This window comes from Cimex lectularius, unplaced genomic scaffold (genome assembly GCF_000648675.2).
Source record: "Cimex lectularius strain Harlan isolate CLEC.00 unplaced genomic scaffold, Clec_2.1 scaffold133, whole genome shotgun sequence".
Taxonomy (NCBI): domain Eukaryota; kingdom Metazoa; phylum Arthropoda; class Insecta; order Hemiptera; family Cimicidae; genus Cimex; species Cimex lectularius.
Genome location: NW_019394230.1, coordinates 314,948 through 387,036, shown reverse-complemented (window position 1 = coordinate 387,036; position 72,089 = coordinate 314,948). Strand labels below are relative to the sequence as shown.

Sequence of the window (72,089 nt, the reverse complement as noted above, 5' to 3'; positions counted from 1 at the left end):
TTAGTAGTTTTGCAATATGGATATTTACAATAATAATTACGTCCGTTGAGAGGTAATTAGGAACTAGGAAGGGTTGATCATGGGATATTCAGAACTAGAGTTGCGATTTTTTAGGGCAGAAATTATTAAGTGGACATTTGTTGGTCCGATTGACCAATTAACATTTTTCAATTAATTAATATTTATGAAAGGTATTGGTTGAGATAAAAAAGTCAGTGTCACGAGCGAGAATCGAACCCACGACCTTCGGCTAAATAGGCCCATAATCTACCACATGAGCTATCGTGACTTCGATCCGCTCGGACACCAACTACCCATCTCAACTCAACCTTTACAATTTTCCTACTTTTTTGCCAACCGACGACCTTCGAACCCAACACCTTTATCGTCCCTAATTTTAGTTTTTACTGGTGGTGTTACAATATTTAAAGTCATTACCTCTTTGGCGAATGTGATAAAATGCAGAATAACACGTGCGTATTTTCTAAATGGTGCTCAAAAAATGGCATTGGTATTAATTCCATTAGGTTTCATGGTCCGATTGACCAAATAAATTCTTTTTAATTAATTAATCTTAAAGTAAGGTATTGGTTGAGATAAAAAATTCAGTGTCACGAGCGGGATTTCTAACCCACGACCTTTAAATATGCCGCTGCTCTACCACTTCAGCTATCGCGACTTCGATCCACCAACTTCTCATCTCAACCTCACCTCTCGAATTTTCCTTCCTTTTTGCCATTTTTCATAATAAAGAATTCATGATAATGAAGAATATTTTGTTAGTAGGTTTTCATATTATTTTTTTGCAACCAATGCCAGATTTGTAATTTTTTTAATTTAATTGAATGAAGTGAAGGGGTTAAATCATGTTAAAATAAGAAGCACGTTAATTTGGGCAGATGGATTTTTAAGTCCGGTATGGCGGACCCTTAATTACAACCTCTTCACAACTTCAACCTGAAAATTGCCCTGAAATGACGCAGTTAAGGATGATACTTTTCATTTTATTGCGAAGCTTCATTCTCTCAACACGGGGTATTTATCAGAAGGAGGATTTTCAAGAGAGATATTTTTCAGTTTGTTAAATTGTGCAACTGGGATGCGTTAGCGGGCTATTCCGGAACTACAAAACGAAGAAGAAAACTTTTTTGCACGTTAATATAATGTTAAGAGAAATAAAATTGAAATATAATAATACCCTCATTTTATGTCAGAAAATAAATAGTATAAGAAATATGGATTTCCAGCCAACCTTAAAGTTTGTAGCAAAACTACCCTTAGTCTACATTAAAAAAATGTATGAATAAAGAGTGATGCTTATTATTCAAGCATATTATACGATTTTTCACGTGAAGTCTGTGAAAGTAAAATGTATTCAAAATGTTTTGATACAAACCGTATATATGCACATAATTCTTGTGAAATGAAAAAATATTAATGAATATCATAAAGTTTTCTTATATATATATATATATATTGATATGATTTAGTTATTTTAGAGACCTGGAGACTTTTAGATTTTGGACGTGTTTAAGTCAAATATTGGCTCATAATAGGAAATTAAATTTTGCAGCAAAGTTTTAAGTGGACAGAGCCGGAACTCAGTTCATAACTCCGATTAAAAAAGAGGGGTCTTGATCAAGGGCTGAAAGTAAAGTGAAACTTCTGATATGGGTGACGATCGTTAGAGCGTCTTCATTGAGCATACAAAGCATAATCACCCCACCAAGTCTCCCCCGGTATAAAACGGAAGGCGTCCAAGGAAAGAGCACAAGTGACACGAATAACGCAGAATGAAGTGCCTCGTTGTCGCCGTCCTCATCATCGGATCCACCCTAGCCGCTTCGGTCGAGCACAGGAACAAATGCAAGGACGGCAAAGACGCCCTGGGCTGCCTCGCCTACAAGGCGTTGGAACTCGTCGAACAGGCCATCACTAAAGACACAGTCGAGGTACGGACCGCGATATGAAATGGTTTTTCAGAGAACTTAATAGGAAAATTTCAGGTCATGGAGGGCGTTAAGCTTGTCAAGATCAAGGAGAGCAGGAAAGGTGGACAGAAGAGCCTGGCCGAAGGAGTCGAAGACCTGATGGACACACACGATTTGGAAATAGACGTCGCTGGAAGGAAACTCACCGTCTCTCCGAGTGAATCCGGAAAAATCAGTTTGACTGTCGATAGCGGGGATATCGTCGAAGGAAAAGGCAAGTTATTTAACTAAACTATTCATATAAATCATAGAAAAAAAACTCAAAATTAAACATTTTCAAAAAAATTAACGTTTTAAAATACAATAGCCGAAAATAATTATAGAAGATAATTATAGATAATTTGTATTTACTTTTAAAAATAGCTCTACATGTAGAGGTATGCGTAACATTCCATGTTTTTGTAAGAAATAAATTATCAAACTAAAATAACCACAAAAAATACCAGAAAGATGTGAAACTAATTTTTTACAAATATCCAGATAATAACTAATAAAAAGGGCACAACAAGCAACAATTTAAATTCTTCGAACAGTTTCAGTTTAAAACACAAAGATATAAAATAAATTAAAAGTTTACTAAAACGTTGATGTGATTTGCTGTAATATTTAGGAAGAAAAAGCAAATTGAGGAAGATGCTCGTCCCCCTTGTCGTCTTCGTCCTGCTCAAGGCGATGACCCTCATCCCTCTTGCTTTGGGAGTCCTAGGTCTTAAGGCTTGGAACGCCTTACAGCTCAGCTTCTTCAGTTTCGTCACTTCCCTCGCCTTGGCCATCTTCAACCTTTGCAAAAAAGTAATCACAGACAAATTTATTTTCAGTTTCCAAAGACAATTGTCTAAATGTTAATTTATTTTTAAAGGTGGCTTCCGATGGTACCGTCCCAGTAGCACACGCATTCGCAGAACCCTACCACTACGCTGCAAGGAACCTCATCGTCCCCGAGGTCGATGATGCCCAAGAGCTCGCGTACAGAGGGTACGAACAACATTGATAATGACCTTCCCGATGACAACAGTCGATAACAGTCGAACAACCAAAGAAATTATTTATTGACGCTTTTTTAATCGATTAAAAAAGTTAGTGTATAATAAGTTATGCATTTGTAAATAAATGACTTTAAATAATAAAACATTTGCTCTATTCATTTCAAAAAACAAAATCATCCTAAAACTCAAAAATACAATAACGAATGTTGTACAGTAACAAATCATTATTGACTTATGTTGGAATCTAAGAAACCTTTAATTAATGCATATACTGCTAAGATGTAGAATTATACTGAGATAAAATTACGTCAAAATCTGAAACAAACTAAAAATATAACTAGCCATTTCGAAATGTTTTATTAATTGAATTACTACAAACCAAAATTCAAACCGTTTTACATGAAATACGTTTAAATTGTATTACCGTCACTTGACTTTTAGACTGGCCCCATGCTTCATATTTAGGAAGTTTTCAATACTGCGATTCGAAAGTAAAATGTTTTTAAATTTCAGTTGCTACAATCAGTTTTTTTTTCAAATGTAAACATATTTACAAAATGTTTGAACTATAGAATCTAGTTTAACGAAAATTAAAGATTAAAAGAATTACAGCAAATTATTCTTTTTAGTAATTAAATTTGAATTTTGAAAGAATACAAACGATTGAGATGTAGAGAGAGAGAGAGAGAGGGAGAGAGAGAGAGAGAGAGAGAGAGAGAGAGAGAGAGAGAGAGAGAGAACTCAAGATTTAAATTGCATAAAAAGGGCCTTTTCTAAATGAAAGATTCCGAAAAAAATTTAAATTAAAGAAAGATAAAAAAAATTAAACCCTGGAATTTTTAATAAACATCATTGAAACGAGAGAATATAGAGATGAGTCGTTATCAACTACAAACTATTCTATCTGTGGAGAGGTAGTGAAGATTAAAGAATAAAGATAGATAAACCTACAGATACAAAAGTACCTAACAGAGAGAGAGTGAGAAAGATTGAGAGGGGGAGAAAGAGAGATCATTATTGAATATCTTTCCTAATTTTCTAACAGATAACCGGCTCCGTGAAACAAATTTCGAGAACGGTTATAAAGAAATATCTCACGATTTAAGCTGCATAAAAGGGCCTAATCAAATGTTCTGACATTGTTCTCAATGTTAGAAGGATTGAACCCTTTTCCACTCACAAACACCCAGGATCAAGGTAGGGTCTTGAAGAAAAATCAAATGCAAGCGTGATACCTTGATCCAAAATGGTTCTGTGTGACACATTCTGGAATTACTTAGTGTCAAGTGAGATTGACACAATTCAAACCTCTAATTTTTAGTAAGAAGAATGAGACTCTAAAAACTACCAACTATCCTATTTTTTATTTGAATAAAAGATTGGAATGGAGTGAAGGAAAGAGATATATAGATAGATAGAGATAAAGATAGATAGATAGATAGAGAGAGAGAGAGAGAAAGAGGAGAGAGAGAGAGAGAGAGAGAGACTAATGGATGTACGGAGAGAGGGAGAGAAAGTTAGAGAGATAGAGTGAGAGTGAGTGTAGGTGTGAAAGAGAAAGAGAGAGAATGAGAATGAGGGAGGGAGAGATATTATTTTATACTGTACGAACAGTAGTTCAAAGATACTCAAAATTTTATTTGATACCTACAGAAACAGATTTGTACTAATTTTTTTTTGTTTATTTTAGAATTATTATAATAGCAGGCAAATGCCCAACTATTAATACAAAACAATATAATATAAATATAAAAATATCAACTCGTAATTACAAATAGAACAAAGAAAACAATTTATATTATAAATTTAAACTGATTACCTTTTTTTTAATATCAAATACCTGGCGCTTCCTAATACGACGGATATTATGATTATCAATGGAATCATTAAATGAATTCATTTCTGACAACAAATATGAGCAAGAGACCTCATTCCAAACGTTGTTCTATGGAAGGGCAACTCAAGACTTGCTTTTCTTCCTGTCCTATTATTAGATATGCGATATCTAATTAAATCTAGCAATTCCGGACAATCAATTTGATTATGGAACATTTTCCAAATAAAAATAACTGAAAATAGTTTCATCATGGATTCAGGAGGTAAAAGAGAGAAATGGCGAAGCCAGTTATAAAATGAATAGCAATAATAATCGCCATCACCACTGATATGCACCACTTAATGAAAAGTTTTAGAATTTTATTGAAATTATCAAAGATTTAAGAATGGTAAGGGAACCAGTCTAGACAGGCATAATCTATAAAACTTTATACAAGACACGATTTTAACAACTCTAACATTTCTAAAATTACCAGTTGTTCTAGGGATAAACGCAACTATATTAAAACATTTGGAATAAGTGACTATCGAAAAGAACAAGATCACATATAGAGTAGTGCGAGATTTAATCAGATTAGATATCTTCTAACAAAATTTAATAATAGATTTTGAACGACTAATTAGATTACATTTTCCAATATTAATACCAATTCTTTTCAATTAATTAATCTTTAACCCCCTTCACTTCATTCAATTCAATTAAAAAATTTACAAATTTTGCATTGGTTGCAAAAAATAATATGAAAACTTACTAACAAAATATTCTACTTTATCATGAATTCTTTATTATGAAAAATGGCAAAAATGAGGGAAAATTCGAGAGGTGAGGTTGAGATGAGAAGTTGGTGGATCGAAGTCGCGATAGCTGAAGTGGTAGAGCAGCGGCATATTTAGCCGAAGGCCGTGGGTTAGAATCCCGCTCGTGACACTGAATTTTTTATCTCAACCAATACCTTACTTAAAGATTAATTAATTAAAAAGAATTTATTTGGTCAATCGGACCATGAAACCTAATGGAATTAATACCAATGCCATTTTTTGAGCACCATTTAGAAAATACGCACGTGTTATTCTGCATTTTATCACATTCGCCAAAGAGGTAATGACTTTAAATATTGTAACACCACCAGTAAAAACTAAAATTAGAGAAGATAAACTAGATTCAAAGAGATCATTAAAATACAATATAAATAACATTGGATCAAAGTGGTACCCTGGCGACCACCTGAGGTTACAGTTATGTCATAGGAAAATTTATCACATAAAAGAACCTTCGTTTTCCTTTTATAAAGAAAGGACTGATCCATTTCGAAAGACCTCCTTTAATACCGAGACTAGACAACATGAACCAAAGTCTTGTTTAATACTCAACAGATAAATATGTTTTTGACAGATCAGTATATATGACATCAACCTGGGATACAAGTTTTTAATAATAAATTTTTTAAATATTAATAAGTTTGTAACACTTGACCTACTAGGAACAAATCCAAGCTGAGCAACATTTAAGAAACGATTTAAAATGCAATCTGTTATAAATGATTCAAAATGATTTGAGATTGAAGATAATTTTGCAATAGGACCGTAATTGCTGATAAGCGTTTCCTTTTTTAAAAACAGGATTACAGAAGAACTTTTCCAAAAGTCAGGCACTAAATTACGGGAATTTTTTTTAAAATAATAAATATACGAGTTTTGCCAAAGTCTGAGCACAGCGTGAAAGAACAATAGACAAATTTAAGATAGGGCGACAAGAGTAAAAACGAGAAAAAGTGTTGAGAAGAAAAGGAGAAAGAAAAAATTTAATACAGAGAAAAAGTGCGTTTTTAGTAATGAAAGGGTGTGTTTTTGCAGTAAGCAAAATAATAACATAAAGTTAATGAAAAAGGAAAGGAAAAATTACCGATAGTAAGAGTGCTAGGAGAGTGGTTAGGTTTTTTGCTACAGTAAAGATAGTGTAAATAATTAAAAATAAAAACAAATATATAGCGCAAAAACATGAAGTGAAAAAGAAAATTGAACGAGTTAACAAAAACCCCAGCCGGAGGGCAATGTAACTTCGGAATATGTTTTATAATAATACTGTTATTGAAAGGATAGTGAAAATAATATAAGCGTTCATTTGTGGGTTGGCCTTATTAAAAATAAAATGTCAGTTTTGGTTCAAAAAGTAGATGGCTTTTATTTGTACGCAGTGGACATCGGTCAAAACAAGCGGCTTCACTGCCAAATGAATTTACAGATAAACGACCATTACTTATAAACTACCACCCCTTTCGACCCAATGGTGTCTCCTCCTTAGTTATTTTTTCCTGTCTAGCTAAGATTAGGAGTGGAATTGGGTTCTCTTCGGCCAATTTATCTCTGTCCTGTTTCCTTTCTCTTTCTTTTATGACTTCTACCCTGCAAACATTCACTTATCTCTTAATGGAATGAAAATAAAGCGAAATAAAGTCTTGATTCTAAACATAATTTCACATCATAAGTATTAGTGTTTCCAAAAGTACTGAAAGAAATCGTAATATAAGAAAACAATTTTGTGTATTTAACCATTTTGTAGTTTGAAAAAGAAAGAAAATCGTAAGTAAAAATAACCAAATTCGACCTTTTGGATTCACTTTTTGTTGATTAATCCTTTAAATGGTAAAAGTTAAAATTGAAAACTTTTCCTTGTTTTATTGAAAAGTGAAATTTTCTTATCACGTTACAGTACTGGTTTGTATAATGGATCTCACGGGATTTTAGGAAACCGGCGCCAAAATCTTCCACATTTATTTCTCATATCAAGTTATTATTAATTCGTACCGTCTACGAAAAAAAAATGGATGCCCTTTGAAAAGCTTCATTTTTCAGTATTAGAAGTAATTCGAAAATTTTAATGCATGAGGAAGCAGGCAAAATGCGCACTTTTACATCATTTTCCAAGAGGAAATCCCTGCCCAGGGTACAACAAAAGTCGGTATTACAACAATATCAAAACATCAACCTAGTTTCCGGCGGTAAGAACTATAAAAAAGACTAGAATGTAAAAAAGCAATCTTAGGCTCTAAAATGAACAAAGATAAATCTCGACCAAGAAGATAAAGATTGCCAGTTTAAAATATTTCACGTTGACATTACAGGCAATAAGTTATGATGATAAGAATATAAAAATAGAACATAATGCTTTAATAAGATATTTTTTATAAGCAACTTAATGTTAAGAAAATTTATTTAGTTATTATTACTGTTCTACATTCAGCTTAAGTTTGATATCAATGTTCAAATAGTAAAATGTTCATTTTTTATTGACTGTAAAAAAGGACAATTTGACCTAACTCTGCGAGATTTTAAAAATAAATCGCTTATCAAATGAAATCAAATCTCTCTACCTCAGATTGGTTTGGCGCATCCTTACTGTGTTGGTCTGAAACACAGCATTTTGCCGTCTTCATTATTGGGTCAAGGAATAAAGCAGGGTTAGTACACACTGATCCTATTCTGAATATGTTGAGAAGGTGAAACGTGTCTGAACGACAATATATTAAATTCTATCTTAAATGTATAGTTTATAGTATAATGTAAATTGTACAAAATACTATAAAACATTTTGTACAATAACAGTGAGAAGGAAGCGTCGGTGGTGTCAACGGTTTAGGCGTTGACACGGCGCTCATCACTGTAAGGTAATGGTCCCGGGTTCAAATCCAGCGGCCATGCATTCAAACTCGACACGCATACAATAGGGCTTTTTTTTCAACATCGTCAACCCGGGGGTTTGTATAAATTTTGCTGTTGCTCTCTCTCTCTCTCTCTCTCTCTCTCTCTCTATATATANGAGAAGTTTGTAGCACGAGTAGCAATTCACCCTGTATATATATATATATATATACATGTATATATATATGTTGTATATGTACAAAAAATGTGAAGGTCGTAGTGCCAAAGTGCCGAGTTTTTCTCGCTTATTTGAACTTCATCTCAATTAACACTCCAAAAAAGTACAATTTCACTTTTTCATCAACTCACCACCCGGTAGTACTTAGTTTTTCATTATGTTTACATAAAACGAGTACACTTTGTTCTCTAATTATGTGAGTACTCTTTTTGTTTTTTCAAACACGAGGTGCAAACTGTAAATTTTCATGAATAAATTTCAAAAAGTATATGTAAAAAAGAAGTTTCCTTTTATAGCTTCTTAAACCATGTTCAAATATAATTGAATTTGTACTGCAATTTGATCTATTTTCTTGGTTCAAAAACGTATTTGCTTCAGATGAATAAACGGTTGATGAAATTTTTTAATAATCTGATTTCCATCGAATTTAGAAGGGATAATATATTTTTTTAATTAGGCACATGATGAATAAATAACATATAATTTTAGTAGTAAATGATATTTGTTTCTTTGCTGCATTGGACATTAGAAAAACATGCACTCCATTTAGCAATTTATAAATATCATTTTTCGTTTTTTCGTCTGTTGTTCTTTATAAATTTCACTTAGGAACAAATTCACATAAATGTAACTAAATCAAAAAAAGTATTACTGATGGCCTTAATTAAAAAGCGAGGGATGTGATTTGTAGTTTTTAGAATAATAACTTTCAATCTTTCGTGGAATGCGTACTTTGATGGCGGATACGAGCTTATTTGGTATCGACCGTTATTCATTGTACAGCGAACTCGAGCGGGACGTGCTTTGCTTTCTGAAGCACAGACGGACCATAATAAAACACAATGGAACCTATTTAATGATGTCAATTAAGTCATTTTAATGCGACCCGCTCGGGTTTTTTTACACGTGGTGCCCAGCTTCGAGAGTCCGCACGATTGTTATGATGAAATTGTTTTCGTGTTGGGTCAAAAATTAAACCGGTGGCTACCTGAAGACTGGGTGAATTTCTTTGAAATCCAATGAAATATTTTTGTTCTCGCGTTATTATAAGTTGGTATATTTCTGAAAGATATTATTTGGTTTACTTGGAGAATATTTGGTTTAGCGAAATTCAACCGTCTGAAACGTCGTCAACGGAAAAATTTATCATCCGCCATTCAACATACGATTCATACAACATGCAGGAACACGAAGGGGTTTCAAAGGAATAAATCCCATTGGATCGATATCATAAATATTTAACACTTAACTCAAACATGCTCTATGAATTGATTCGTTTATAATAAAAACAATATTTAGTTAATAAACAATATCGTATTTCGGAAAGAGAAAATTTTCAACTGTATTTGAGAGACCTTAACAAACAGTAATAAGTAAAATTTATTGTATAAATGTCATGTTACAAAAATCCCGGAATTGGAAACATTGAAAAAATAACAAATAAATATAGATATTCATAGTATTCTAAACTCGGTGCCATAATATCATTTTTTGAACTAACATGATTTTCATGAAGTATAATATAGTCAAATAATGAGTCTATCTAAACTAATCTCTTTCTCTCTCTCTCTCTCTCTCTCTCTCTCTCTCTCTCTCTCTCCTCTCTCTCTCTCTCTCTAACTCTCACTCTCACTCTCTTTCTTTCTCACTCTCACTCTCTCTCTCTCTCTCTCTCTCTCTCTCTCTCTCTCTCTCTCTCTCTCTGTCACTAACTCTCTCATTTTCTGTTTCTCATTCTTGCTTTTTTTCTTTTTCTCTCTCTTTTATCTATCTATTAATCCATTCATTTATCTAAACCTCTTTCTTACCCTTGTTTCTTATCGTTTTTTTTCTTTTCTTTTCATTCCACGACTATTTCGTTACGCTCAGTGTTTGTTTCGTAGTTGATAAAAATTTTGTTTTTATTTCTGTTTTATCTTTTGTTGCCTTTATATTATATTAACTAACAATCACATTTGATGGCTACAGATCATTTTGGTTAGCCTACTCTCGATGGGTTGGTCCGGCAATTGCGGTGGGGTACCAAACAGACCTTACAATGAAGATAGCGAGAAGGGGAAATATTATTATAGGAGAAGTTATAATTATATTAACAAGTTCCATTCCATCCAGCCTCTACACACGGAATACCAGTATATTTTAATTTCCCAATCTTTTAGTCATTCTCCCTCACTCTCACTCTATTTATCTATCCATTTATCTGTCTATACATCGATCAATCTATCCATCTATATATCTACTCTTCTTTCTCACAGTTTTTTGTCTCACTCCATTTATATATTTTTGTTATGATTACTGGATGTGACAATTGGTTCGAAATTATCCAAAATCAATCACCAACAATAAACAAAAATCATGCGAAGACAAGAAGTACAGTTTGACTATTGAAATCCTCATTTACCGTCACCCAAGAGTTTCGATTAATACAAATATGTATGTATTAACTGAATTTAAAATTATTTTTCAAATAAGTTTGTGAGTATACCTAAATATAGTAAAATTCTACCAATTAATTCTTTATTTTCTTCTCCCCTTACGTTAAAAACTTCCATTTTAACTAATCAGTTCAAATTTTTGATCAGTCGCTTTCCGTTCTTAAATCACAAATAAATGCAGATATTCTCTTAGCAAGGATAAACGTATGGAAAATTATGGAAATTGTGTGTCTTTTAGGCATGGACAGACTGATGAATATTCCATGCGCCTTATCAACAAATGTTTTTAGACTGTTTATTTATTATTCAGTGAACAAATATTTGTCACATCAATTATAAATAATTGAGAGGGGAGGTAGTATCGACATTGTTTGTATTTATATAACTTCTGTTTAATTTAAAAAAATAGATTTGTCGAAATAAATATTTAAAAAATTTAAGTAAACCTCTACTTGAATTCATGATCAAATAATAATATAAATTATTCTTTTTGGAGGAATTATTAAAATGGGAAAGATGGTCATAAAATAAGCTTGAATCTATTCATTCATCATAATAATATTGGTCGATGAACTTAATTTACAAATAGATGTTCAGTTTGATATCTCAGAATTTCAATTTTTTGACATCAGGTTTAGTGAAAAGTGAACAGGATATTCGTTGTCGGAACGGTGGATAGGAAATAATTACACGTGTTTGAAAAGAGCCCAACTTTCGCCAGGACTTAACTTTGAATATATTTAATATGAGCACGCTTTTATAAGGACTTTAGACGAAGTGACAACTGAGATAGACAAGTGCTCGATGTGCTTCCAAGTAATACCTGCCCCTGGAGGATTCCGAACGTCTGCGCGCTATTTTAATAATTCACTACCATACCGTTCGAGCCCTTTGGGAAACGATAAAGCCCATGGAACGTATGTACCTAATCTTTGCGAACGTATTAAAACTATGAACAAAATGTTTGACGGGCCAGAAACAACTCTTTTTCACAGAATTCGCAGGGAAATGTTGAAATACTTTTACTTTTATCGTTGTTTACTTGGCTTATACCGGATTGTCAAACACAAAGTGCGATTTATCCGTGACACCGTACGGGCAAAAGTGTCATTTTGGAAGAATGTCGAATCGAAAGGAAAGTTAACGCCGTCCATCCCAAGCCAGTTGGCACGCGACCGCAATGGGCCCATATTTTGAATACCCAGGGCACGATTGAGCCCACTTTCCTTCAGCGATCAAAATCATCCCTCGGTGAATTTTCAAGCGACATTTTGCCCCGGGTCGTTAATTAACACCAGGATCTTTTGTCTACCCTTTCACAATTTATAGCTTCACTACATAAAGCTTTCATGTTAGTTTTAGTCTGTGTCATTTAATTCATACTTGAAACTTTAAAAAAATAAACATATAATCCGAACGTTGAACAATTCATAAAATATCCCCTACTTTCGTTTTACTGCTAATTGCGTTTTACAGTTTAAATTTCATTTTATATTTATAAGAGTGTTAAACGATATTAACAACTAACAAAAAAAAGATCTTTCTTTTCGTGCACATTGCAATGTAAGTCATTAGTTTTTCTTGACTTTTTATGTGCCTAACCTCTTTTAATTCGATACTACGTACTATGTGTGGTGTTTAGTGACCGTTAGTCAATGATTATTTGAAGAACGTGAGATGCAGGCTGGTGTGACGTTTGTTTTAGAAAAACATTTTTTTTTTATCGTGCCAACGTTTCGATATTGAAATTCACTAATTTCGTGGTCCGCTTTACCAATTAATATATTGCAATTAATTAACTTTTTTAGTTGAGATAAAAAGTCAATGGCAAGATTCGAACCCACGACCTTCGGCTAAATACGCCCCTAATCTACCACTTGAGCTATCGTGACCTCGATCCACTCGACACTAAGTTCGAATCCCGCTCGTGCCATTGACTTTTTTATCTCAACTAAAAACCTTAATTAATTGTTTCGATCTTTATTGATATCATCTTCAGGGCTCAAAGTGTTTATTTTCCGTGTAGATGTGTCATTCTTGTGAGCCGTGTTGAGAGTCTCAATAAAGACCGAAACGTTGGCACGATAAAAAAAATGTTTTTCTAAAACCTACGTCATACCAGACCGCATCTCACGATCTCCGAATAATTAAAGATCGAAACATTGGCACGATAAAAAAAAGCAAAAAAGTTTTTCTAAAAACCTACGTCAAACCAGATCGAATTTCACGATTTCCAAATAATCATTACATATTATTTTCTTATCCTAGAAAATAACAAATCGACTGTTGTAATAATCTCGAAATACATGAACGTTACAAAAAGAAATTTACGTAAAAATAAAATTATTTAAATTAGTCATTTTTTTTACAAACCTCGGGTCCTTGGGCCACTTGGCAAGAACACTCGGATATGTGTCTAATATTTTTTCGATATCTCAGGTCTCTAACCTCCCCTTTTAATAGCATAAGAGCATAATAAATGTACTCGATCCCCATTGAAGGCTAGAAACATATTTTATATTATCGGTATATCAAAACATTCCAAACGTTCAATACCTCCAAATTTAGCAGTTAACCGCCATCATAAAGTACAATATTCTTAACTGAAGGCTTGATGAATATCCTTTAATGAAAATTTGTACAATAATAATAATAATTAGTATTATTAACCCATTTACATTTTAGTGGTCAGTTGACCAATTTACTTCTTTCACGTAATTATTCTTTCTATGTAAGTTCTTGGTTGTGATAAAAAAAGTCAGTGTCACGAGCGGGAATCGAATCCACGACCTTCGACTAAATACACCTCTACTCTACCACTTGAGCTATCGTGACTTCGACCCTCTCGGACATCAAGTCGCCATCTCAACCTACAAGAAGTTTCCCTCTTTTGCCATTTTCAAATACTGTGTAATCAGGATTGTACTATTATTAACAATAAAAATAATTCAAATTTGATTTTTGTTACCTTACTCTCCTAATTTTATATATATGTGGGATGATGACGTGAGAGTGCGACTAGGGGTGGGGACGTGTTGGGACGGATGAGGTAGAGGGTTAGGGATGTTTTACAGGGAGAGTAGATTTTTACAGACAGTCACGACGAGAAAATCGGAAAGACGAGTGAAAATTAAGTGTAGTTCAAAATTGTTTGTAATTGTAGTATATTTGTCTACTTTTAATAAAGCAAAGTTAAATTGAACGAGTCGTTTGTCCAAGCCCCGACATATATATGTTAAAATTTTAATCAAACTATTAAATCTTAAATTTTGTTTGTATCTTTTCGTACAAATTTTTGTGAATATAATCTTTTTTTAAACGTATACTAATTTATCATTGTCTATCTAAACATACATATGTATTATATAACTAATTATATGCATTTCTCTCGTATCAAGTGAACTGTCGATAAATATTCCTCGGAGGATCTAACTGGTAGAAGAGGGGTTAACCGATTAAGAACAGGCCAGGTGAGATCGACATGTGTCCCACGTAATGGAATGGCTCCATGTAGAGAGCGTGTAGTGTTCCTTACACACGATATGAAAATTGAGCTAGAGCAGGCAGCGAGTATTTGGGTCCCCTGTTCCTATTTTTACAGGAAACTGAACATAAAACTTTATAGATTATCTCGTCTTATGTATGTTTATGTATGTTCAAAATTAATGTATTTCTTGCGTGAATGTATAGTGCGAGAGAAGCGATGGCTGAATCCATTATCGTCCCTCAATTACATTATTTATATATTATGTGTAGAGGATGATGGAGAAATATCAAGAACTCGGCCACCCTAACTGAATGTAAATTGGTGGCATGGATAATATGTAAATTAGGACAGAATGTATTTAATAGTGAGTGAGAGTGTAATTGAAGCTAGAGATTGTTTCCGTCAGGGTTTACATCAGCTGTTGATATACACCAGAACCAAACCTCAGTAGCTGGACAGATATGACCGAGGTCTGACCCCGAAATGCCAACACACGGGGAGGGTGATTCTGCCGGTAATTTATTGTAAATTACACAAAAGCCGGAATTATCGTCGGATTGTGCGAAGATTAAGCTCTGTACACGTGTGAGTCTACAAGCAAGTGCAGAGCAGAGCGTAAATATATATATATACCAAGTTATTGTTTTACATGAACAAAAATCACGGTACGGTATTCTGTTTCAATTCCCATTTATACATTAGTCTTACCAACTTAATCACAAGCATGTAGAGATTTTATGAAAATTATAACAGATTGTTTTTCTAACGTAAAAACGGGAGTTTTAAACATTTTAATGTTTGTAAGAAAATTATTTGAATAGTATAAAGTATTCAGAAATCAGGAGGAATGAAAAGAAGCCAAGAGAATTTGCATTATAAAAGTCCGCCGGGTGTACTATGTAGGAGCATAAATATTTTTAAAAAGAATGCAGAAAAATGTTCCTTCTGTAAAATTACTATATTTAATCATCATTGTTCGCCCACCGTTCTCAGAAGTTCTTAAGTTGGAATCCGTGCGGTTTCACTTGAAAAAAGACGAAAAGGATAAAAGCGTTTCATCGGCATCATGCCACTTCGAAGGTATTAAGCCCCTGGGTTTGGGCCTTTTGTTCCCATTCGGTCTTGTTAATCGGCGGGGCGGGAGAGCCGATCGAACCTGCAGATTTGATCAAACGAAAGTTCCGCCAAGTCTTGCTGAGACGACTCGTACACCAGATAATTAACTAATTTACACTACTAAACATAACTGCAACAGCTAATTTGCAATGAAGTTCTAATGAAGTCCAGCTGTGTTTCGAGAACTTAAACAATCCTAAAAATAATCAAGTTTGATTTGTATGTTGAATGATATATACTTCATGTTTGTTTAATGGCCATAATTAATCCTGCTCATGACACTAATTTTTCATCTCACGAAAAAACTTAAATGAAAAGAATAATTAATCCCAATGGTTATATACTTCTTTGTAACTTTATAAATAATTAGCTACCACAGCAATAATTAATTATGCAAATTTTTAATTAAGGTGATAGATGTATTGACCACTTTTTTACTCACAAATAATCGTGATCTATGTATGGCTAAATGGACGAAAGAAAAAAAAAATCAATTATCTGTCAAACTTTCGACCTATTTTTAGGTTATCATCGGAGCCAATCAATCTTAAATATTTCTACAAATTTATACAATTAAAGTTTTAATAGGTGGTTTCAAATTTCTTTGAACATAGACTTAGGTCCAACACTGCCAAGGATATATATATAAACCAGTTCGGTCACTGATTGACAGACAACGCACAGACCAAACCGCTGGATCTGAATGGCTACTATAATCCTACAAATAATCAAATTTGTTTTCGACAGCCATTCCTATAATGACAAGGATAGCCGCTAAGAAAGAATTTTGTTGAAATTCATCCCTATATAAAACAGTTCCCTGACTGATTGAGACAACCCACAGACCAAACATCTGGATCTAAACGGTTGAAATTTCAATAATGTATTCTTATAATGACATGGTTAGCCTTTAAAAAAAGATTTTTGAAATTCCATCGCTAAGGGGATTATATGGACAATTTTTTTATCATGTATAATCCGAAATTAACTGAAGAAGGGAAGAATTTGAGAAACGAGACATTATATTAGATAGCCATACTAGTTATTGATAAATGTGTATATATTAACAAACAAATATTTGACAAAAGGATTAGATGGATATAAAATGCGTCTGCCGAATTTAACCAAACATTTTTTACTTGTGCGAACTTAATTATATCAAAATAAGAAGTTAAACAATCTTTCCATTGGTTTATCGTCATCTAACACCTTTTTCAGGACCAATGCTAACTCATCTTGAATGTTGATTCAGCCTGAATTTCTTTCAGCACGTCTATGACGATTTGACGGTTCGTGGTGATTAAAATCTGCATGAAACTCTCAACTCCTTTTGATTTTTTTCTAACGTTATCGGTATGTTAATATGCTCAAATGTGTGATGATTAGTGACCGTTAGTCGATGATTATTCGGAAATCGTGTTTTAGAAAAACATTTTCTTTATCGTGCCAACGTTTCGATAGTGACGAATGGCACAATTACGCAGAAAACAAACACTTTGAGCCCTAAAGATGATCTCAGTAAAGATCGAAACGTTAGCACGATAAAGAAAATGGTTTTATAAAACATACATCACACCAGACCGCATCTCACGATTTCTGAATAAACATGCTCAATGTATCATTTTCTGCTCAATGTTGAGTAGGGAAAATCGCGTTTTTTTTATTATTTTCCCAAACGCATTGCGATCGTTGTAGAAAAACGCGTTACGCTCCCTTTTTAAAATCCTTAACAAAACACAAATTTTCCATAATCGCCTTGTATAAAATACATGAGGTAAATATATGTTTGATTATACGTAGGTGATACATATAGAGGGAGGATCCTGGCAAATCAAGTGCCCATGTGTTAGGTGTGTGGCCTATTCTAATTCTTGCAGGACTTTTTCCTTCTTCGATTTTCTAAGTCTTACATTATTATACGACTTACATTGTTTTTTATTTCGTATAGCTTATTGTCCAAAGTATTTTGCCATCTTATTTCCCGTAATGCCAATATCTTTGGCAAAATCCTCATACGCTATCAGTCTAATTGCTCGTTTTGCTGCCAGATCAGCCTGTTCATTACCTGCGATGTTGCAGTGACAAGGAGACCCATATAAATATTACTGTTATTTCCATCCATTTGGATGATTGAAAGACAAAAATTATGTCTTGTAATGTCACGAGCGGGATTCGAACCCACGACCTTCGGCTTGATACGCCGCTACTCTACCACTTGAGCTATCGTGACTTCGGTCCACTCGGGCACTAACTTCCCATCTCAACCCCACCTATTTGAATTTTCCCTCTTTTTTGCCATTTTTCAAATGTCGTGTAATCTATTTGATTCTCGGCAACAAATGAAATGGCCACGGAGAGCTTCAGTGAAGTATACTTCATTTTAATTCGTTAAATTCACTATTTTTCGTGGTCCGCTTGACCAATTAATATCATTCAATTAATTAAGGTTTTTAGTTGAGATAAAATATTCAGTGTCACGAGCTTGTGTTTTCAATGTTGATACAGAATGTGAGTAATAACAGAAAGTCGATGCAAATCCACTTTTTCAAAAAAATGAAATTTGAAAAGCCACCCAATACTGAAGGAAAAATGTAAAAGGTAAAAATTTAATTCCTAAAAATATTTATTTATTTTTACTCCCTGCATATTTTAGTTAATTTTGGTGATGATTTTTACATTTTATAAGTAAAATATGTCATTAAAGTTTCAATTATTTTGAGAATTAAATGTGCCAAATTTGTATTTAACGGTTGCCAGATCATCAGGCATACAGAGGAGCGAAACGAACCCTTACATTTCATAAAAATTTGGCAGTCAAACAATACCTCATTCCGGTCGATCAAAGCGTTCTATTAATAGCATGATCATAAAACGATAGGATTAATTGGTTTGTTATATAGGAACCATCTCGGGCTTTACATCATTTTCGTACTTCAAGGAAAGCCAAATTATGAGCAAACCTTTTGTTATGCGACTTGACGGGCTGCTTACATTCATTAAAGACCGTCCTTTCTTCCATTTTTCCCAAAAGGGTTTCAGTAGACAACGAATTAAGATTTATTTTGAAGTTTTTTTTTTCAAAATATGTCTACATTAAGAAAGCAAATCCAAAGATAGTTGTCATTAAATTTGTGTATGTATGAGGACTTAAAATAATGATGTTTTACCGCTGATTAAAGGTAGAGTGCATGTTTTACTTAATCAAAGCATAAGTACATCAAATTTATTTACGTTTATGTGTGGAATATTTTTTTAATAGGAATTGTGTTTATAGTAGGCCTTGAAAACTTTACAACATATTATTAGGTTACGTTTAATCTTCGCCAAACTTCTTTATTAGGATGAAGTTCTCTATTAGAGTAAATGTTTGTAAAACATAAATTAAGTATTTTCGATCAACTTGTCGACTGTTCAAACAATAAATTACAACTAAACAAAACTTTATGCAAATGAAAAGACCTATTAAATTAATAAAGTCCAAATGTGACATTTTTAACAATATTTAAATATTTACAAGAAGAAGAAAAATAACTTTATTCTGGGACTGGTGTCCCCTTAGAATAATTTACATGAGACAAAATATAATAACAATAATACAACAATATAATATAATACAATAATAATAAATAATATAGACAATATAATATATTGTAATAAATAATATAGACAATATAATACAACAATATTTACGGCAGACTACAATTTATAAACAATGTTGTTCTTCATTTTTTTGGTACCATCTCGAAAACAATTCAGACAATAAACGGTTAAAAAAGAAAAAATGTTATAGTAATAACTAACGCCAAAATTTTTAATCCCTGGGTTTGCTTTCTTATCCGCTTAGAATAGACCGTCAGAAGTGGGGCTGTTTCACTCGGGCGACTTAGGTGCCGCATACAAATCCATCCCTCCCCAGGGTCATATATAAGCTAAAGTGGACGTTTCACTATCAGTAGTCAGCAATGCGCCACGTTCTAGTCCTCATCGGTTGCTGGGCCATCGCTCAAGGGTCCATGGACGCGATGCTGTCCTCGGCCATAGACAAATGTCTCGGGTCCAGTTCGACTGAAGACTGCCTGAGGACGAAGGTTCTTTAAATTTACCCCGTCTGTCGGTTATGAAAACTCATCAAGTTATTTGTCAGGTTTTAGATTACATCGGCACACCGAGGGCAGCCATCGAAGGAGAAGACCAGGGGGCTTTGATTATGAGAAGACTGAAGGAAATCGCAAAATCGAACGTCTTCAGGTTGGAGCTGTCGGAGGTTTTCCAAGGAGCGACGTTGCTCTTCAGGCCGAACAGGGGGCTCGACTTTTCTGTCGAATTTCCTGACGGTGAAAATGAAGTTGTTCCTAGGCAAGGTAAATTCAAATTATTCGTTTCTTTTTGTTTCAAAACTGCTGTGGTTACCATTGCTTCTTAATCTGTGCGATCACTTCTTAAGATTTGCGCTTGTACAGATTTTGTCTTCTCGCTTTCTTTAGGATTAATAAGAATGGCAAGGCACTCACACTGATCTACCTCTAATAATTGCCAAATGTTAAAACAAATCTGCCAGACCAAAAAGGCATTTCGTTATCTTCAGTGGTGAGTTTGAGAATGGTATTTTCATTAAATATTTATCATAACAAAGAACAGACAAAACACCTCCATTGAAGGGGGCAAGAGGCCAAAACGCATCTGGCAGGCAAAAATTATCAAAAACAGCAACAATATTGTACAAATTCCTAAATTGTTTATAAAAATTCATCTATCGGTGCAAATAATTTAAAAACCGTTGCTTTACCGAATTAATAGATTTTATGTACTTATTTTTAAAACATCAACTAATAATCCTGAATTACTGATGAACGATTATAACAATTAATACAAATTAATGGCATTTTATTGTAATATAATCTCAGGTACAGTTGACGAAAAATCAATATTGCGGTGCAGATAGTAAATATAATTACATATAGCAATATGATAATTTCAAAACGCAACGAAAACAAAAACTTTAGTATAACAACAATCGAACAGGCTCTTGTGATATTTTACTGACGAATAATCTGGATCTCGATATGGTGTTGATAAAAAAGCAAATTTTATTTTTACTGCCATTACTTGATTTTGATTTTTCATCAAGACCCTACTATGTGATCTAGAATATTTGTGAGCGTGGTATATATAACACTTAAAATAATTATTATTTGCCTTGTCCAATTTTTTTATTTAGTACAGAACTTTTTAGTATTGAAGTAAGATTTACACGAGATTTATTTAAATAGATTTATCNATATTTATTGTTCTTTATTTATTTTATCAATATTTTTATTTTATTTATTTTCACATTGCTTTTCCAATTAAATCTCATTTAAGATCAGTGATTGGAAATATTCGATAGTAATTTGTTTTAAATGTTAAAAAATACAGACACGAGATAAAACATGCTGGCGTTACTTTCAGTCGAAGGGTGAAAAATTGTTGCTAAACCACAAACTTTAAATTATAAATTATACAATATAATATAAATCCTGAGTCATGATCTACTTTTCTAGTAAGTAGTGCGGAGATAAATACATCAGGCAGACGGGGTGAAAAATAAAGACAATGGAAGAGTTCCCCCTGAGCACTGCAACTGTTCAGCTTATTGTACTTTATCCCTGGCTTCATTTTTGGGGGACGAGTGTGAATTTGAGCCCTCGGTGTGCCGAGAACCGAAGAAACTCATGTTTGAAGTAAGTTGGGACTAAATTCAGAGTCACTGAGATCTGATCACGTCCCTTCCATTGATGAGTGCAGTGTCAATTTCTTTCAATTGCGGCCACCAGTCCCCTTAGCCACCAGAAAAAAGTCCAGAGGTAACGGTTGGGATCGAACACACAACTGCGGGATCTACTAGCCGAGAGTCTGACGCCTTAACCACTCGGCTACCTCCCCCCCCCAAGCGTATACACGATCGTCAAGGAACCAAAATGAATATCAAACTTAAAAACCGCGACTCACTTCAAACTTAATCCAACAAAGGCACCAAAAAACGAAGACATCGCGGCAAACTCACTCCTCCCCCTCACGCCCTTATAAAGAGAATCGACTTAAATAAAATCACCCAGATCCTCCACTGAAGATGCCAAGAAGCCAAAACAGACCAATGCACTGAATTTAGGATGACAGATTACGAACAATTTACAGACTCATCAATCAAATTTATTGAAATCAAATTTACACAATAGTAAAAAATATTTTAAAAATTTATTGAGTTTTAAATTTTTGATAGTCCGTCTATTCTCGTTTTTTCTGGGATATCCAATTTTTAAACGAATATAAATTGCTCTTATTTTTATTTTCGCTCAGTGTTATCATTTAATCGTAAAGCCCCGTTTACACCAAGCGTGGCTAACGATGTCGGGAAATACGCCATGTGAGATCAAAGCAACGTGAATTTGCTTCTCACGACACCGTAAGCGTGAACGTCCCCGCCACCAATCAAAATAGTTTGATTTTCAGTCACGACAGTGCTTCTGCCTGGTCTATTTTCCATCCGTCCAACATGTTGCCAACGAAGAGTCGCGTTTGGTTGACAATGAAACTCTGCATTTTCTTGAGTTCTATGCTGGAGAATGATTGTTGTACGATGCAAGCATGGAAGAGTAGAAAGATCATTGTGATGAACAGAGGCTGGAAGAAACACTGATGCACACAATTTTCAGGAATTTGGATCAAAATAAATTATTTTACAATTTGAGAAATTCACATTGTTCAATTTTTGTACTAAAATACCACAGAACTCAACACTTCACAACTTTCAACGAAGTTCGTTCATGTCGGCAACCCCGGTAAACTCATTCACGTGCCCGTTGGAACTTTTTTGATCGATGCACTTCTACGGCTGACGAGATCGCTCTCGGCGGACTCATGACAGCAAGAAGGAATGCGTGGCACGCATTCGTTGTCAAACCCCATGGAAACGAGGCATAAGACTTTTTTAAGTATTTCCATTTTTTTATAAGAACCCAAAGCTGTGTCAAGGACTGTCGTGTATATCTTCAGGCCTAGACTTATCCTTTTCCAGGAGTAGGAGTTTGAGCTTTTATAGACCTACATACCAACATACATGTTCCGCTATTGTCCTTCTTCATTGTAATAACTGCACGGGCTTGTTTTTGTTGCTCCGAACCTATAAGTATGTCTCCGGAGTGTAGTGTCTAGTCAGCACTTTTATCATTCTAATTTCGACACATTCAAGGTTTAGTAGTTTGCAGTTGGCCCGTTAACAAACATTTTGGAATGCCTGTATCCTGGAATACAATCAATCCCATTGAATTGAGAACTTATTCTTAACCCATTGTGTGATAGCTCTACGTTTTTGACAACTTGGCATGCCGTAGAAGGTTTCAGGGCCGACAGGCATCCTGATTTTTTGGGAAAATTACTGGCCACTTCGTCGCCCCGCTGGCCCGTGTGCTCTGGCACAGAACAATTTTTTTTCTTTATAGTAAAAAATAACAAAAATTCAAAATAAATATTTAAAAATATTCACTAGATTTCGTGGTCCGAATGACCAAATAACATATTTTATTTAATTAATCTATATTTGTTCAGAAATCGTGAGATTCGGTCTGGTGTGATGAAGGTTCCACAAAAAAACATTTTCTTTATCGTGCCAACGTTTCGATCTTTATTGAGATCATCTTCAGGGCTCAAAGTGTTTGTCTTCTGTGTAATTGTGCCATTTTTGCGTGTCGTGTTGAGGGCACTCTCAACACGACACGCAAGATTGGCAAAATTACACAGAAGACAAACACTTTGAGCCCTGAAGATGATCTCAATAAAGATCGAAACGTTGGCACGATAAAGAAAATGTTTTTTCTGGAACCTACATCACACCAGACCGCATCTCACGATTTCTGAATAATTATCGATTAACGGTCACTAATCTACACACATTAATCTTTATGTAAGGCATTGGTTGAGATAAGGTTGTGGGTTCGAATCCCCCTCATGACACTGACTTTTTTATCTCAACCTATGCCTTACATAAAGATTAAATGATTGAAAGATTTAAAAATATGTGGGTTCTAAAGTTCTACATCGTCGAGTTCAAAAAAGAACGAAAAAAAAACTAATACCTGATGATGACTTCAAATTTGTTAGATAATAAGACTACATCGGTAGTGTAATAAATAGAAAGAAAAACAACTTTTCTTATACGTATTTTTGTTAGTAAACCGTTAACAAAAAAAATCTACGTTTACTTCTGGAGATATTTCGATAAGGAGAAAAAAATTGTTTTCCTTATTTGAATAGTTGGATTATATCAATCTTCTGCTTTTTCACAGAAGGTTTATGAACAAAGACGTAAAAGGAATAAAATTTTAAATAATTGTCTTAATGAGAATAGACTTTTGTATAATATATTTTGAAAACTTCACACAATACAATCGTCCAACCTGTTTCTCTGTCTGTTTTCAAATGTAGTTTCCTCCCTTTGAAAAGTTCTAAACATGTTACCCTTACATTAGACAAATACTATTTGTTTCCTCCCGACTCTTCCATGGTGTTTTGAATTTCCCTAATCGAAACGGAACAATATGATAACGTTTATTTAATTGCACATCCGTTTCGATCATGGTTATGTCGAGGCCGCGGCTCTTCAAAGGATTGCCGCATTTGCAGATCGTTAAACAAACGTGTTGAATAAGGAATTAATTAGCAATTTCTACTAAGACCGAGTGCAGCGATGCAGAACTCTCCGAATCTACTACAAAGGGCAAGATTTAACGGGGAAAGCCAAAAACCTTAGCCGTTATGTTGTATCTAATTGTATAATAAATCCATAACTGTAATGGTTAATACGTAATCAACTATAATAATAAGAATAATTTTGCACGATAGATTAAAAAATAACACCATCAATGTACAAAATACACACAAAATTAATAATTCAGGAAAAATTATTTTAATTTTAGTTCATTATTCACTACGAATGTAATTTCTTCATCAAAGAATTTGATTATTAGACCCGGTTTTAGTGTGCATTCGTTCTACGTTTACGTTGTACCTCCCAAATCGTTTTTATCTGCAGATAAGTGTAGCAGGACAGTCTGTTTATAGTCTCTTTCTTAACTCTTTGTAGAATCTGCACGTGTTGGTAGATGCTAATCTTTCTCAAGTGTCCATTTAGTCCGTAGTCATGAATCCAGTTATTCTGCATTTCTTCCTGTTTCCTTTGATGATCTGAAGTTTCCTTCTTTCTTTCCCAATTCGCCATGAGGTTTTTTTATTGTGCCCAGTCAGTGAGTTCCATTGTTTATTCACATTCTGTATGTCTACGTTGATAGTATGGATCCCTATCCCACAAAACGGTTCAGGACTTATCAGCAGTGTAAAAGCCCCTTTCATTAAAAAAATGCCTCTTCATTCTTTCTATCCCAAGTGCCGTAAGACCCCAGTAAAGCCTGATATTGCACACCGAACCTGATTAATTTGCGTTTAAAACACGGAACCATTCTTGATCTATCTGGGTAGCCTGTTCCTTTTTATTCTGTTTTTTAATACATCCTCGTTTGTTTAAGTTGAATTAAATACATATCTCAATTGCATAAATTTTGGATACTGAAACATGCTCCATAGGCTCTGAATATTTAGTTTTGGAGTTAACTACTCTTGCACATGTGCCTTCTTGCGTCCTATATCCGTCAAGTATTAGGTATTATCCTCCTTGAACCGTTTTTGTTACTTTTTTCTTCTCCCTTTTTGATACTTAGATGTGTCTGGACGTTTTGTTTAAATTCATATATCCAGTATGTTGTTCCTCGGAGCCATGAGTTTCCGATATTCTCACACTATGGTGTTATTTTCTTTCCATTTGTCCATGTTTTCTTCGTTATTGACCATTATTTTCTTTGGTGTACTCGTTATCATTTCGCGGACCGTCTGAGGTCTCATCATGTGGTGAACATCCAGAGCTGAATATATGGGCTACAACTGTAGTTTTCACTTGCTATTAGGCTGAAGCCAAAATTGGCTGGTTAATATACGGACAGGCTCCATTAGCCTACTCGCATAAAAAGCTAATTCAGGCGGACATGTTATGGGGATATCAGTTGTCGTAATGATACCAAAATAGAGATTAGAAAAATAATCAAATTCAAATACCCAATAGAACTGACTGGACCAAAGGGATTCCAGTTAATGCCGATATCTCTTATCCATATTGGTCTAAGATCTAGTATGAGTCAGGTGATGGTATATATAGAAATAATCCAAGAAGTAGAATTCATATGAGTCTGTGGTTTTCGATCACTGTGCTAAGGAGATCAATAGGCTGGGTATTACAAAAAAATATACAGCCTTCTACTAGGACTTCCACGAAATTTCCTCGTCGAAATTGTATTTGAAAATTGAAAATTTGGAAATTGCATGAAGTCCCTGTCAACATTAGGAATGTTCATAAAATTCCCCTTGATTTGGTAACAAGGCACGTTGGGCAAAGTGGTAACGAGGAGGCTGATAAATTGTTTACAAAATTCGAAAGTTGGCACTGAAACGTTTTGCGGCTTACCAAATTGCCGAAAACATAGTTCACAGATCAACAAGTTCATTGAAGGACCACAACAGAAACTGACAGCACATTTAGTAAACCTAGGATAGTAATAGTGCGAACAGGGCTCTGCCGACTCCAGCGGAAATTGTATAAATTCGGACCAGCAGAAACAAGCCTGAGCAGATATTGTTAGTAAGAAGAAGAAAGCGTGTAACAATTTTTTTTTTTTTTTTGGGGGGGGGGAGAAGCCTATGTAGGCAGATATTTGTACTCCTGGGATAGGAAAAGTCATGATCTGAAGGATACAAAAACAGAGCCTTTAACAAAGGAAGATAAAAACGTTAACTAACACAAAATGTAAAATTTGTGAATTTTATAATATAAAATAATTGAAGATAATTGATAAGGATATAAGATAATTGAAAAGGTGAATTTTTGATACAACTGGAATTTGTATTTTGTTGTGGCAAATATTGAATCTCTATTTTCATTCTATAAATACAAATAATCAAAGAAGCTGCTTTAAAAAAATATTGATTTGATCCAACAATATCAAAGTTTTTCCCTCTGAATAAAATATGTTGAACACAACGTATTAGATAAGGAGGAGACCAATTAATCTGTTTACAAAAGCTTAACGGTATAATCTAATTATCTGCTGAAGAGTTTGTAAGTTCTGACAAGCCTAACCCCTGCCCATCAGCTGAATGTTAATTTGTCTGATTAGATTGAGTGCGTGGAAAAAGACAAAATTCCACGTTTGTTTCATTTTTTACCAATTAACTTAACCTTAAGAGATGAAAAATATTACAGCCATTTTTTATACTCCAAAGAGAAATTTTTCAGTAAATTGATTGGGGGAACATGCCTCAAAGCTAAATCTTCATTATCGTTTTAAATTGTTTTACCCTAATTAACATGACTAATAAGTGATATCTTCTTCGTTAATACTTAATCTAGTATGCTTCTGTCTGAAGATTTGACTTAATGCAGTTCTAATTAGGTTAGCTGATTATGATAAAATGCGGGAATAAAAATTTTGTTAGTTTATATCTGATTGACTATGATGATTCAATCTGGCTATCATTAACCTTTTCTGCCAGATACATTTCCCGACTTTTAATTTTCAGGTATCGGTCTTTTGTTTTGTCAATTATCTTTTTTAAACAGTCGAAATACAAATAGGTAAAATAGTGTGGTTATAGAAAATCAAAACTTTAAATCACTTTACTGAGTTTAATTTTTTAACCTTTTCAAATGTGTCGTTAAACTTTAAAATTAAGTAAATTCAATACATATACTTTATAGAAACTTTATTTCTGTTTGAACAGCCCGAGATATGATGAAGCAGAAGATGTTGTTCCCTCTGCTTATGCTGGTGAAGCTGAAGCTTAAAGCTCTGACTCCAATTCTTCTTGCAATTGTTGGTCTGAAAGCGACAAAAGCACTCGTCCTATCTAAACTGGCTATACTTCTAGTAGTCGGCTTCCTGGTTGTCCAGGTATATCAGATAAAATTCTCGTAAATCTTCGTAAAAACCTTTTATTCAAACAATTGCAATCGTATTTGTAGCTTTGCCAGAAACTCGGTATGGCCAAGATGAGTATGCAACCTGCTGCAATGCCACCACCAATGGACCCGCCAGCTACCCCGCCAGTACCGATGTACGGTCCTCCGACCACTTCAAGCTATGACCCAGGCTGGGAACCAGCACCTGGCCCCTATGCTAGACTTTATGACACGAAGCAACAGTCGACCACGGCACACCAGTTGGCTTACTCATCGTATACAGCACAACCTGTTCCATACAAAGCATAACAAGTGGTAAATATTAAACCAAAGAAAACCTAAAATAATTAAATTAACCTGAACTTGTTTTTTCCAGATTTAAATGAAGTTGACTATGACTTTAGAATAGAAAATGGCCAAAGAGGACCTTGTACTCGACTACATGACTCTAAACCAGACTTCGTTGACATTGAACTTACTGTAACAACCCTACCAGACTATACCTACGACAAAATGCAATTTTATGAAATTTAATAAAGTTGTGGATGAAACAAGAAACAACAATGGACAATATTGACAATTCGACAACAAACGAACCAAAAAGAAAAAGGACTCTTAGACAACAAATACTGACCTTACGATTGGTTGACATAAAAAGACTTACTTTTAATTTATTTGAACTGAAACCTACGACTCAACCAAAGGAAACGTACAATTGTAAATAATATAAATAAATTATTTATTTTTCTCCTTCGTGAGATCATGTAATAAATGTTGTGCACAAAAAAAAATGTCTCGAATTATTTAAGAAACAACCCTGGGTTATTTATGCTAAAAAAAACAGTACAAATTACATTCATTGTATACTAGATGCAACAAAAGGTCCTCCAGTAGAGGAATATTTGGCAATGTGAAAATAGCCAGTTGCAGCTGGTTAAATCATGTGGCACAACATATGAGCCATAAAAAACCTAGTTCCACAGCATTACAACAGGTTACTCGACTCTCTGAAAACTGCGAAGAGACACCGGATCCCAGGGGGGTGAACACGTATAAAATCAACCTGAGTGATTTCAAGGTAAGTTTCATGATAGTAAACAAACTGTTGGACATTGTGTAAATTCCTGTACAGATGTGCACAACTTTGATCTGGTTTGCTGGCTTGGAAACATTTTACACAAACAAAATTTCTTTCTACCCTACAAGCTCAACCACCTAATATTATTTTCACAAGATGTAACCACACTGTTTAAATTCATTTTTGTAGAATCCTGTTAGGTTTTATCATCAACTTCCATAGAGACAATTTTAAAACAGTAGTTTAGTTGTAGATATATTTATGACAAAATTAAATAATTATTACACAGGAAAACTGGGTTTTACATTGTCATTTTATCAAACGATTTTCATATCTTACAAATAATAATGGAAATAACAAAGTTAGTGTAACAAATAATAACAACATAATAGGATAACAAAGTTAAATTGAACAAAACCTAAAAAATACATATGCCAATATAAATATCAAATGATTGATGAATTTATGACTTGTCAATATATCTGAAATAATTGCTTGGTAAGAAACAGTTTGATCTGCGATTCTTGAATATATGTACTAAGGTTTATTTTAAATTTTATTTTTGAATAATTTGAAATAATTTGGTGGTAAAAATGTTTTACATCTAGAAAATTGCTTATATTTTGAACTAATCGCAACATTTATATTTATGCCGTGTATTGTTTTAGTTAATGCATTTCGGGCTACCTCCCTAGTCCCTCTTCAGAACTACAACTTTATAATAAATAAAGAAACACATCATTGTATCATAAATAGTAAGAACTATTGCTTTATATATATGTCTCACTATTTAGCTAAATGGACCTCACCGATTAGTCAGGTTACAAAAAATAGGTATCATTACATATCATTAGATGTATCAATGTGACAATCCAATTCTATGTTGAAATCAAATTCAAATTTTAAGTGACTCACCTCGTCCTCCTGTTCGGCAACCCGTGGATTCGGGCGAGATACAGGAGGGGAAGTAGGCAGGATTAAGTGGTTGGACGGTAGTTCGAGGATGTATACCCTTCACCTTCTATCCATGGGCTCTTGGTTGCTCCATTCTTCACTTCCTGAGGGGACCCAACAGATCCTTTGCGATAACCACACAAGACATAAATGGTAATAAAACTCAATTAGAGGACGATTGAAATACGAGAAACGATGTGTACGTAACCAATGACAAACGACGACTAATTAGTAACTACTAACATTTAACAAATGGCAAACCCTGGACCAAGCGGGAGTTTGGTTGTAGGCCTAATCCTTTCTACGTAAAAAGGGTGTGAGGCCTGCTTTTGTTTTGCTTTTTGTTAGTTGGTTCATTGTCTATTACCCTCTCGTTTCTGGTACGCAGATCAATTTGACATATGTTAGGCAACCCAGACCAGCTTTGAATTGAAAATGAATGCGTCTAAAACTTTCAGTGCTGCTTGGCTATCTAAGAAAATATTCTTATTAAAGTGTTTATTGTGCACAGAGTTCTATTACTTAGATCTCAGCATGAAAAGTTAATGTTGTTGGTATAGGTGTTTCACATCAAAATGTGTGTTTTCCCCACTCCATGTTACATTTATGCTTCTAAACACTTTTGTTATTTTTATTTGGGAGGTCTATATTTTATATTATTTTCTGCTCCTGCTTAATAAAAGGATTCTTCGGTGTACGTCAAGGATCAGCTAACTCTGAATATTGCTCTCTGAGAGTGGGAGTGCAGCAGGGCAGGTTGTTCAGGCCTTCCAACATGTTGGGACATCGCTAAACCTTCTTAAAAACAAAGAGAATCAAATTCTTCTCATCGTCGTCATGGTTATTACGTCTCCCAACACCGCCCTTAGTTAAGACATTAAAATGCCCTTCGATAAAAACCTAATCCCAATAAATTTTCCACATTTCACACGAAATATTTTAACATCCCAACAAGCCTGATTCACCAACCTGACAATCCAGACAGGTGACTGAAGCCAGATATGGAACCTCCTCAACAATACTATGATATTTAACTATTGATAAAAGCTGGGAATTCGACAGCAGTTGAGGGCACTCCTCATGAAATTACAATGTCAAACGAGAAAAATATGGTATTGCAGTTCAATTTGTCAGACATTTTTGTAACTATCACATTTATTTGTAGCCTTTTAAGAATATTATAGTGGCTTTATCTGAGGTCAAGTTATGTATTTTCTTTCGTCCTAATAATATGTTTACAATTTCCTGCTGCTATCCTCTAAATATGTATGTTGCAGTTGTATCAGTCGCAGTGCCACTTGCATTGCTGAAACTGGGCAAATACGCATTGTCCCTGAAATGATAAAAAACAACAATACTTGGGATTTCTTAGGTTGATTTTGGGTCTTCTTATCCATAGTATTTAACCACCATACTAGGGCTCCAAATGTGACCAGGAGTTTAATCATTTTTGGGTATAGATCCAAAAGTAAAAATATGTAAATAAGTAAAAACATTCGTCGACACAATTGCCTTTTATGTTGAACAACCAGGTCACCATTAGGTTATAGAAAACCATGAAAATTATAATTAAAAAAATGTAGTAAAATATAACCTCACATTTACTATAAAAATATTTAGAAAAAAATTTTAAGCCAATAATTATCAATAAAATATAAAAATTAATGTCAGTTTAATAGCAGTTTATAATGAAACATTTTAAGTATGTTAACTGTTACCGAGTTTCAGTATTAATACTACCAAACCACCACATTGAATCTGGATTATTAATTTATTAAAATTGACTGAACAATTTCAGCAAATAGCAACTAACAAGCAATATCTGCTTAAAATTGTTTAATAATAAATTTTTATTATTTATTTTGCTGTACATCTTGATTATTTTTTTAATTACAATGAACATTTCAGTATATGGAATTTTAAAACCGAATGAATAATCCAAAACTTCCAACACCAAATTTGACTTTAGCCCTCCGTCCCCTTTTACATGAGCACAACAAAGACACTACAATTTGTCACATTTTAAACTAAAATAATAAGATAAGTTTCATCCTAAAGTGATTGTAGTTTTATAAGTTATGGTGCCACTGAGGATGGGCACCAAGGGCTGTCAACAGCTAGGTCATTTTAGTCTCAAACCCAACCAATTTCTAAATATGATGAAGCCAAACCCGTTCACATTCTCTCTTAAAATCTATTCTTTCTTATTTACTTGCCATTTACTCAGAGTTGTGGAGTGCTTGATGACCCTCTTATCATCCATTACATTCTATAAATAATCTAAATGGGTCTATGTGATCTATGTATAAATATTCTTCCCCCGCCCTCTAACACAATACGTTCATGCTAATAAATTTAGTTTCTACTTACACACAAAAAACAAAACTAGGTATTATATAAAGAATTATGTAATAAAATAGCCCTGTTTACTCTAAAAATTAGAACAGGGGACCCAATTACTGCTCAAGCACAATTATCATATCGGGTGGTATTCCTACTTGCTTGTATATGGTGCCAAGGAATATCACCTTTGAAATGAGATATATCGAGCCACCATTTTCTACATGCCGGAAACATACTTGAAGCTGTGGCTCAAAAGTATGAGTCAACCTTGTATGGCCTATTCTTAATCGGATAAGGATGGCCTCTGAGGGCCACCCATCTAGTGTGCTCTTGATACGTCGGCGTTTAATGCGTTTTTAGAGTCAGATGGCCGGAACACCGTGGTTAAGTCCGTTGGTTGGTAACAACCACCGTGTTACCTAGATGCTCCAGTTGGTGGTCTCTCTCCAAAAAGAGCTAAACTAGAAGTCGACTCAGGACCTGTCAGGGGAGAGTCAATATTAGTAACTTAAGGAACTATGTGAAAAGGTGCAATACGTTTAGCGACTTTTCGCAATTTTTCCTCTACTAATTAGCAGAAAATGGTACACAATTTAAGTGCAATTTAAATGTTTCTAATTTCTTGTTTTTCCTTAATTTCAAATTGAGTTTCTTTATGTATAACTGATTCTAAGTCTTGAGCTGTGCGGGCATATAATTCTGCAGTTGGTTGTTTTGTCTGCACTTTTGTTCTGTCTGTTAGATCAAACCCACCAATTGTAAGAGGTTAAAACATAAACTGTTCAGAAAAAATGGCCAAAAGCGACCAACCTGCCGATCAAGTGTAGATTTAATTTTCACTTAAGAGAGATTTTCATTGTTTTCCAAATAATGTTTTTCATTTGTTTCCAGGTTTTAATTTGAGGCAGTTTTTTATGATATATTGATAAAATGACGAGTAGTGCTGTAGACCTTGTCGAAACCATATACCAACTGCCATACGATGAGAAACCCCCCATGAGCCAGGGCATGCAGTTAGAACCGACGGAAATGGAAGTTGTGCTGCCCGACTGGAAAAACAAGGTTTTCGGTAAGCGCCCATACCAGTCAGCACTGTGGCAGAAATATTTTTACTATTTTTCTTGACAGGATGTGCAGCCTGCTCGTACAGCACGGACGTCGCGAGCCGGCTCGAGCGTCACATGCGGCGTCACACAGGCGAAAAGCCATACGCCTGTAAAGAATGCAGCTACAGAGGTACAGACGCAGGCCTGCTGAAACGCCACATGAGGACCCACACGGGCGAAAAGCCTTTTTCCTGTTCCCTCTGCGAGTACCGCTGTGCTCAGGCCTGCACCCTCAAAGAGCACATGATGGTCCACACGGGGAAAAAGCCGTTTGTCTGCAGCGAATGCGACTACCAGTGCAGCAGGGCTTGCAGGCTGAAAATACACATGCTGAAGCACACGGGCGTCAAGCTGGAAAACGTTCAAGGATCGAGTAAATCAAATTGGGGCCATAAACTTTTAACTACTGATTGATTCTCCTATGATTTGAAGCAAAAATGGAGGCTTATTATTTATTAGTTTGTCTTAAATATATCGTAATTTATTCTGTTATAATGTTGTAAATTATGTAAATTTTGTAATATATTGAATTGTTAACATGACAATGGTCTATTTCTATACACAATTAAGCAATGGAAAAAGTGAGAACACACCTCAAAGTATTGACTGTATGATAAGACTTATATTTGAATATTGAATAGTTTATTAATGAAAATTAAATACAAATTAATTAAAATCAAGTCTAATATTCCTCAAACAATAATAAATAAAAAAGGAAAATAGATATCTAGATAAATAAAGGGAGATACANTTGAAATTAATTAATTTGTATTTAATTTTCATTAATAAACTATTCAATATTCAAATATAAGCCTTATCGTATATATATATATATATATATAGAGAGAGAGAGAGAGAGAGAGAGAGAGAAGAGAGAGAGAGAGATGAGCGAGAGAAGGGAGAATTTAGAGAGGGAAAGAGATAGTGAGAGAGAAAAAGTGTCCAAAAAAGTACAAAATCTTAACTATAATGGTTTTTTAATAAACAAATAAATAATGCAATAAGTGTGTGGTAGTAATATGCAAAAAAGTGCTATTTCTTTATTTTAAAAAACCATTATATTAAAAATTAAAAAATAAGGGGTGGTAAAGAAAGAGACAAAAAATTTTATACACGTCGATAAAAGAAAATAATGTTTATATATTGACTGAGAATCTATACATTGTGAAAATAAGTTGATGGTTGATTCTCACTTACAAAGCTGAGTAAATTTTAAAAAAATATTTGTGCATCTGTTGTAGAGCCCTGAGGAAGATGAAATAAAACACTAAAAACTTGGCAAAAATAGCTGACAAATTTGCTATCAAATATCATTCATGTTTACAGAAGGTCTGTGACAATTGACATAAAATCGTGAGAGAACATAATATGTATATAATTTTTTCTCGTCAAAATGTGTCGTCAAATTTTTACAATTATTGAGGCATTAATATATTTTATAACCGGCTGACTTATATCGTCCGTTTATTCTCGCTTTGATCATTAGACTGTATACTGATGATTTTAAAGTTAAAGTTTGCGTTTTTGTGCCAACTTAAAACAAAAACGTGCTATCAGGGTGTTATCTTCTATGGACGTTTCCATCCAATGTGAAAGCTCGTGGATATGTAGATAATTTTAAGCCGAAAATCGTTTGAAGGCAGTATAGCAAAGATAAGCGGACCGGGTTTGTTTTAGTAAATCGGAGCGGTATTGTTTGTTTGGCTTCACTATTGTACAACTTTTCATACATTCTTCTAGATTTTATAATGACAAACGGTTTTTATTAAAGGTATTCTTTTTTACAAATTTGTATGATCTTGTGTTCTACCAAATCGTGAAAACCAAAAATGCTTTCGAACGTCTTAATTTTAGTCAGGTTTGGATTTTATTTCTTAAAATAATCCCATTCCTGCATCAAATCGTACGAATGTTTCACCAAAAGGTACCGTGCCATGAAATCGTCGCATCGTTCCAGCTCCTCCTCAACGACCGCCGTGTCCACATTCTTAGCGATGAGCCAGTGGTACACGATTTTGTCAAATTCTTTCAGTTTTTCGACGTGCGCCTGCAGAATCTCGACCCTGATCGCCAGGTGACGTTTTTCAGGCTCGTGGCCAAGGATCTCTTCAGCCGTCTCGTCGAGCATCTTTTTCACCATACACCTTATTTTCTTCCTTTCGTTTAAAACCGTCTCTATGTCTTTAGACATGAGTCTGCTAAGCTATATAACTAGATTAAAAACAGAGATAATTTTTGCTAGCCTATAAAATAGAAATGATAAAGCTGTCAATCCAACGATCAGCTGCTTGGTTTACACTGTTACATGTCTTATTGCAGCTTAACTGCTTGAAATTTTCGTAATTTTACAAAATATATATACTAACTGCTCATTATGGTATACACCATTCAAAACGCTATACCAGTTAAAATGTAAAAAACTAATCATCACAAAGACAAAAAATATTACAGCAAAAGTTAAGAAAGTTTCGAAAAAATTACAAAATAAATATTGGAGGTGGTGGGATTTGAACCCAGGGTTTTCAGCATGAGAAGCAGAAATTCCAGCACTGAGATACATCCCCGAAGTTGCCATTTCCCGAACAGGCATCCCCGGGTTCAATGGTTTTCCAAAAAAAAACTTCTTCTACAATCAAAATATCAAGTTTGTAATAATAATTATTCTTCGGAAATCGTGAGATGCAGTCTGGTGTGACGTATTGTTTATAAAAACAGTTATAGGGGGGATTTATAAACTATGTTTAAATTGTTCCAAATACATGTAGGATGTGGAAAAAATTATGAATAGAAATGATAAATGATGGAGTGAGTGTGGTGTTCAATCCTTTTTAAAAAGATAGTTCCTACTCACAGTAAATCCGCGTTGGCGGAGGTATCAGCGGTTCACTTTGGCAATTCATGTCGAGAGACGAGGTTGTAGAAGTCCTTCAACCTGATGATGAGCTAAAAGGCTCGAAATCCGGATCGTTGCAAAAGAACTTAATGTGAGTAGGAACTATCTTTTTAAAAAGGATTAAAAAATTATGAATTTATACAATGCTAGAAAATTTTAGATTTAAAAAAATTGAATTTATACAATACTAGAAAATTTTAAATTTCAAAAAATTATAACTTTATACAATGCTAGCAAATTTTAGATTAAAAAAAATATGAATTTATACAGTGCTAGAAAATTTTAGATTTAAAAAATTATGAATTTATACAATGCTAGAAAATTTTAGATTAAAAAAATAGAATTTATACAATGCTAGAAAATTTTAAATTTCAAAAAATTATAACTTTATACAATGCTAGCAAATTTTAAATTTAAAAAATATGAATTTATACAATGCTAGAAAATTTTAGATTTAAAAACATTATGAATTTATACAATGCTAGAAAATTTTAGATTAAAAAAATTTAATTTATACAATGCTAAAAATTTTAGATTTAAAAAAATTAAGAATTTATACAATGCTAGAAAACTGTAGATTAAATAATTGTATTTATACAATGCTAGAAAATTTTAGATTTCAAAAAATTATGAATTTATACAATGCTAGAATCTAAAATTTTCTAGGTATAAATTCATTTTTTTAATCTAAAATTTTCTAGAATTTTCTAACATTTTCTATTCACTCTTTTTAAGCAAAATATTCTAGCATTTTAGAAATTCATTTTTTCACATCATACGTGTATTTGTAAAATTTAAACAATCTTTATAAATCCCAGGCACTGAAGATGATGTCAATAAAGATCGAAACGGTGGCACGTTAAAGAAAATGTTTTTCTAAAACCTACGTCACATCCGACCGCATCTCACGATCTCCGAATAATCATTTTTGGTCGTATGTTTATGTAACACCAATTTAAACTAAATGAATTAAATGAAATACTAAACTCTTTCTTACGCCCTTGCTTACAATTTATTTTAAGTACATTTTGTAAATTATTGTTTTCGTTAATAATTTTTCTTTTTGTCTTTCTTTGTTTTCTGTACTATATAAAAGCAAAATGATGCATAAAATTATAAAATAGATTTGGAGATGCTGGGATTTGAACCCAGGACTTTCAGCATGCGAAGCAGACACTCTACCACTGAGTTACATCCCCGTTGTTGCCGTAAACTACACTATTCCTTGTCTATTGAAAATTCGTCTATCTGGCTTTGTACAAACAATGTTTTTTTTTAATTTTTACACAGCTTTTACTTTATTTCTGATGTAATCTATGAAAATATAATAGATGACAAGCTTTGATTTAAAAATCCAGTCAGGTTATTCATGAGTATTCTTTTTTTACTAAATCAAATGTGTCATACTGACTTTCAGGAGCAATATATTTTGAGGAATAAGACAGATGTTGTTGCTTTTGAACTAATACATTCAACCGTGTGGCAGGTGGGTAATTGTTCCGAGCTCGGCCATTACATACAACGGTATTTACATTGAACACAATTATAAGTCAGATCGTAATTTGGTTGAAATGCCAGTGGCCCTTTGTAAAGGGCAGCGTCTTCTGACTTATTTTCGTCGCTCCCTAATTGCTTTTAGGACAGGCCCTTGTTCGCAGCAGTTTTTATCGGACTAATCCATTTCCTTTGAGCCGCTTTCTGGCAGTTACGGTTGAAACAATAAGCTTCAGTGCATTGCTGAAGAGACAGCGTGATATAGCTAGAAAGTAAAAAAAATAAGGAAAAAATTTACCTAACGCCTACTCTTTAAACATGCCGACTTGGTCGTAAAAAAATCATGTCAAGAACGTGAAAACGTCCCTTCGAACAATGGGTACAACATAAAATGAACATCGGCCGGTGCTTTTTCTTCCCATTGATGCAGAAGATATGGAAAGCGTAACTGCCGAAAACTCCTTCGTAAACGGACTGTCGTAAAATTTTACAACGCACTGTAAGTACGCTTTGAAAAATGGAATATTATCCAGGGTAGAAATATTTTGACCTGTCACAATACAAAACATACCCTTATTTTTATGCTACTTAAAATAAGAAATTTACGCACAGAGTGTAATGGATATAGAAATAAAAGTGCGGTAGAATTAGAGATCTATGTACAAAATATAAATAAGAACCGTAATGAGGAAAAAGAGTAAATAGCTATACAAGATAGAAATGGAGAAAAAGAGACGTGAGAGAGGGGGGATGAGAAAGAAAAAGTAGAGAGAGTGAGAGTGAATGAGTGAAAGAGATAGATAGACAGATAGATAGATAGATAGAGAAAGATATATATATATATAGAGAGAGAGATTTAATATATNATTTTATATATATAGGATATAATATAAATGTTATAGATTACGTACATAAAATATTATATTTTCATCACTTCATTAAATTGTAATAATTTACAACCGTGTGTAATTGTTCTTAATGTGTGATGTCTTGAAAAGAACTTACAAATTTGTCCAAAATAACTACAATAGTTTGCATACTTTACAGATATATTAAATCCGAGTATTAGTCATTCTTTACTAGTAGTTTTACACAAAGTTTTTTCATTGTGAGAGAAAGATTGTGAGAGGGTGTGTAATAAAAAATTATCTATCATACTATAAACATATTTATGTTAAGATTGAAGATTTGAAAATACAACTTTATTTAGGTAAATTTATTTTTTGTTTCACAATGAAAATGATATTTTCAACGGCATTGAATAAATAATTGTGAATGTATTGTGAAAAATGTCACAACTGGTTTGTAACTGTTTGATTACGAAACGTGCCTCTCCTGGCCTCTCTCGGAAAACAGGATCGTTTGAAACTTCAGTGATTCTCTGCTGGAATGCACTGCCCTCGCGCCATTGATAAAATTTATTTCGTGTTGTCGACAGAACTTTTGGTTACATGTAAAATTAGATACATCAAATGAAAATAATAATAGTTCAAAAAAAGCAAAATGTAATCTTCCTCATTTCTTATGCATTTAACAATAATACACTGTATATACAAAAATTTACTTTAATAACTCTTATCATCCTCTNCTCTCTCTCTCTCTCTCTCTCTCTCTCTCTCTCTCTCTCTCTCTCTCTCTCTGAAACTGAAAACAGTGTTGATCAACTGCCAAAACACGGATTCATTAGAAAATGAATCCATAATAAATCCTACGCTCAATGGGAATATAGTCCGAGAGAGGCACGAAAAGGACCATCGCGTAAATTAACGGCATAACTGCTAAATTTAGGACGTGCTAAGACTAGCATAATAGTTGGACTGCTAACTGGACACTGCAGACGGAGGCATTGTAGACACGGACTGGCAGAAATAAGTCTGTGCAAATATTTGCCCGAAATATAATATTCGAAGAAAAGAAACAGCGGAACTCGTCCTCTGTTGGTCCTCCAAAGGCCTACGTACGCTGAGATTCCTAATCATGGGAGTGAAAAAGCCAGGGCCTGATGAAGACATTCGGGAATATTTGAAAAATCGTCAAGCTTAGCGAGGAGCTCTAGATTAAAAAAAAAGAAGATGCAACATGGACCCATACTGCTTGCGCTGCACAGGTCGTAAAGAGGCCGGCTCTTATACAATCTAATCTATTATGGAACCTCAAATTAATAAACTTCTTACAAAAGAAGTACGCCATACAACAATATTACCCTACAAGAAATTTCATATCATCTTAAAACTAGTTCACTCTTTAGTAATGATTTATTCATAGTCTTCATGAGTGATCTCAACTTTACACCACAAATCATACTTTAAAAAGCACAAAATACGTATATCCGGTATATCCTTTACCTAAAAAGTTATTCGCGAATATATGAAAAATTTTTGATATTAAAAATTCGAAAAATTAAAGACGCAAATCTATTCCATAGCAACATTTTTAAGTACAATACTACATACTAAAAATTATTCATAACCGTTCATAAATTTCAATATAATATCCATAATATTATTTCCTGAATAGCAACTCACTTAATTCATCTAACAAAAAAACTTAAAAACTTACTTAAAATAAAAGCTTTTCAAATTTTTAACTCAATACCGAAACATATAGTGCAAAAAAATTATTCAACGTAAATTTAAATTAAGCATTAAAATCAAAGTTAAAAATATTTAATTAGTTAAAAGAAATCTTTAGAATATAATATTACCGATTAGCATTTACCTTATTTAATATTTACTTAGTTAGCTGTATATTATATTCTTTTACATTAACTTATACAAGTTCCTATTAATCATATTGTTAGTATTTTATTTCATTTTTAAATCGTAAAATTATGTTCCAGTTCTAGAATTTCCCTAATCTAGTTTTTTAGAATCTTACGAAAAATCCATATCTAATTGTGTTTATTGTATTATACTTACTTATTTATTTTATCAGCTAAAGTCCATTCTTGCGAAGTTATTCAATAAAAATACGCTCTGTATAAAAATATAACTTATAAGTTTACCTTACTCTCTAGATCCCGCGGTCGTGGGTTCGATCCCCACCGTTGCCTCTGGACTTTTTCTGACGCCTAACGGTGGCCGTAATTGAAAGAAATTGACACGGCACCCATCAATGGAAGGGGCGGGATCGGATCTCAGTGACCCTGAATTTGGTCCTAACCACCTTCAAAAATGAGTTTCTTCGATGGAAGAACACCGGTACAACGGACTCAAGTTTACATTTGTGTTGCGAGCCTTTCCCCAAAATATGGAGCCAGGGATAAACTACAATAAGATGTACAGCTCAGCTGAGCTTACCCGTTAAGTGTAAAAAAGGTTTAGAGTTCTAAATTTTAATAAATATATCGTTAAACAATCAATCAATTTTTATCGCTCTCCCTTTTGTTGTGTATTTCAAAATATATGTATTTTTATCGCTGTATTAATTACAACACACATATTATAATATAAATCAAATTTATGAACTTTTATTTCATCATTTATTGATTTTATGTTTAATTATGATGGTTTGAAAGAAAATTCACCAAAACACCAAAAAACCAGTTAGTGATCGATTAAAATTTAATTAACTATTCTTCCGGTGTATTGAAAATTTTTTTATCACAACTCATGAATGTTTGTTCTCGTTTAATTTTGTTTACATTAAAATCACTATATTGTTATTAACATAACGATAAAAATAAATATAGTTTGAAATAAACAAATGTATTATTGTATGCATACGTGTTAGTGTTTATGTATATCATGTACAATAAAGTTTCGTGTGCCTGGTAAATCATCATGTTTATCTTTCTTTCTCATCCATATATGTAGTATGTACATACCTATTTATTTAATCTGCTATCTATCGAAAGCTCTATCTACTATCGATTTTTTTAAACGATTATTTCCCTACTGTAGCTTTTCTCTCTTCTCCTTTTTTTTCCGATTTCGTCGACTAAAAATGAATTTTTGATATTTTTACGTCTTGACATTTATTAAGGAAATTGACACTTACAATTCCAGGAAATTTGCTGTAAATGTATTTGATGATTTTATTTTGTTTAAGGGTGACCATGACAATCCATAAATATACAGAACGCTCAAATGGATGTTACTATTTCTTATTTTAATATTTTATTTCATTTCTTAGAACCATTGAAAATATATTCTGTTTCTGTTGGACATTTTAGGATGGTACGAACATTTGCATTACACGGATAGTTCTCGAAAGGTAGATTGCATAAAATGACCTCCATGATTTCAGCCTTCAGATCTCAATTGCAATTTAGCAGTTTTTGTTGAATGTTTTTTTTTCATTTATACACGGTTTTTATGAATAAGATGCCCGAAAAAAAGGTTCCTCTTTCATCTATCTTTTTCGCATTCTCTTTCATTCATAAAGGAATTCTTCCGTGCGGCGAACTATCTTGCGAGTTGTTGAACTCGCGATAGCAACTTCCTCTTCGACATAAGTGGTTCAGGAAACAAATAATATGAGAGAAGTGGCTGATTGGAACAGCAGAAAATCTTTTATTTCTTTATTTATTATTTCTAAAAGAACTTACTTTTAAAGTTATTTAAAAAATACGACAGTAAATTCAAGGTGAACGATAAAAATTTATCGTACTAACGATTATGCCAACATTGATAAATATGGTTAATTTAAATCGCCTTGAGGTTTAGATGAACTTGCATGATTGATGTGTTGTGTTAGTCAAAAATATGTATATTCTTGGAGAAATGAAATAATTAGACATTGCGTTCTATGTTTTCTTGATGTTTACGGAACAGAATAACAAGTACTACTTTATTTTGCATACCTAATCTAATGAGTTTAGTTTTGCAATTCAGCTCCATCTTTGAGCTAATGATGTTTGAACTTAGTGCTTATGGATGGTTGGCTATATGACATGACAGCTGTAATAAAGAAGCTAAGAAATACATATCCTTTTTTTCCTAAAGATATTGATGTTCTAAATACATATATGTACCTAAGTAAATACATATGTATATTGTATCTTCTGCGCGACGGACCAGCATTTACTCACGTCGCTATTGCACCAAGGATTCAAGAGAAGCCCCCCCCCCGCCTAGAATCTGAACAGTACACATTAGTAAAAAATAATGTAAGAACGATATATATATATATATATATATATATATATATATATATATATATATATTTAATAAAAACAGCCTGTAATGGATCATTAGTATCATTAATATAAGAGAAAAAGAGGTGAAACTTTGTGGCAGGTTGTGTAACCTCCCACAAATTCATGTGATATACATATGAATATATTTATATATATATACACATATATACAACTGATAAATATATTTTAGTATTTATTTATTATTAGAGTCAAATTACATATATATGTACGTATTTAAATTTTAACTACGTACCTGTAAGTTGTCAGGAATATGTCATATGTTAATTTAATGGAAATTTTCTCTGTAGACCCTGAAGAAGACGTAAAATTGAAATATTTCGTCGAAAGATCGGCGTTGGTACAATAGCACTATATAAGTACATGCCAATTTGTATAGACAAATATACAGGTATATGTAGCCGCTTCTCGGCCTTTTGACGAAGATCAAAGTACTGTTTTTATCAGCTTAATGTCTAATACGACTTCCTTATGTATATATAACCGAATATACGTAAACAATCTAAAAAATACATATCCTTTCTTTCCTAAACTGTAAAGTATATATTTATGTGTAAACTTATACAAGTAAAAATATAGGTATTGATAAAGTTTTGTAGGTAAATATAATAGTAAAAAGAAATGTAATTTCTGTGATACAGGAGGACAAGGTGGATAAGTAAGGAGGTATAGGCAAACGTATATAAGTAAAGTTATAAAGGCAAAGATATATAAATAGATAAAATTTAAAAAGAGTCGGCCCCTGAACCACCTTACGCACATTTACCGATAATGGTATTTCGTTCAATAAGTATAATGTAAAGTATTGGGTTGTCCGGAAAATAATGCAGGATTTTGGTATTAAACAAAAAAAAAGAAACTAGTTACTTTAAAGCAATGTTCTTTAATCAAAATAATTTCCCATACTCTCAATACATTTCTCCCAACGTGTTGGTAACTTATTAATTCCGTCTGAGTAGAATTCAGAATTTTTAGAATTGATAAAGTCAATAAATGCATTTTCCAGTTCCGTTTGATTTTTGAATATTATGTGTTGTAAGTAGTGGTCCAGGTGTCTAAAAAAATGGTAGTCAGTAGGCGAGAGGTCCGGAGAGTAGGGTGGGTGAGGCAAAGTTTCATAGCCAAGCTCCAATAATTTTTGTGACGTTACACGTGACACATGTGGTCGAGCGTTGTCATGCAACAAAATGGGCCCTTTCCGATTGACCAAAGAGGGCTTCATTACTGCCAATTTCTGATGCATGGTATTAATTTGGTTACAGTATGATTCAGCATTGATGGTTTCGCCAGGATTTAAGAAGCTGTAGTGTATTAAACCAAATGAAGCCCACCATACCGTAACCATTACCTTTTTTTGATGAGTTGGGGGCTTTGGAAAATGTATTGGAGCTTCTCCTTTGTCGAGCCACTGTCCAGAACGTCTAGTGTTATCGTAGAGAATCCACTTTTCGTCACATGTAACAATTCTGGCCAGAAATGGGTCATTTTTGTTTCGACAAAGAAGTGATGCACAAACATCAAAGCGCTGATTTTTTTGGCGATCGTTTAATGAGTGTGGAACCCAATTTTCGAGTTTTTTCACTTTTCCAATCGCCTTGAGGTGGTCAGCGACGGTCGTTTTACTGACTTTGAGTTGCTCTGCAAGTTCTCGAACAGTTGTTTTGGGGTTTTCTTCCACCACTGATCGCAGAACATCATCATTAAGAGAGGAAGGCCTTCCACGACCTTCTTCATCTTCAAGGCTGAAATCTCCCTCCCGAAATTTTTTAAACCACCTTTGCACAGTGCACTCATTAACACAACCCTCGCCCCAGACTTGGTTAATGTTTCTAGCCGTTTGGGCTCCGCTTCGGCCGAGTTTAAACTCGTAAAAGAAAATCGTACGAAATTCTCGCTTTGACATTATAAGGATGACTGAATTATTTCCAAGTAGCGGAATGCTACAGAGGTAAACAAACAATATCATTTGGAAGAGGATTAATAAGTGTTGACATTCATACAAATGAGTAATCCTGTAAACGTAAACAGAATATTTTATATAGATTTTTTTTAATGAAAACTTAAAATCCTGCATTATTTTCCGGACAACCCAATAAAAAGGTAAATATATCAACATATAGAAAAATGATTATTCGGAGATCGTGAGATGCAGTCTGGTGTGACGTAGGTTTTATAAAAACATTTTCTTTATCAAGTCAACGTTTCGATCTTTATTGAGATCATCTTCAGGGCTAAAAGTGTTTGTATTCTGCGTAATTGTGTCATTCTTGTGTGTTGTGTTGAGAGTACCGAAGAATGACACGATTACGCAGAAAACAAACACTTTGAGCTCTGAAGATGATCTCAATAAAGATCGAACTTAAGCACGATAAAAAAAAATATTTTTCTAAAAAATACCAGACTGCATCACACGATCACCGAATAATCATTGACTAACGGTCACTAAACACCACACATTTAGAAAATGATATAAGTATAGTAAAATTATATAGGCAAATATATTGGTGTAGGTAAATATACTTATTATGTCTAGGTATAATAATGATATAAAGATATCTAGTTAAATATATAAGTACAGGTAAAGGTATATAAGTAAAGATTTTAGTAGAGCTATATTTTTCCTTGCTACCCCTTTCCCTGAAGTAATGGAGTTAGTACAACATTCTATCGTATTATGGGAATTATTTGTACTTTATTTATTTGTAAATACCTTATTTAAAATATTCATCTAATTAAGTATATAATTGATATGTCACTGGATTACACTATTTAGTTACTTTTTGATGAAATATTTATTATTTATTAAGCAAATAAATAAACAATTTTTACAAAAATCTGATAAAAGTTTTTCTGCGAAAATTGATGTACCATGGGAGGAAGAGTAAACAAACGAATGCTATTCGAGTCGATGACCAGAAGGCTTAATAGATACAAGTTTCTCGGCTAGTCCTTCCATGTCTTCCTGGTCCAGCTGGTTCTCAGCCTTTGACAAGACCGCCGACTGGCTCAATTTTCAAGACTCGGTTCAACCTGCGACAAATATATTGAACCGTCGGCGATCCCGGGCGTTAAATTGTTGGGGTGGCCACGTATACCGGTTGCGCTCTGGAGTGGAGGGGTTCCTGAGAATGCCGTGACCTTGTCTCAAAGTGGGTCATAGAGTCAGTGACCTGACTGAGAAATCATTGAGGCATTCCACGGCTTCCAAGTCAAGGGCTGCCCCTCCTTTCGAGTGGGACCCTTTTGGGACGCGCCGAACTCGCAGGTGGGCCTAAAATGTCCACTCACGGGGCTCATATATTCTAGAATCTGATGTGTGTAAATCTGGATGATCGGAAAATGTGGAGGATGCGATTATGGCTCTTTTTCGGGAATAGGGTCCCTTTAAAACATGTATCATAAACCTATTTGTATCATGTTATTACAACGTATATTAACATAAACAAATTATAAGTTTTTAATTAATTATTTTTTACTACTGTAGGGCAATGAACCTTAGTTTAGCCCGTTTTCGTTGTCTTCCCAACCTTGCTGTTTCTGTCTGCCAAAAAATGTTCAAAAACCTACACGCAGCTGACCAACTAAAGGGTCATAAGCAGACCGAAATCATCGGGAACTTTTAATTCGGTAACCTACATTACAAAATGGTATAAGAAGGTTTTACTACCAATTCAAAAATAATTTATATAGCGTGTAAAATCCAAGTGCATGCTCCAATAGTATAAGACAGGGGTCCCTATACAGATACGGCCTTCCTACGCTACGACATAGGATTTTTGTACAAATACCGCACATATCGATAATCAGATTCTTATTTAGATCTTTGAAACATGTTTCACTCAAGAATGCAACATCGTCCATAAAAAATAATTTAAAAATTGACTATGTATATATATATATATANATATATATATTTTAATACGTTCATATGCAAACATATATATATTAATGTAAAGAAATTAGTTAACAAAATTAATTTCTTTATATTTCACTTTTAATGCATCTCGCTGATGTGCCTAGAAATTATTGCTAAAGCTGTATTCACAATTTTTGGCAAACAGTCGAATATTATTTAGATGTGTGATGATTAGTTAGTGATGATGGTTAGTCTACCATTATTCTGAAATCGTGAGATGCGGTCTGGTGAGGCGTAGGTTTTAGAAAAACATTTTCTTTATCATGCCAACGTTTCGATCTTTATTGAAATCATCTTCAGGGCCTGGGATTTATAAATATACAAATACATGTAGGATGTGAAAAAATGAATTTATACAATGCTAGAAATTTTAGAGTAAAAAATAAATAAATAAACAAAATGAATTTATACAATGCTAGAAAATTTTATATTAAAAAAAATAAAAAAGAATGTATACAATGCTACAAAGTTTTAGATTTTTCAGATTAAAAAATGAATTTATACAATGCTAGACAATTTTAGATTATAAAAAGCATTGTATAAATTCAATATTTTCTTTCATTTAACATTTTCTAGCATTGTACAAATGCATTTTTTTAATTTTAAAAACCAAAAACTTTCTAGCATTGTATAAATTAGTTTTTTAAATGTTTTTAATCTAAAATTTTCTAGCATTGTGTAAATTCATTTTATTTCTTAATTTTTTTAATATGAAATTTCTAGCATTGTATAAATGCTTTTTTTCACATCCCACATGTATTTGTAAAATTTAAACATTGTTTATAAATCCCAGTCCTTGAAGATGATCTCAATAAAAATCGAAATGTTGGCACGATATAGTAAATGTTTTTCTGAAACCTACATCACAACATAACTCATCTCACGATCTCGAATAATCATATTTTTTATTGCACAAACCCTTAGAAACGGGTTGTTATAAATCACGGGGCGATTTTTGTCATTGACAAAAACATATCAATAATAGGTGATGTGCAACATGAACCGTAGGACCTATGCATAAAAATAGCACAAATAGACAGAAAGATGTACATTTATTTATATATATGGAGGAAGAGTGAGGGAATTAATCTTTACTAAATAAAATTCAAAGTATTTTTTTGTTCAATTTACAAAGATACCTCTGGATATTAGAGAAAATAACAGTTTGACGCGCGCACATTTACAACATTTACTGTATAAATTGTGCTCAATCTACTAAACCGTCCAGCTCGGAGGATCAATTTACCATGACTTTTATAAGTTCATAAGTTGTAAAATAGACAAGTAGAAAAAAAACATAGTAAGCGAGACAAGAAAGAAATGAGTGAGAGTGAGGAAGACAAACAAGCAGATTTTTCTAAGAAATATTTCTTTTAATATCTGTACTTCCTTGCGATAGAACTTCATTATGAATTGTTTAATTAAATTCAATGCATTTTCTTAAACCATCCAATTTCTAAGAAAGACAGGCAGACAGATCGTATCAGTCAGATTTAAGAGACAGACAAACACATGGTGTCATTTGCTCCGTAATATAAAATTCCTGGCCAGTTTATTTTCTTATTTTATATTCATTTTTTCAATATATATATAATATTATGTTCAACTCTTATTTTCATGTTGCAGCGCTATTGTATTTTTTTCGTAATTTTACACGTACTTTTATTTAATATTTATAAGGTCTTGCTGCATCCTACTATTTTGTAGGATATGGGTGCATGTAATATCTGTAATTATGGAGCATGTTTTCAACAATGCTATTATGTAGGGAAGAATAGAGAAATAGATAGTTATAGAGTGAGTGAGTGTAAGACAGAAAGAGAGAGAGTGAGAGGGGGAGAGAGTGAGTGAGAGAGAGTTGTTGGGAATGGGAACAGAAATAGAAAGAGAGTGTCCATAGCGACAGGTAAAGAAAGAAAGAGAAAGAGAGAGATTGTTGAAGATGGTGGAAAGAGATAGAAGAAACAGCGACAGAAAGAAAGAGAGTTTGTGTGAGAGAGTGAAACAAATGGTCGGAGAGTGTTATTTCAGATGTGTGGTGTTTCGTAACCGTTAGTCTAGCTAGCATAGTATAAATTCATTTTCTCACATCCTACATGTTTTTGTAAAATTTAAAAATTTGTTTATAAATCCCAGCCCTGAAGATGATCTCAATAAAGATCGAAACGTTGGCACGATAAAGAAAATGTTTTTCTAAAACCTAACACCAGACCGCATCTCACGATCTCCGAATAGTTATTTCAGACAGAGAAAGAGAGAGAGAGAGAGAGAGAGAGAGAGAGAGAGAGAGAGAGAGAGAGAGAGAAAGTGAGTGAGAGAGTGAAAGAAAGAGGGGATGGAGGTAGCGAAGGATTGAGATATTTCATTGGGGGATCAGGAAGAGAAATGAAAATATAGATGGAGGCACAGAGAGAAAGAGAGAGAGAAAGAGAGAGAGAGAGTGAGAGAGAGAGAACAGAAGTTTGAATAATACAACACGGTAAATATTGCTGATTTATTATCAAAACATTTGGCAAACATATGTACAACATTAATTACAGGAGCCAAAAAATGGATTTGTAAATAATCTCGGTGTAGACCGAAGGTAGGGGATGGTATTATTGTTAAGTATTTATGTAATTTGGTCAGATGGTTGCCACCAACTCGTCTAATCGAGAGCGTCTTTGCTGGCCAAAACATTGAGAATAGGGAAAATATGGACAGTTTATCGTCCTAAGATAATCCACAATTGTTATTTTAGCTTCATCATCGTCCATAAAAATATTTTTTAAATACAACCTCTTGATTTTCTGATTTTCCTTTTTGAAGTGTTCAAATTGAACTGGACGGTCCTGTCGATGATGGAATGCCCGTGAAGAATCCAAGTAACAATGGCTCAATCCGTTCAATAGGATCTGGAGCACAGACTTTTGTCTTATGTTTGTTTAAAAGCCGCTTTGTCCTCTTCTATTTTTAACCATCCGTACCTCTTTTGGGGAATTAGTTCACTGGGGGATAATTTGAACGGTGAGGACGACTTTCAATCAGAGGCGTAATTTGTGTTTTTTCAAAAGTTTAACCCAGCAATTTTCAAAGATTGTCCGACAAGAAAGGTAAGTGGTTCTGTTGCATTCCACGGTCACAGGATGCACTTTTCACAGCAGTTTGTAAACAATTTTTTCCATTGCTCAAAAATTTTATTGATGGTCAGTAAATAAGTAATTTAGTTCATCTACATTTCGAGGTTGTGAAAACAGTTTTACGTATTAATGGAAATAAATACTTTCAAATTAAAAAACTTTTATATTATAATTTATTTATTTTTTGGCATTGGGCATTTATCAATAGCCATGTCTCAAATATGGTATTCATTGTCATACAAATTATTTATGATATGTAATGTGCGTACAAGATCAATTATCAAGTACAATAAATAAGAAAAAAAATCCAACAGAAAAAAGTAAAAGTATGCTGCTGCAGTTATCTATTTCCTAAATTATATGGTAAATATCTCATTAATAAATTTTAATACAATGTAATAATTTAATCCTTAATTCGGCAATGTATCATATTATAATTGATACAAGGCGAATTTTTTTCATAACGTCTCACCTGTTCCGTTTTATAATTTGCCTGTTCCGTTTTCTTTGTGAGATTTTTCTGGATCGATTTACACATAATCATCATCGGTTTCACTACAACCTTGCTAGAACATTCGTGAATATTTTTTTCCGTTTGTTCTTGCTTACGCTTGGCCAAAAATAAGCCCTTCTTATTTAGATAAAATTAGTTTGTTTTTTGATTCAGCAATATTTGACGTTAACAACAATATCTTTATTGTTTTAGTGGTCATTTTTATTGACATATCTCAGAGAAACATAGATCCAGCCTATTAAAGTTTTAGAAATTTCATTTTTTTTCTGTTATGCCTATTTACTTAAAAGTGACCTACTTTGCAGTTTCGATTAGGAAAATCTGTTTTATTTATTTTCGAACCATATAAATCACAGGTTTCAAAGGAGGGAAAATATTTTTGCTCACCTCCTTAAAAAAAGTTTTGGATTCCGAGGTCGAGAGTGATTATACAACAAAAGCTGACATGAATCGATTGCTGATGTTCAAGGAGGCTGGATAAATGTAATAAGAAGACAAAAAAAGAAATGGATGACTAGTAGTTAGGAAAGCAAAACCATTTTCTTTCCGAGGTCCCAGAATTGTAAAAGCCTGAAGCATTATATAAAAGTTATTTATTTATTGACGCAACAGTTAAAAGTAATAAATTCACTGTAACAAAGTGGCTATACAACAATCCAGGTAATTTGTCTAGCTACTTTGTCTACTACAGAATGCGTACGGAAAATAAAAATTAAAAAGTCTAGGCTGTCCCCAAGTTGCATTTATTCGAATGTGTCGATTTCTTATTGCAATAGCACAGATTGTACAATTCACAAATAGATTTTATTATATGATACTTAACTTTCTTTGGTTTATTTAAGTTTATAAAATTTAGGAATGTTCACTTTGCTGTGTATCATGATCATGGAGGCTCTAAACTTAAGGAGGGAGGTGTTACATATCTGTGAACGTGCTAGGTAACATTTATTCCTAGAACAAGTATAACCATTATTAAGTCACACCTGATCCTCCTCCAGTAGCATTAGAAAATTATAAAAGTCAGTTGCATAAAGACATCTAGGTTGTTCGTACTAAATCCATTATATTTCGTGGTCCGATTGACCAAATAACTTCTTTCAATTAATTAATCTTTATGTAAGGTATTGGTTGAAATGAAAAAGTTAGTGTCACGAGCGGGATTCGAACCCACGATCTTCGGCTAGATACGCCGCTGCTCTACCACTTGAGCTATCGTGACCTCGATCCACTCGGACACTAACTTCCCATCTCAACCCCACCTTTTGAATTTTCCCTTCTTTTTGTCATTTTTTAAATATCGTGCAATCGGATTGGATTCTCGGCGACAAATGAAATGACTACGGAGAGCTTTAGTGAGTATACTTCACTGTAATTCATTAAATTCACTAATTCCGTGGTCCGAAAGCTCCAGTGGTAGAGCAGCGGCGTATCTAGCCGAAGATCGTGGGTTCGAATCCCGCTCGTGCCATTGACTTTTTTATCTTAACTAAAAACCTTAATAAATTGAAATATATTAATTGGACAAGCGGACCACGAAATTGGTGAATACAACAAATAATATTTTAGCGGAGAGTCATATGGACGCTTACTTTTTGACCTATGTATTAAAGACACGCTACAACGGTTGATGGCAATAAAAACTGCCACGATCCATCAATATTGTCTTTCTTCTCTTCAAGCGATAACATAAAACTAAAAAATCCTTAAAACTAAAAACTATTGCTTTTTGAGTTTTGACATTTTTCTTGCAAATATTAGCTCACAGAAATTTAAGTTCGTTTGCTCCAACGCAAATCTAATAGTGGTCAGTGAATGGCTGTAAGTGTAATTCTTTGTGATAGTAACAGACAGCATACAAAGCTAACAAAGAAACAGAAGTATCCGTTACAAATAACATATTTGTTCACTTCATTAAACAATTGTTTTCCATAATGTGAAATCAATATGAGCCCTGAAGATGACCTTTAAGTAGGTATTAACTTAAAATAAAACAATACAGTCCAACTGGCACTAGGCGTGTACCCCAAATCTCTTTTCCCTTGGCATCTCTCGGGAGTAAAAAAGAAATTAAGTCACCACTCTCGGTTTTTCGGTAGTGAAACGCCGGAAGATGTAGAAAGTATGACGCAATGGAGGAAAGTTGAAAAGAGCGCCACGAAGAAAGTGGACTCCTTTTGGACCTTTCTCTACTTTCTTCCTGCCCATCATCATCCCCGTGATGTAACCTTACGTCCTCCTTCCGTCTTTCTTTCATACGTGTTGGGGGTCTTCCTCATTCCGTCTCGTACTTTGGAAGACTCGGGTTTTCTTTCTTGTCTTCAGTCCTAAAAGCAAAAAAGAAATGAAAGGAAAACCTAACGGTTAAGAACAAAATATCATTATCCTCTTCAAGAAGGTTATTTGGTTTTAAGTTTCAAAATTTAATTCAATAATAAAAATAATGATTATTCGGAGATCGTGAGATGCGGTCTGGTGTCACGTATGTTTTAGAAAAACATTTTTTTTTTTCGTGCCAACGTTTTGATCTTTATTGAGATCACCTTCAGGGCTTAAAGTGTTTGTTTTCCGTGTAGATGTGACCGTGTGTGTCCAAAAAAAAGCTTCAGTTCTATACATTATTTACAGTTAATTTTTAATAAGTTGTTAAATTGTGTTTTTAGTGCATAATGGTAATTTAAGATTAACTGGTTGGTATTAAACCTTTCCTTATCCAAAAACAAACAGCGAGAATGGACGCACAAGAGAGTCATAAACTTTCGAAAACCAATAAATAAATAAGCGCGTTCTGATTGATATCGATCATTACTGTGTACTCTCACATTTTGGTGTTATAAGCCTTTCTTTCCCCTTTTCCTTTTGATTGCTATCTAATCCACACTCCATTAACTCCCTTCCTACCCTTAATAAGGGATTAAAAATACTCGTAGCTTTAAATAAATAACGTCCGATGGTCAATGATTAGGTAGTGTTGCTCCTCAAGAACTAAATTAGAACTTTTCAACTTAATAATAGTAATAGAAAATGTTGCGAGCATCAGAAGAGGTTGATGAGTTTGAAATTTAAACCGGCGATAATGGCATGTTTGCATGTTTATCTTGTATGCTGATTAAAAAAATAAATCAATATATTTGTTGGTCATTGCTCAGATTTTCTGTACTTTTCGTTGGCTAACGTAAAATAAAATTTTTATACAATGTTATTATATTCGTGCATTTTTTTTTTAATTGTTGATTTTTAATTTTTTTCTTTCTGTACATTTTTGTTTTTCATGACTTTAAATATTGATTATGTAGGCTGTTAATGAAATCTTAATTGAGTGACAGAATTGTTTGAAAAGTTTCAAAAATGTGTGGTGTTTTGTGACCGTTAGTCAATGATTATTCGGAGATCGTGAGACGCGGTCTGGTGTGACGTAGGTTTTAGAAAAGCATTTTCTTTGTCGTGCCAACGTATCGATAGGAATTGAGATCATCTTCAGGGCCTGGGATTTATAAACATTGTTTAAATTTTACAAATACATGTAGGTTGTGAGAAAGAAAATCATCAATAAACATCAATATCTCACAGGCACTCTCAACACGACAGACAAGAATGACACATCTACCCGGAAAACAAACACTTTGATTGAATCTAAAATCTAGCATTGTATAAATTCACTTTTTTATTCTAAAATTTTCTACCACTGTACAAATTCATTTTTTTTAATCTAAAATTTTCTAGCATTGTATAAATTCATTTTTTAATCTATAATTTTTTTAGCAATGTATAAATTCATTTTTTTAATATAAAATTTTCTAACATTATATAAATTCACTTTTTTATCTAAAATTTTGTAGCACTGTATAAATTTATTTTTTTAATCTAGAATTTTCCAGCATAGTATAAATTCATTTTTCTAATCTAAAATTTCTAGCATTGTATAAATTCATTTTTTCACATCCTACATGTACTTGTAAAATTTAACAATATTTATAAATCCCAGGCCCTGATGATGATCTCAATAAAGAGCGAAACGTTGGCACGATAAAAAAAAAATTCCGAAATCGTGAGATGCGGTCTGGTGTGATATAGGTTTCAGAAAAACATTTTCTTTATCGTGCCAACACGACACACAAGAATGACACAATTATACAAAAGACAATCACTTTGAGCCCTGAAGATGATCTCAAGAATGGCACGATAAAAAAAATGTTTTTCTAAATCTACGTCACACCAGAGCGCAACTCACGATTTACGAATAGATTGAAAAATTTACTTTAACAGAATAGTAGTATAAGTAATTCAAATTATTCAGAAATTTTCATCATTTCAAGACTGCTGTGATAATCATCGCAATTCACTCAAGCACGCATGCAACAAATTTTTCGTTTCTGATGTGCAATCTGCCATTTTCAACATTTCTAGCTAATCGAATGTTGTAATGAGGTCGGTTATCCATTTTCAAAAATTAAAAATAGGCGATTCCTGTCGTTAAAGAAAATCGGCACTCCTTGGATTATATGCAAGCATAGCTGGCTGCTGAGTCAAATCTGGTTTTCAGCAGCCCTTAGGCCATCTAAATCTGGAATATCCTGGGCTCGATGAGGTATTGCACGAGGTAATATCTCGTTCCGAGGCGAGAATCTACATTTATTTTATCGGCGGCATTGCTTTTAGCCTTCGAAGGATAATCTGATCAAGATTTCGGCCGGGTCGACTCCTTCCGCGAACGTACGAAAAAAAGGCAAGACAAAGACAAAACACGATGTTAAAAAATTAATAACATTTTTATCTATGAAATAACACCAAAAAGGCTTGTATCCAATTACTTTATAAATGCAATAAAATAGCCTACTGCATAAAAAATCTCAAGGTGAACCATCGTGTATTTCATGTTTACTTCATTTCCAATTTATAAAAACGACTTTAACCTAAATGTTATCAAACATAACCTGTCAATATAAATTATTATTCATTTATTAAACAATTGCTTTTTTGGTTTAATGGATATTTTATGTTTCAAAATTTGCTGATTTTCTCAAACAAACAAATAAGGAAATATTTATCATTTCCTCTTGGGGTATGCAAGCTGAAAAATGTAATGTGGTCGATTCGGTGAAGCTATACGGACCATAGTGATGACAAGCACTAAAGTATGGTATAATACATATATGTAAAAGAAAGTCGACGATACATGTTAACGCCATACTTCTTTTAAGCACATTTATATTTGTTTAAACCAATTTTTAAATTTGCTGCGCACTACCTCGACTCGATCGTTAAGAGGGAGGTTAACCTGTAGAGTAGATAACAAGTTAGGAGTGCATTGTTGAAGTGTTGAAAATCAATATAAATAACAGTTCTAATTGTCGTTTCTTTTATATTTTTACAGGTAAATTTGTATTATAAAACTTTTATTTACATTTGTTCTTAGTAATAAATTACTTTTGTATTTTTACAGAGCAACACAATTTGGCTTATTATTTCATACCACAAACGCATAATAAGATCGTGTAGTTTCTTTAAATTACACATTATATATATAAACCATAAATCAAAGGCGGTCTCCCAAAAATATATTTATTACAAATATTCAAATATTAAAATCATACACATCAACACATCATACACATCATATTGTTTTGTCTAAAATAGCAAATTTTGGCGGATCAACATGGTGAAAAACGTTAGTTTAAGATAGTCTAATAATTTTTCTTTTTCAATTTTTAATATCAAAAGCAGGAACGATATTTAATCCAAACTGAGCTGAAATGTACACCAAGCTATATGTCATAAACGAATCAAAAATAGTCGAATAAAATTACAAATCAGCATTGCCAAAACTATTAGGGTTTTTTCCAAAAAAAAAGAATAGGGATAAATTTATTTAGAAATCGTGAGATGCGGTCTGGTGTGATGTTGGTCAAAAATATAACCACACGTGTGTGGTTTAGTGACCGTTAGTCTATGATTATTCGGAAATCGTGAGATGCGTCTGGTGTGAGGTAGATTTTAGAAAAACATTTTCTTTATCGTGCCAACCTTTCGATCTTTATTGAGATCATCTTCAGGGCCTGGGATTTATGATAGATAGGCATAAAGTCATAAATAATGATAGATATTCTCATCTTTTAAAATAAATGTTAACCTTTTCAAACCTTTTTCGTCACCCCGAGGGTTGATATAACCTCTACTGTTGCAAACCCTCATTAAAAAAAAGAAAAAAAAAACTTGAATCACAGATATTCTTACTGGTTTTCTTTCAAAGTCTCATCAAGGTTTAAACATAGTGAGGTTTGTCTCAAATCAGCAATGATAGGCAAAAAATTATGTTAACGACCAAGTAATAAGTCTGAAATTCCCTAAATATTGTTTCAGAAAAACATATTTTTTTATGATTATTCGGAGATATTTGGATCCAACGTATATAAACATAAAACAGCAATATCCCACCGTCACTCTCAACACGACTCACAAGTCTGACAGAATTATGCAGAAAACGAACACTGAGTGAGAAGAAATACATTGATTGAATATTAAAAAAAATCTTTGCATTTTATAATTTCATTTTGTTCTTCATTGTACAGGTTTTTGTTAAATTTAAACAATGTTTGTAAATCCCAGGCACTGATGATGATCTCAATAAAAATCGAAAAGTTGGTAGAATAAAGAAACTGTTTTTCTAAAACCTACGTCACACAAGACCGCATCTCACGATCTTTGAATAATCATTGACTATAGGTCATTAAACACCACATATTTGTTTATGTCTCACATCGTCAAAATCTGAATAGGTTTTGGGGTTTGTACAAAATTAGTTGGCATACCAAAATGATCTGATCCGACCGAACTATGTATTATAAATTACAACATTTATTTATTATTATTAAAGCGTTAAATGTTTTTATCTTTATGCTTAGGACTTTAGAAAGGCAAGATAACGTGATATCATTTTTTGCAGTTTTCACACCTTTTTCGGAAAATTTTAATTTAAATACCAAAAATATAAAGTCAATCCTTTCACTTGAACATCGCAAAAGATTAGGACATTGAATGTTGCCATTTATGGTCAATATATCGAAAATTTTATAGGTGTAGAAAGGAAAACTTTACAGTGATTCGGTGTATTCAAATTAGGAAATAACCAATAACAGAATACGTAAGGGGATTTAATAATCCAAGGAGAAAAGTTATAGCAGTTTAAACCTCATAATTAGAATAAGTAAAGATCAGTCGTTTCAAATCGGCTTGTGTTCTTTGAACGTTATTGCCAGCGAAGGAGGAAGACCGCCGTCCTTCAATGGGATGCTTATGAAGCAAATCAGAAAACTCGTGTTTCCAGAGAATGATTTACAGTTGCTCGTTAAAGCGGGATGAAAATGACACTGTAACTTCCCTAATGGCGACTTGTGATAGTCAGACGTGTAATTGAACCAATATGAGATAAGTTACATGAAATGAGAATTTGGCATTACAAGGTATTCAGCAATTGGAAGAGCAGCAGAGCTTTTGATAACGTCTTGAGTCTTGCTAAATACGGCTATTTTCAATATAAACATACAAGGATAATGAAATATGTATTTGAATATTTTATTCAAACTGGCCAATAAGGGTAAATAAAATTGATATAAAAAAATGAAAGTGCATATGAAATGGATTTAATGATTTTGCAACCTTATAAAAATAATTCAGAGGTGTAAAGTCTAAGTCTATTTGTTAAGTTTTATTTGTAGATATGACCATCTATTGAAATAAAAACGTACTAAAATATTTATTAGAGTGTTTAGGCCTTAGTTTTATAATTAAATTTAAAAATGGGTAAATTATTTATAATTAAAACGTGTGTGGTGTTAGTTAATGATTATTTGGAGATCGTGAAATCCGGTTGGTGTGACGTAGATTTAGAAAAATATTTTCTTTACCGTGCCAATGTTTCGATCTTTATTGAAAAGGGCTCGAAGAGTTTGTTTTCTGTGTAGATGTGTCATTACACATTGTTGTGTGTCGTGTTGGGAGTTGTCATTCTAGTTCGAAACGTTGGCAAGTTAAAAAAAATGTTTTTCTAAATCTATGTCACACCAACCGGATTTCACTACCTTTGTTTTAGTGGTCTAATTGACCAAGTTAATTTTTTCTATTAATTACACTTTTTATGTAAAGTCGTGGTTGAGATAATATACCCGTGGCCACTTCATAAGTCGCTGAGAATGGGATCCTGATTACACGAGATTTGAAAATGGCAAAAAGAGGGAAAATTCGAACGGTTGTAAGTTGAGATGTAGAGTTGGTGTCCGAGAGGATGGAAGTCACGATAGCTCGAGTAGTAGAGCAGCGGCGTATTTAGCCGAAGATCCTGGGTTCGAATCCCGCTCGTGACGGTGACTTTTTATCTCTACCAATACCTTAACATAAAAAGAATAATTAAAATTAGACTTTGAAATTAAAATAAATTCTTCAAATAATAATAATTAAAATGCAAAAAAAGGAAAAATCCGAAAATTCCTTCTTTAAGGCTCCACTCACCATTAAAATTCGGTCTTGTGAATTACGCTCGTCGGTCTGCTCCAAAGCCTTAGAGTATTCCGCCGGGAATGATGATGAACATGCACTGAACACCTTGGCTGTGAAACATATTCAGCACTTCTGTAGAGGTAATTTTTTCAAGTTGAAATAAAGGGAGAACTAATTTTTTGAGAGGAGAGAGAATGACTGACGGTTAGATATCGAGAAGGAACCAAAAGCTAACGGCCCGTGAACACCAAAACAGTGCAGAAAAGGAAACTATATCTGATCATTCGGCATACTAATCAGAGGTCTGATGGCTTTACATAAAAAGAAATAATTTGAACTTTTATTAATTCATTTTTATTAAGAAAAAAATGAATTGAGCTTCGGTGTCAACAAATATATAGCTTCTTGTATGTACAAACATTGTGTATTTGCTCATATTATACAATATACACTGGATTATAACAAAATCATTCTATCACATGATGTTATGTATATATTGTTATATATAAATTATGGATAATTATTCCAGATCTTCTTTTTTTAATGTATTTAAAAAAGTAGTAGCTCCGCCGATATACATTCACGGATGCGAACACAGGATCTTCCTCGATTACCGGTAACTTGGTCCATTATTAGGCCCCCTGGGGTTAAGAGGGAGAAAAATGCAATTGTGTTAATTCGAAATCTAATAAACCGAGTGAATTTTTCTGTACAACTATGTATGGTGTTTAGTGACCGTTAGTTAATGTTAGTTTGGAGATGTCATTCTTGTGAATCGTGTTGGGCAATCCCAACACGACGAACAAAAATGGCACATCTACACGGAAAACAAACACTTTGAGCCTGAAGATGATCTCAATAAAGATCGAAACGTTGGCACGATAAAGAAAATGTTTTTCTAAAACCTACGTCACACCAGACCGCACCTCACGATCTCCAAATAATCATTGGCTAACAGTATATATATATATATGCTGAGTTGAAATGCTATAAATGAATAATCTTTTTTTTTTCATTGGACGTCGTTCTTTGCGGATTTTTAAGGCCAGGTCGGTCTACGAGCCTTAGAACCTGGTCGACCTGTTCTCGCTCGTTTGTTCTGTCACATCTTCAACAAATTCATTGGTTGGCCTGGAAAGTGGGGATTTTCATTTATTACCATCTTTGCGTAATACCCTTCACACGAAGCGACTCGTATCCTTACGAGTGTAAAATAAAAATGAAAAAAATATTTGTGCCACAAACTCAAACAAATTAATCGGAAAAGACAAAAATCGGGACCTGATCCAACTTTCAAAACAATAAATGTATTCAGATTTGAAAAAAATAAAAATAAAAATATGTGATCTATGACATACGCAACTAACTCCTTGCCATTTACATAAAAAAGAGCAGGTGCCTTCAAACAAATTGAGAGAGAGTCCTTCCTCGTGTTTCGGTGGCTCAGCTCGCACAGCCCGAGCTTGCGGTTGGGGATTAGCTTATCCTTTGAGATAAGCTCCTCGTTTTTGAAAATATTGTTATGCATTATTTCACCGGAAGAAAACCTGATCCCCGAAATGGGCTCTGGTAATCGACAATAACCTGTTAAATGAATATGTGTAATTAAATTAAAACATACGTTTTTAAAACGTCATATTTACGCATACGTTATGATGTACGAAGTGTGTCGATTGTGAAAGACTGTTACGTCTTAAATGTACACTAAAGATCTGTGTTAAGGATTGTTGAACATTTGTCAGCATTTTTATTGTAATCCTCTTTCTGGATCGTTTTTTCTCAATTTAAATTCAGGTTAATATCGTCTCGGTATTTAGCCAACTTGTATAATGGTTTTAAAATGTAATTACTCATGGGTTTAAAATTGGTGTGTAATATCATCATTAATTGACCAATAAATATTTGTATTTCAGCGAATACTTGCTCTTTGAAAATCCCAACAACTAAAAAAGACTCACTTTCATATAATCTGGTTCTTAAGTGAAAATTTTACAGAGAAAGGTTTCAAGATGTATCCTTCTTTAGCAAGGTACACAGATTTTTGCGGCCGAATTAGTGTTTTTATTTCAAAACAACCCTTTTTCTTGAAGATTTTCGTTGAAATCTTCAGGTAAATTATCAAGAATCGGAATCGTTTTGAAAGTCAACCTGGAAGCGGACAACCGCGGTGATATTTGGGTCAATGACGTCAATTCCGCTTTCACAGACTTTCCTCGGCGAAAGTTTACTTCCTCACTGAGTCAGAAGAGGCGGAACTTTTCGGGAACGAAAGGGAGTCGGCATACTCGTAATAAATTTTTTTTTTTGTTATCCTCTGAATCACCTTTTGTTCCAACGATTTCAAAAAACCTATCGAAATTTGGTAATTTTACTTTCTTAACGTTTGCCTGAAATAATGGATTTTTAGCACTCGAGTTTAATTAACGACGTGCAAAGTCTAGAACCTGCAAGGAATGACCCATAAATTTCAATTATACTGTTTTGAACCTCAAAATCGTCTCTATAAAAATACCTACAAATTTAAATATTTAACTTAAAAAAAAATACATGTAAGCTTCTTGAAGAATGCAAGCCGGAAATCAGGTAGCCATTTTGAACATTTAATTTAATTTTGAGAAGTTTTTGGAATTTTCTTATTCTAAATTTTCTACCATAGGGTCTGTTTGTTTACTTCGTTTTAGTTTCAATTATTAATCTAATTATAATTTTTTTTTGTGTGGTGCTTAGTGACCGTTAATCGATAATTATTCAGAAATCGTGAGATGCGGTCTGGTGTGATGTAGGATTCAGAAAAACATTTTCTTTGTCGAGCCAACTTTCCGATCTTTATTGAGATCATCTTTAGGGCTCAAACTGTTTGTCTTCTGTGTAATTGTGCCATTCTTGCGTGTCGTGTTGAGACGCACTCTGAACACGACACCCAAGAATGGCACAATTACACAGAAAACAAACACTTTGAGTGAGTAGAAATACTTTGAATATAAAAAAATATATTTTTCATTGTATAAATTCACTTTTCCACATCATAAATGTATTTGTTAAATGTATACAATGGTTGTAAATCCTAGGCCCTGAAGATGATCTCAATAAAGAGCGAAACGTGGCACGATAAAAAAATAATTCAGAAATCGTGAGATGCGGTCTGGTGTGATATAGGTTTCAGAAAAACATTTTCTTTATCGTGCCAACGAAAGAATGGCACAATTACACACAAGACAAACACTATGAGCCATGTGTTGCAATTAAAAACACAATTGAATCTCATAGAGCTTTTAATGTTACTTTTATTGGCGAAAACAAGTTTACAGTAGAATTAACATTTTTAAGGTGATACGAAGGACTTTATGAAATTAAGTTGGGAAAGGCGAAAAAAAAAACTTAATATGAATGTGAAAAATCTTGAATACAATTCAGAATCAGACATTGGCATAAGGGAATTTTAGCTTATTGACATGTACTATGTAGGACGTACAAGGGACATTACCATTATTTTTTAGTTGTTTGATGTATCTGGTAATTCAGTGACCTCGTCAATTGACGCTTTTCAGTTGGATTTAAAAAAAAATGTTGAAAACACTCTCAATAGAGAAATTGGTAGACGGTTCAGGGTAGACGTTAACCAGAAATTCTAATTATAAAAAGATATATTAATTTTGTTTGGTATTTAGTGACAGTTAGTTAATGATTATTTGGAGATCGTGAGATAGAGTCTGGTGACGTATGTTTTAGAAAAAAATTTCTTTATCGTGGAAACGTTTCGATCTTTATTGAGATCATCTTCAGGGCTCAAAGTGTTTGTTTTCCGTGTAGATGTGTCATTCTTGTCTGTCGTGTTGAGAGTGCACTCAGGAATGACACATCTACACGGAAAACAAACACTTTGAGCCCTGAGGATGATCTCAATCAAGATCAAAACGTTGGCACGATAAAGAAAATGTTTTTCTGAAACCTCCGTCACACCAGAACGCATCTCACGCTCTCCGAATGATATACCAATTGTTTTGTCAAGTACTAATAAAAAAATATTGACGGATAATTCAAAATGTTTTCAATATGCAACATTTCTTCTCAAATGAAAAAGTACTTTTTCCTACATAATTAATTAGAGATATGAGATAGAATTGGATATGTTATTTCTTTATGATTTAAAAAATTGTACAAGCATTATACATAACATGGTCATTGTAAATATATTCGTCTACATATCGCATATTATGGAGTATTAAAACACCAATGCTTAAACAAGTTAAACTACATCATGTTTAGTCCATTCACCTGATTAAATCGCAACATTGTGACCAAGAATGGCGACAATGCGCCGTCTCACAATTGATGAACAAGCTGAAAAGATTACACCCCATCTTATATTACGGTCGTTCTGAAAATATATGAAGACATCAATTTATGTATGACAGAGTCGGATTAACGAGACCGTCGGTGAAGGGGAAAGGGCTTTTTACACTCCAATGACGTAAACCACCCCAGGAAATGCACATTTCACGAGACGAAAAAACAGCTTTGAACTTTTCTATAATGAGCTATGGTCAAACCGAGCACGAATACGATAAGGTCACAAAAATTCCATCAGTACCGAACCACGACCTTTAGAAATGTTTCAGCCGGTTGTCCATCAGTAGATTATTATTATTATTTTTAATTTGACTTTAACTTTCGACCAACAAAAGTTTAAACGCAGAAAATTCAATTCAAGTTCTAATTAAATAATACGTTTTTAATAATTTTTTAACTAATTCATCCCATTCAACAATCAACCATTAATTCATGTACATTCATGTACATATTTATGTTAATAATACTATAATCTTCATTACAAACAAAACCACTAAATATTTTGATATTAAATCAATCTTTTTCACACAATTTAATTCGTCTTAAAAAAGAAGAATTTGTAATGAGATATTTTTCAAATCTGACACTAACCAGACATGAATTCCCGAGTTATGGTCGATTGAAATGTTAAATTGAAATTTCAAAAACTACTAAATTGAAGTTGTTAGTTGGATATAATAATTAATTAAACGTAATTGATTTTGTTGCATTATAGTACTTAAAAATGAAAAGTTCCAATTACAAATACAAATAAATTATAATTTTATTTGTGAGAGAGATAAATAAATAGATTCGCACAAAAATAGAGAAGGAGGCAGAAAGACAGAAAGAAACCAAAAGAAAAAGCGCTAATTAAGGAACAAATAGAAAAGCGAGAGAGAGAGTGAGAGGGGGAGAGAAAGAGTGAGAGGGAGATAGAGAGAGAGTGAGAGGGAGAGAGAGAGAGAGAAAAAATGATAAAGGCGAGAATGAGGAATAAGAAAGAAAGCAGCAATAAATGAGACAAAACGTATGTGGGCAAGAAGGGGCGAAATTGAAAAAAGGGATAGGTAGATAAATAGATAGATTTTTATATATATTATTGTTTATATATATTATTGAGAGGCATATTATTGTTGAATTTACGCAGATTTTGCTTAGCTAATTGGTTCCATCGATAACGTCAACTTTAAAAAATTGTGGCATTTAGAATATTAAAGACCTCACTGAAAAGCAAAAGAAGGGTCAATGGTAGATAAATATATATATTGCACGAAGGTAAACAATTTCCGGGAGGATAGCGAAAAATTCACGTGAGACATTCAAACAGAAATTAGTCAAGCACGGATATCTTCCGAGACGCAACGAAATCAAGAAAATTGGAACTTGCCATTTCCAAATAAAACGACACATATCATACAAAAGAGATGTTAATTATGCGAGTAAGAAAAATAATAATGCAATTAATATTGTTAATGTCCCTGACCTGAAAAAAAAGCGCGAGTTTTATAGATTTTTTTAATAACGATATTTTTACGTTTTTTGCATTAAAACTAATACAGGAAATAAAATTAAATAATTTTGTAGAAAATAATTATATAATAACGCTAAATCTATTATTAATAATTTATTTATATCTGCATTTTATACATAAACTTCCAAATTAAATATTTAATTTATGTATAAGAGAATGGCTTTGAAGCTTTCAATCCTTTGCTTTCAGGCCGGAAATTGCGTGGGATTAAAGCAGGACGGGAAGTAAAGCATGGTGGACCAAAAGAAAAGTGTTTAATTGATTTTAAAAACAAATCAGTAAAAATGGGAAAGGTCATTTTTTAATTAATAATTAGAAAGAGATGCTAGTTGAGATAAAAAATAACAAAATGACTTTTTTCGTATTGCCAATTTTTTTTTAATTTCAAAAAATAAATTTTATGAGCTTGTTATATTCATACCAAATCATTATGAAAGAGGTTTCGTATTAATTGGAAACTTAACCCAAGGAAAGGTGATAGCCAGATTTTACCAGACGAAATTAAATTTTAAACGTTATAGGGTTATAGAAATAAATAAAAGATGTGGTTGTTGTTACATATATTAGATATTAGAGAGGACCAAAATTTTGTTATATTAAATGGACGATCTTCAGGTGCTAAAGAGGGTGTATATTCATAGGAAGTCAGGGATCGTCTCTGATTTTCTTTTGCCGAAAAATCTATAAAATGTATTGACATCTGGCAGTGGGTGGGCAGTATTCTCTTCCTCACATTTTGTGCATGCTACTGGATATGTTAATACTTTTATAATAAAATTCACAGGGGATCATCTAGAAAGCAATCCGCATAATCACGGATAATTTGGTAAGAATCCGACGAATGGTTTCAGTATAGCTGTGTTCGTTTACGCACACGCAGGCCAAACCGTTGATTCGATCGGCATTAAATTCATAAGGGGATCTGGAAATGAACTCAAGTAAATCCTGCAAATTTAAACAAAATTCGTCAAATGGTTTCGGATATACAGCTGTGGACGGGATTTTACGTTTTCGACCCAGCCTATGCTATTTTACAGGGAAATACAAAAACTACGACAGTATAGAGGCTATAATTTCATCAGTGTATAAATTCATTTTTTCACATCTTACATGCATTTGTATAATTTAAACAGTATTTGTAAATCCTAGTCTCTGAAGATGATCTTAATAACGATCAAAACGATTATTTGGAGGTCGTGAGATGCAGTCTAATGTTATGTAGGTTTTAGAAAAACATTTTCTTTATCGTGCCAACGTTTCGATCTTTATTGAGATCTTCTTCAGGGCCTGGGATTTACAAACATTGTTTAAATTTTACAAATGCATGTACGATGTAGAACAAAATGAATTTATACAATGCAAAAAAATATATATGTTTATTTTATATGTTATATGTTAATTATATGTTTATATACATTAAATGACACATCTACACAGAATAAAAACACTTTGAGCCCTGAAGATGATCTCAATAAAGATCGAAACGTTGGCACGATAAAGAAAACTTTTTTCTAACCCTACGTCACACTTGACTGCATCTCACGATCTCCAAATAATAAAAATTAAAAGGAGTGACAGTGAAGAATAGAGAAAATGATCCAAGAAACCAGACAAAATTTGAGCGAGAGTAATAAAGAAAAGAGGAATTCGGCGACCTGAATGTAAAATATTTATGTGAGAATTTTGTGTCACTTCAATATATGTATATTTAAGTATACATATTATCTAAGGCTGGGTGGGAATACAATTTTATAAGCAGCGTAACACAGAGCTCAATACATAATATAAATATTATTACCGTATATTATTTAAATTGCTAAATACTAAGGATGTAACTGGGTCGAAATCACGCAAAAAGAAAACGGTGTAACGTTTTGTTTATTTTACGAAACATATCACGTTTCCCATCGGTTGGGTTCGTCTATCTGAGATGTAATGGTTGTAATGAAAAGTCGTAAGGATATGAATTATAAATTTGCTAAAAAAGTATATGTTTATATATATTTTAATAAAAAAACATTCCTTTGTTTCAGAATCACAAGAACTTTTGAACGTTGAAATAGATTTCTTCGTTGAGAACATATGGAATCGATGTTCATAAAAAAATACTGATAAAACAAATTTTCTGTATTGAAATATTAAAAACGTGCCAGTATGTATAAAAAGGGCTTTATATTTTATGTGAGTTTTAAAAGGAATAGTGAGAAAAGGATGATCCTGGCACAGGTTAGCACAAAGTGTATTTAAAAATACTTATTTTTTTGTCTCTGTGACCTCTTTCACTTCTGGAATGAAACTGAGAAATAACACGATGATATTAATAAATTGCAAATTCCAACAAGTTTGGACATGAACTACGTAACAGGACCCCGACTCGTGGGACCCTCACATGGGATACTTACTCGCTGAACAGGTTATTGCTTGTCCAATGTGGAGTCATCTTCGCTAGTCTTTTCTCGCATGCGCCAGTAGTGCTTTTCATGTCATCTGTGTTAGTATCTCCGTGCACAAATTTAGGCAATTCGTGAAGTGTGCCAGTAGCTCTTTTCTGTGACGTCACAACCCCACTCAGAACCCGTCAAGTGCGCCAGTAGCTCCTTGTCTGTCGTAAGACGAAAAATCAGTGATGTCCTAATTCTCATCAGACCCCATGGAGTCTTCCCTATCACACCCCGTTAAATGTACTAGGACCATCCTTTTATAACTACTGAAAGGGAGTTACTAAATTTAAAAGGAATCCCTGCGAAAAAAAATATAAGCCGTAACGTTTGCAAGTAAACAGCAGGTCCAATTGTTGACGAGCAACGGCAGTTGCACACGTCTTCGCTCATCATCATTTGTCACAGCATCAGGAACGTCGGCAACAGTTAGACCGATTTACTAATCCTCCAGGCCGGCAATGATGATGTTCACCGCTAGCTTTATGGTAATCTTCACTTGGCCGGTCCGTTATACTGCCGTTAGCTCCGAAATAACTCGTACAGATAACCTGACATAATCCTTAGTAATGATTTGGTCATCGGCTTTCATTCAATCGAATTGGAATTATCCCTCTCATGGCGGAACCTATTTATTAACGCCTAATATTTACAATTTTACGGTTGTAGTGCCATAATGCCGACAATGTATTCAAAAGGACATTTTTTTTCAAAGAAGGTGAATAATACTACTGCAATTTTCTGCAAACAATAACACAATGCATTTGGTGAACCTAGTGTGGAAGACAGTGAGACATTATTTAGAAATAAAAAAAACAGTAATTACTACAGTTATAAATATTAATAATGCTATATTACGCATGAAACAACGCGTTCACGCAGATTCTATAAGGAAAAATCTTTCGAAAAACACACCCATCAGGGATCTCACAGTTGAGACTTATTATGTATACATGTTAAAACCTGGTTCTGCAATAGATTATCATGAGATATTTATGATTGCATAACATCATATCGCGAAGATATGTTAAGTGGTAAATTTTTTTGAAATTCATGTGCCTAGCCTGCAATTTTTTGTACATGTGCCAATACAAAATGAAACGTCTCTTACCAGCAAGTCATACACACCAATACGTCCAGGAATAGTAACTGGATGCAAAAGCTAGAAAATAATGTATGTCATGTGTGTTAGTGTGTGTGAAAGAGAGAGAGAGAGAGAAAAAAAAAGATAGGGAGAGAAAGAGAGAGAGTGAGAGGAGGAGAGTACAAATTTAGGACTATATTGCTCCTATTACAAATATGCACAGAACATTAGGTGCGTTTATTTTCTCAGAGGTTTCTTTAAACATATTAATTGTTTTTAATAGTTATGATTACATTAATTCGTTAATTACATTCAATAGTGAGAAATAGTATACATAAGATAATATCTTATAAATGAAATGCCTTCATTTTTACTTAATAAAAATGAATATTATCATTTTATAAGCAATAAAATATCTATTTTAAACCAAGTTCAATAATTTTTAGCTGTTATAATTTTTATTACTATTTAAAAGTTATACCTGATTGAAAAAATAATTGCTGTTTTCTTAAAATTAATTCGATTTTGGTATTTTTGCGAAACTTCTAAGTACTATTGACGTCAAATGATAAAAGTTAACCGATTGTTTACTAATTTGTTTGATTCGGGAGTAGCGGCCAAGAGTGAGGTAGTTTAGAAAAACAACTTTTTCGGTTTTTTGCTTCGACCTTTATTCCGGTCATCTTCTGAGCATAAAGTGTGATGCTATTGTTTTTACTCAGCAATTTCATACAAAACCAATATGACATCAAAAAATAGCATTACACTTTATGCCCTGAAGATGACCCAAATAAAGGCCGAAACGTGAAAAAAAAGGTTTTTCTAAAGTACCTCATACTTGACTGCTCCTCACGAATCAAATAAATTATTAATCAACGTGTCACTAAAAGCACACATTAAAAAAATACATATAAATAATTTTATGCCCCTCTATTTTACTTCAGGGTTTATTTTTTTAAATAAAAATTTAAAAAGTTATTTATTTTTATGGTATATTTTGTCATTGTTGGTGCTGTAGTCAGGTCAGTTAACAAAAATAAACAAAACATCCAATAAATTGCAAATTTTACTTTTAAGTTAGATGAAAGAAATAAAGTTTTCCTGTTTACTTTGTTTATATCAGATAGATAGATAGATAGATAGATAGATAGATAGATAGATAGATAGATAGATAGATAGAGAGAGAGAGAGAGAGAGAGAGAGAGAGAGAAAGAAGAAGGAGACAGAGAGATTAATTCGTTGATAGATGAATAAATACTGAAGTGGACGTACATGCAATAATGATGAAGGAAAACAACTGATTTCAATGAACTAATTAGGGATATTTTTTACATTTCGACTTTTCATTTAAAAATAATACTGAAATATATTTCAAGACAGAACTGATAACTATTTTATTGTTTGCGTTTTCTTTGACAACCAGATATTTTTTCATAAATTTAAATAAATTCTTGCGCCCTGAGGGGATAATATAAAGATAGGTAAAGACATGTACAATGCTGAGTTTTATTATATCATTAATCTTATATTGTTCAAAGTTTTAATTATAATAGTATTTTAGGTTTTAGAGAAGTTCTTTTTTAAACTAAATATAGCTTGTTCCCAGCAAGTTGAAGTCTGCCTTTTGAATCCCAGCTACGCCTTTTTTAAGTCGAAGCTTGGGTAGACAGCACGGTAGATCTGGCTTTAGAAGGAAGGAGGAACGACGGGGTCGGTGACCCTTAGCAGAACTGTGTCATCCGTGTAAGTGAGGACGGTGACCCCACAGCATGTATATAGGCCGCTCTACGCTCCCCCCGGCTAAACATTAAGCCAACACTTTGTTTATATTAGTTTTTACCTCCCTTACAGATTTTTCCCTTTCCCCCTCGGCAGACGGGGTCAAGTCAAATCGTACAATAATGAAGTTGTTTCCTTTTGTTTTGGAAATTGTCCACCTAATCCTGCTACAGATGACGTTACATGGTCAAGGCAAAATATACATTTCAAATAGATATTAGATAATAATATATCAAAAATTAAAAATACGGTGTCTACTAAGTAATAAGTTAAGTCATTTATCATGTAGGTGTGGAAACCTAATTTAAAAAAATATATATATAATTCTATGGGATTAAATCTTCACAAAATCAACTTATTACTTAGATTACATTAGACATTGATCCTTCTACTAAATGATTATTTTGAATGCTTTTGCCTTGCATCATATTTAAAATGAGTAAATAAATATCTATTTTAAGATGTATATTCAATTTATAAATGTTTTATAAATTAATTAAATAAATTAATTTAATTAAAATTTATTGGAAAATCGTGAGATGCGGTCTGATGTAACTTAGGTTTTAGAAGAACATTTTCTTTTTCGTGTCACGTTTCGATCTTTATTGATATCATCTTCAGGCCTCAAAATGTCTGTTTTCTGCGTAATTGTCCCATTCATGTGTGTCGTGTTGAGGGTGTTTATTTAATATACATTTATTAATTTAATATTATTAAACATTTAATTTTAGATATATAATTTAATTTAGATATATATGTATATATAAATATATTTTTGATATATATATATTTATTTATTTATTTATTTTACAAATGTCCAATTTCATATCATGTTTTACTATTTTGTTGTAAATACTTTTTGAGAAATTTAGTGTTCATGATTATGTACATAAATCACTTATTTATTAGGACAAATAATTAATTGTTCATCATAAACATACTACCTTATTTGTGTATTGTTCATAAGATACTGTTAGAGTACTAAAACATCAGATTTTGTTTGCTTTTTACATGAGAACAGGAAAAAAATGATTGAATTGAAGTAAATATACTATTAAAAACTATTGTATCATTGAAGAAAATCATAGTAGTGCGACTCGTTGTTCAAGAGTCGATGACCTATAGAAAAATGCAGTTTGATCAAAGTTGCCAGTCTCTGGTCCGCCTGTTCTCGCTGTGATCGTGGATTCAGACGTGTATCGTCCTACACCAGCGAGAAGATGAATTGTCAAAAACTATTGATGGACCGTGGTGGAATTACGCGAGTCGACGACCTGGAGAGTTGTCCGTATATCCTCGCTTGAGTAAAGGGCAGTTTTATTCGCGTTTATAGCTCAATTCTGTGCTGAAATAGACCTTTTCAGTTCAAATTGAGACAGGTTTAACAAGTAAAGGTAATATGAATGATGTTGGGTTAGCGAAAGCCAAATTTCAGTTATCAAAATTAAAAATATTTAGTCTGTTTAATCAAAAAATAATCAACTGCAACTATATTATAGTTCTTCCTATAAGTAAACTACAGGTTAGAATTTAGGATAGAGAATTCATATTTTTTAATCATATTTATTTTGTAACAAAACAAATTAAAATTCATTTTTTAAACACATCTTGATTATTTAGAAAAATTTTCAGCATGAAGTCTAGTTAAAATTCAATGCTTAAAAAAACAGGTTTTCCTTCAGACACGAATCAATAAAAATATTCCATCCGCTGAAATAGTATCCTCACGACTTTTTAAAATAAACAATTGGTGAGTAGCGCAGGTTTAAACGTGAGGAACCAAATTTTTTAAACAACCCTTCCATTTCAACGGTTCCCAAAACTTTTATATTGTAAAGAATTTGAATACAAATAGGATTTGTACAGAGAAGCACATGTTTCTAGGAGAAACATTCATTTTCAGGGTCTTCTATCGAAGCTTCCGCATTCCAATTCTTTGCTGGATTTCATTCGTTGAGCTTTGATTTATGCTCGAGCACCACCTCGACCCATGGTGCAACACAACATGAAATGTATAGATATAGTCGAAACACTAGTTACCGTTTCATGATCGTAAGTCAAATCAGTCGTAGAGCCGTTTTGAAATTAAAAATCA

General features: G+C 33.2%; 3 protein-coding genes and 1 non-coding gene across 4 annotated transcripts; 3 read left to right on the top strand and 1 right to left on the bottom strand.

The window, feature by feature from the left end:
- The first annotated feature begins 1,768 nt into the window (after positions 1-1,768).
- LOC106666965 lies at positions 1,769-3,072 on the top strand. Its single transcript, XM_014394530.2, has 4 exons — positions 1,769-1,952; positions 2,007-2,205; positions 2,602-2,783; positions 2,851-3,072. Exons 1-4 carry the CDS (start codon positions 1,794-1,796, stop codon positions 2,980-2,982), a joined length of 672 nt encoding a protein of 223 aa, XP_014250016.1. The 5' UTR covers positions 1,769-1,793; the 3' UTR covers positions 2,983-3,072.
- A 16,603-nt stretch (positions 3,073-19,675) lies between these two features.
- LOC106670792 lies at positions 19,676-28,556 on the top strand. The gene is made up of 5 exons (XM_014401387.1): positions 19,676-19,816; positions 19,873-20,089; positions 27,588-27,757; positions 27,829-28,080; positions 28,142-28,556. The coding sequence occupies exons 1-4, from the start codon at positions 19,691-19,693 to the stop codon at positions 28,072-28,074; spliced, it is 759 nt and encodes a 252-aa protein (XP_014256873.1). The 5' UTR covers positions 19,676-19,690; the 3' UTR covers positions 28,075-28,080; positions 28,142-28,556.
- A 1-nt stretch (position 28,557) lies between these two features.
- LOC106670782 (zinc finger protein 513-like) lies at positions 28,558-33,738 on the top strand. Its single transcript, XM_014401375.1, has 3 exons — positions 28,558-28,843; positions 33,032-33,209; positions 33,269-33,738. Exons 2-3 carry the CDS (start codon positions 33,071-33,073, stop codon positions 33,658-33,660), a joined length of 531 nt encoding a protein of 176 aa, XP_014256861.1. The 5' UTR covers positions 28,558-28,843; positions 33,032-33,070; the 3' UTR covers positions 33,661-33,738.
- Positions 33,739-37,266: 3,528 nt separating this feature from the next.
- On the bottom strand, positions 37,267-37,338 carry Trnaa-cgc. The gene has a single exon. It is a non-coding gene; the product is annotated as a tRNA-Ala (tRNA).
- Between the last annotated feature and the right edge of the window lie 34,751 nt (positions 37,339-72,089).

What these genes read in the sequence shown, in the direction of transcription:
- LOC106666965 (XM_014394530.2), top strand. Translation starts at nt 1,794, where the DNA reads ATGAAGTGCCTCGTTGTCGCCGTCCTCATCATCGGATCCACCCTAGCC. An exon ending in TCACTAAAGACACAGTCGAG is followed by an intron (nt 1,953 to 2,006) that starts GTACGGACCGCG and finishes GGAAAATTTCAG; the next exon opens with GTCATGGAGGGCGTTAAGCT. An exon ending in GGATATCGTCGAAGGAAAAG is followed by an intron (nt 2,206 to 2,601) that starts GCAAGTTATTTA and finishes TGTAATATTTAG; the next exon opens with GAAGAAAAAGCAAATTGAGG.
- LOC106670792 (XM_014401387.1), top strand. Translation starts at nt 19,691, where the DNA reads ATGCGCCACGTTCTAGTCCTCATCGGTTGCTGGGCCATCGCTCAAGGG. An exon ending in AAGACTGCCTGAGGACGAAG is followed by an intron (nt 19,817 to 19,872) that starts GTTCTTTAAATT and finishes GTTATTTGTCAG; the next exon opens with GTTTTAGATTACATCGGCAC. An exon ending in TCGGCTTCCTGGTTGTCCAG is followed by an intron (nt 27,758 to 27,828) that starts GTATATCAGATA and finishes TCGTATTTGTAG; the next exon opens with CTTTGCCAGAAACTCGGTAT.
- LOC106670782 (XM_014401375.1), top strand. Translation starts at nt 33,071, where the DNA reads ATGACGAGTAGTGCTGTAGACCTTGTCGAAACCATATACCAACTGCCA. An exon ending in CTGGAAAAACAAGGTTTTCG is followed by an intron (nt 33,210 to 33,268) that starts GTAAGCGCCCAT and finishes TTTTCTTGACAG; the next exon opens with GATGTGCAGCCTGCTCGTAC.